This window comes from Rhipicephalus sanguineus, chromosome 11 (genome assembly GCF_013339695.2).
Source record: "Rhipicephalus sanguineus isolate Rsan-2018 chromosome 11, BIME_Rsan_1.4, whole genome shotgun sequence".
NCBI classification, from domain to species: Eukaryota; Metazoa; Arthropoda; class Arachnida; order Ixodida; family Ixodidae; genus Rhipicephalus; species Rhipicephalus sanguineus.
This window is the reverse complement of record NC_051186.1, coordinates 59,875,452-59,947,540: the sequence shown is the minus strand read 5'-3', so window position 1 is coordinate 59,947,540 and position 72,089 is coordinate 59,875,452. Positions and strand designations below refer to the sequence as shown.

General features: G+C 48.7%; 1 protein-coding gene across 1 annotated transcript; it reads right to left on the bottom strand.

Annotated features, from left to right (window-relative positions):
* Positions 1–20,611: 20,611 nt before the first annotated feature.
* LOC119375071 (homeobox protein vnd) lies at positions 20,612–63,976 on the bottom strand. Its single transcript, XM_037645268.2, has 4 exons — positions 63,298–63,976; positions 23,481–23,696; positions 22,116–22,368; positions 20,612–21,144 (listed from the first exon to the last, which is right to left on the bottom strand). The coding sequence occupies exons 1-4, from the start codon at positions 63,974–63,976 to the stop codon at positions 20,730–20,732; spliced, it is 1,563 nt and encodes a 520-aa protein (XP_037501196.1). The 3' UTR covers positions 20,612–20,729.
* Between the last annotated feature and the right edge of the window lie 8,113 nt (positions 63,977–72,089).

Below are 72,089 nucleotides of genomic sequence, written 5' to 3'. Positions count from 1 at the left end.
GCAGAGCGCGCGCTCGTGCCAAGGAGAAGTCTTTCTTCGTCTTGTTCTTCGACCACCTTGAGGATGATACGTGCAGAGCGCGCGCTCGTGCCAAGGAGAAGTCTTCTTTCGTCTTGTTCTTCGACCACCTTGATGATGATACGTGCAGAGCGCGCGCTCGTGCCAAGGAGAAGTCTTCTTCGTCTTGTTCTTCGACCACCTTGATGATGATACGTGCAGAGCGCGCGCTCGTGCCAAGGAGAAGTCTTCTTCGTCTTGTTCTTCGACCACCTGATAATGATACGTGCAGAGCGCGCGCTCGTGCCAAGGAGAAGTCTTCTTCGTCTTGTTCTTCGACCACCTTGCTGATGATACGTGCAGAGCGCGCGCTCGTCGCCAAGGAGAAGTCTTCTTCGTCTTGTTCTTCGACCACCTTGATGATGATACGTGCAGAGCGCGCGCTCGTGCCAAGGAGAAGTCTTCTTCGTCTGTTCTTCGACCACCTTGATGATGATACGTGCAGAGCGCGCGCTCGTGCCAAGGAGAAGTCTTCTTCGTCTTGTTCTTCGACCACCTTGATGATGATACGTGCAGAGCGAGTGCTCGTGCCAAGGAGAAGTCTTCTTCGTCTTGTTCTTCGACCACCTTGATGATGATACGTGGCAGAGCGCGCGCTCGTGCCAAGGAGAAGTCTTCTTCGTCTTGTTCTTCGACCACCTTGATGATGATACGTGCAGAGCGCGCGCTCGTGCAAGGGAGAAGTCTTCTTCGTCTTGTTCTTCGACCACCTTGATGATGATACGTGCAGAGCGCGCGCTCGTGCCAAGGAGAAGTCTTCTTCGTCTTGTTCTTCGACCACCTTGATCGATGATACGTGCAGAGCGCGCGCTCGTGCCAAGGAGAAGTCTTCTTCGTCTTGTTCTTCGACCACCTTGACGATGATACGTGCAGAGCGCGCGCTCGTGCCAATGGAGAAGTCTTCTTCGTCTTGTTCTTCGACCACGTTCATGATGATACGTGTAGAGCGCGCGCTCGTGCCAAGGAGAAGCTTCTTCGTCTTGTTCTTCGACCACCTTGACGATGATACGTGCAGAGCGCGCGCTCGTGCCAAGGAGAAGTCTTCTTCGTCTTGTTCTTCGACCACCTTGATGATGATACGTGCAGAGCGCGCACTCGTGCCAAGGAGAAGTCTTCTTCGTCTTGTTCTTCGACCACCTTGATGATGATACGTGCAGAGCGCGCGCTCGTGCCAAGGAGAAGTCTTCTTCGTCTTGTTCTTCGACCACCTTGATGATGATACGTGCAGAGCGCGCGCTCGTGCCAAGGAGAAGTCTTCTTCGTCTTGTTCTTCGACCACCTTGATGATGATACGTGCAGAGCGCGCGCTCGTGCCAAGGAGAAGTCTTCTTCGTCTTGTTCTTCGACCACCTTGACGATGAACGTGCAAGAGCGCGCGCTCGTGCCAAGGAGAAGTCTTCTTCGTCTTGTTCTTCGACCACCTTGATGATGATACGTGCAGAGCGCGCGCTCGTGCCAAGGAGAAGTCTTCTTCGTCTTGTTCTTCGACCACCTTGATGATGATACGTGCAGAGCGCGCGCTCGTGCCAAGGAGAAGCCTTCTTCGTCTTTTCTTCGACCACCTTGATGATGATACGTGCAGAGCGCGCGCTCGTGCCAAGGAGAAGTCTTCTTCGTCTTGTTCTTCGACCACCTTGATGATGATACGTGCAGAGCGCGCGCTCGTAGCCAAGGAGAAGTCTTCTTCGTCTTGTTCTTCGACCACCTTGATGATGATACGTGCAGAGCGCGCGCTCGTAGCCAAGGAGAAGGCTTCTTCGTCTTGTTCTTCGACCACCTTGACTGATGATACGTGCAGAGCGCGCGCTCGTGCCATGGAGAAGTCTTCTTCGTCTTGTTCTTCGACCACCTTGATGATGATACGTGCAGAGCGCGCGCTCGTGCCAAGGAGAAGTCCTTCTTCGTCTTGTTCTTCGACCACCTTGACGATGATACGTGCAGAGCGCGCGCTCGTGCCAAGGAGAAGTCTTCTTCGTCTTGTTCTTCGACCACCTTGATGATGATACGTGCAGAGCGCGCGCTCGTGCCAAGGAGAAGTCTTCTTCGTCTTGTTCTTCGACCACCTTGATCATGATACGTGCAGAGCGCGCGCTCGTGCCCAGGAGAAGTCTTCTTCGTCTTGTTCTTCGACCACCTTGATGATGATACGTGCAGAGCGCGCGCTCGTGCCAAGGGGAAGTCTTCTTCGTCTTGTTCTTCTACCACTTTGATGATGATACGTGCAGAGCGCGCGCTCGCGCCAAGGAGAAGTCTTCTTCTCTTGTTCTTCGACCACCTTGATGATGATACGCGCAGAGCGCGCGCTCGCGCCAAGGAGAAGTCTTCTTCGTCTTGTTCTTCGACCACCTTGATGATGATACGTGCAGAGCGCACGCTCGTGCCAAGGAGAAGTCTTCTTCGTCTTGTTCTTCGACCACCTTGACGATGATACGTGCAGAGCGCACGCTCGTGCCATGGAGAAGTCTTCTTCGTCTTGTTCTTCGACCACCTTGATGATGATACGTGCAGAGCGCACGCTCGTGCCAAGGAGAAGTCTTCTTCGTCTTGTTCTTCGACCACCTTGATGATGATACGTGCAGAGCGCACGCTCGTGCCATGGAGAAGTCTTCTTCGTCTTGTTCTTCGACCACCTTGATGATGATACGTGCAGAGCGCGTGCTCGCGCCAAGGAGAAGTCTTCTTCGTCTTGTTCTTCGACCACCTTGATGATGGTACGTGCAGAGCGCGCGCTCGTGCCAATGAGAAGTCTTCTTCGTCTTGTTCTTCGACCACCTTGATGATGATACGTGCAGAGCGCGCGCTCGCGCCAAGGAGAAGTCTTCTTCGTCTTGTTCTTCGACCACCTTGATGATGATACGTGCAGAGCGCGCGCGCTCGTGCCAAGGAGAAGTCTTCTTCGTCTTGTTCTTCGACCAGCTTGATGATGATACGTGCAGAGCGCGCGCTCGTGCCAAGGAGAAGTCTTCCTCGTCTTGTTCTTCGAACAGCTGATGATGATACGTGCAGAGCGCGCGCTCGTGCCAACGAGAAGTCTTCTTCGTCTTGTTCTTCGACCACCTTGATGATGATACGTGCAGAGCGCGCGCTCGTGCCAACGAGAAGTCTTCTTCGTCTTGTTCTTCGACCACCTTGATGATGATACGTGCAGAGCACGCGCTCGTGCCAAGAAGAAGTCTTCTTCGTCTTGTTCTTCGACCACCTTGATGATGATACGTGCAGAGCGCGCGCTTGTCCCAAGGAGAAGTCTTCGTCTTGTTCTTCGACCACCTTGATGATGATACGTGCAGAGCGCGCACTCGTGCCAAGGAGAAGTCTTCGTCTTGTTCTTCGACCACCTTGATGATGATACGTGCAGAGCGCGCGCTCGTGCCAAGGAGAAGTCTTCTTCGTCTTGTTCTTCGACCACCTTGATGATGATACGTGCAGAGCGCGCGCTCGTGCCAAGGAGAAGTCTTCTTCGTCTTGTTCTTCGACCACCTTGACGATGAAACGTGCAAAGCGCGCGCTCGTGCCAAGGAGAAGTCTTCTTCGTCTTGTTCTTCAGACCACCTTGATGATGACACGTGCAGAGCGCGCGCTCGTGCCAAGGAGAAGTCTTCTTCGTCTTGTTCTTCGACCACCTTGATGATGATACGTGCACAGCGCGCGCTCGTGCCAAGGAGAAGTCTTCTTCGTCTTGTTCTTCGACCACCTTGATGATGATACGTGCAGAGCGCGCTTGTGCCAAGGAGAAGTCTTCTTCGTCTTGTTCTTCGACCACCTTGATGATGATACGTGCAGAGCGCGCGCTCGTGCCAAGGAGAAGTCTTCTTCGTCTTGTTCTTCGACCACCTTGATGATGATACGTGCAGAGCGCGCGCTCGTGCCAGGAGAAGCCTTCTTCGTCTTGTTCTTCGACCACCTTGATGATGATACGTGCAGAGCGCGCGCTCGTGCCAAGGAGAAGTCTTCTTCGTCTTGTTCTTCGACCACCTTGATAATGATACGTGCTGAGCGCGTGCTCACGCCAAGGAGCAGTCTTCTTCGTCTTGTTCTTCGACCACCTTGATGATGATACGTGCAGAGCGCGCGCTCGTACCAAGGAGAAGGCTTCTTCGTCTTGTTCTTCGACCACCTTGATGATGATACGTGCAGAGCGCGCGCTCGTGCCACGGAGAAGTCTTCTTCGTCTTGTTCTTCGACCACCTTGACGATGATACGTGCAGAGCGCGCGCTCGTGCCATGGAGAAGTCTTCTTCGTCTTGTTCTTCGACCACCTTCATGATGATACGTGTAGAGCGCGCGCTCGTGCCAAGGAGAAGCGCTCTTCGTCTTGTTCTTCGACCACCTTGATGATGATACGTGCAGAGCGCGCGCTCGCGCCAAGGAGAAGTCTTCTTCGTCTTGTTCTTCGACCACCTTGACGATGATACGTGCAGAGCGCGCGCTCGTGCCAAGGAGAAGTCTTCTTCGTCTTCTTCTTCGACCACCTTGACGATGATACGTGCAGAGCGCGCGCTCGTGCCAAGGAGAAGTCTTCTTCTTGTTCTTCGACCACCTTGATGATGATACGTGCAGAGCGCGCGCTCGTGCCAAGGAGAAGTCTTCTTCGTCTTGTTCTTCGACCACCTTGATGATGATGCGTGCAGAGCGAGTGCTCATGCCACGGAGAAGTCTTCTTCGTCTTGTTCTTCGACCACCTTCATGATGATACGTGCAGAGCGCGCGCTCGTGCCAAGGAGTAGTCTTCTTCGTCTTGTTCTTCGACCACCTTGATGATGATACGTGCAGAGCGCGCGCTCGTGCCAAGGAGAAGTCTTCCTCGTCTTGTTCTTCGACCACCTTGATCATGATACGTGCAGAGCGCGCGCTCGTGCCCAGGAGAAGTCTTCTTCGTCTTGTTCTTCGACCACCTTGACGATGATACGTGCAGAGCGCGCGCTCGTGCCATGGAGAAGTCTTCTTCGTCTTGTTCTTCGACCACCTTCATGATGATACGTGTAGAGCGCGCGCTCGTGCCAAGGAGAAGCCTTCTTCGTCTTGTTCTTCGACCACCTTGACGATGATACGTGCAGAGCGCGCGCTCGTGCCAAGGAGAAGTCTTCTTCGTCTTGTTCTTCGACCACCTTGATGATGATACGTGCAGAGCGCGCACTCGTGCCAAGGAGAAGTCTTCTTCGTCTTGTTCTTCGACCACCTTGATGATGATACGTGCAGAGCGCGCGCTCGTGCCAAGGAGAAGTCTTCTTCGTCTTGTTCTTCGACCACCTTGATGATGATACGTGCAGAGCGCGCGCTCGTGCCAAGGAGAAGCCTTCTTCGTCTTGTTCTTCGACCACCTTGATGATGATACGTGCAGAGCGCGCACTCGTGCCAAGGAGAAGTCTTCTTCGTCTTGTTCTTCGACCACCTTGATGATGATACGTGCTGAGCGCGTGCTCGCGCCAAGGAGAAGTCTTCTTCGTCTTGTTCTTCGACCACCTTGATGATGATACGTGCAGAGCGCGCGCTCGTGCCAAGGAGAAGTCTTCTTCGTCTTGTTCTTCGACCACCTTGATGATGATACGTGCAGAGCGCGCGCTCGTGCCAGGAGAAGTCTTCTTCGTCTTGTTCTTCGACCACCTTGCATGATGATACGTGCAGAGCGCGCGCTCGTGCCAAGGAGAAGTCTTCTTCGTCTTGTTCTTCGACCACCTTGACGATGATACGTGCAGAGCGCGCGCTCGTGCCAAGGAGAAGTCTTCTTCGTCTTGTTCTTCGACCACCTTGATGATGATACGTGCAGAGCGCGCGCTCGTGCCAAGGAGAAGTCTTCTTCGTCTTGTTCTTCGACCACCTTGATCATGATACGTGCAGAGCGCGCGCGCTCGTGCCAAGGAGAAGTCTTCTTCGTCTTGTTCTTCGACCACCTTGATGATGATACGCGCAGAGCGCGCGCTCGCGCCAAGGAGAAGTCTTCTTCGTCTTGTTCTTCGACCACCTTGATGATGATACGTGCAGAGCGCACGCTCGTGCCAAGGAGAAGTCTTCTTCGTCTTGTTCTTCGACCACCTTGACGATGATACGTGCAGAGCGCACGCTCGTGCCATGGAGAAGTCTTCTTCGTCTTGTTCTTCGACCACCTTGATGATGATACGTGCAGAGCGCGCGCTCGTGCCAAGGAGAAGTCTTCTTCGTCTTGTTCTTCGACCACCTTGACGATGATACGTGCAGAGCGCGTGCTCGCGCCAAGGAGAAGTCTTCTTTGTCTTGTTCTTCGACCACCTTGATGATGGTACGTGCAGAGCGCGCGCTCGTGCCAATGAGAAGTCTTCTTCGTCTTGTTCTTCGACCACCTTGATGATGATACGTGCAGAGTGCGCGCTCGCGCCAAGGAGAAGTCTTCTTCGTCTTGTTTTCGACCACCTTGATGATGATACGTGCAGAGCGCGCGCGCTCGTGCCAAGGAGAAGTCTTCTTCGTCTTGTTCTTCGACCAGCTTGATGATGATACGTGCAGAGCGCGCGCTCGTGCCAAGGAGAAGTCTTCCTCGTCTTGTTCTTCGAACAGCTGATGATGATACGTGCAGAGCGCGCGCTCGTGCCAACGAGAAGTCTTCTTCGTCTTGTTCTTCGACCACCTTGATGATGATACGTGCAGAGCGCGCGCTCGTGCCAACGAGAAGTCTTCTTCGTCTTGTTCTTCGACCACCTTGATGATGATACGTGCAGAGCACGCGCTCGTGCCAAGAAGAAGTCTTCTTCGTCTTGTTCTTCGACCACCTTGATGATGATACGTGCAGAGCGCGCACTCGTCCCAAGGAGAAGTCTTCGTCTTGTTCTTCGACCACCTTGATGATGATACGTGCAGAGCGCGCACTCGTGCCAAGGAGAAGTCTTCGTCTTGTTCTTCGACCACCTTGATGATGATACGTGCAGAGCGCGCGCTCGTGCCAAGGAGAAGTCTTCTTCGTCTTGTTCTTCGACCACCTTGATGATGATACGTGCAGAGCGCGCGCTCGTGCCAAGGAGAAGTCTTCTTCGTCTTGTTCTTCGACCACCTTGACGATGAAACGTGCAAAGCGCGCGCTCGTGCCAAGGAGAAGTCTTCTTCGTCTTGTTCTTCAGACCACCTTGATGATGACACGTGCAGAGCGCGCGCTCGTGCCAAGGAGAAGTCTTCTTCGTCTTGTTCTTCGACCACCTTGATGATGATACGTGCACAGCGCGCGCTCGTGCCAAGGAGAAGTCTTCTTCGTCTTGTTCTTCGACCACCTTGATGATGATACGTGCAGAGCGCGCGCTCGTGCCAAGGAGAAGTCTTCTTCGTCTTGTTCTTCGACCACCTTGATGATGATACGTGCAGAGCGCGCGCTCGTGCCAAGGAGAAGTCTTCTTCGTCTTGTTCTTCGACCACCTTGATGATGATACGTGCAGAGCGCGCGCTCTTGCCAAGGAGAAGCCTTCTTCGTCTTGTTCTTCGACCACCTTGATGATGATACGTGCAGAGCGCGCGCTCGTGCCAAGGAGAAGTCTTCTTCGTCTTGTTCTTCGACCACCTTGATAATGATACGTGCTGAGCGCGTGCTCACGCCAAGGAGCAGTCTTCTTCGTCTTGTTCTTCGACCACCTTGATGATGATACGTGCAGAGCGCGCGCTCGTACCAAGGAGAAGGCTTCTTCGTCTTGTTCTTCGACCACCTTGATGATGATACGTGCAGAGCGCGCGCTCGTGCCACGGAGAAGTCTTCTTCGTCTTGTTCTTCGACCACCTTGACGATGATACGTGCAGAGCGCGCGCTCGTGCCATGGAGAAGTCTTCTTCGTCTTGTTCTTCGACCACCTTCATGATGATACGTGTAGAGCGCGCGCTCGTGCCAAGGAGAAGCGTTCTTCGTCTTGTTCTTCGACCAACCTTGATGATGATACGTGCAGAGCGCGCGCTCGCGCCAAGGAGAAGTCTTCTTCGTCTTGTTCTTCGACCACCTTGATGATGATACGTGCAGAGCGCGCGCTCGTGCCAAGGAGAAGTCTTCTTCGTCTTGTTCTTCGACCACCTTGATGATGATACGTGCAGAGCGCGCGCTCGTGCCAAGGAGAAGTCTTCTTCGTCTTGTTCTTCGACCACCTTGATGATGATACGTGCAGAGCGCGCGCTCGTGCCAAGGAGAAGTCTTCTTCGTCTTGTTCTTCGACCACCTTGATCATGATACGTGCAGAGCGCGCGCTCGTGCCCAGGAGAAGTCTTCTTCGTCTTGTTCTTCGACCACCTTGATGATGATACGTGCAGAGCGCGCGCTCGTGCCAAGGGGAAGTCTTCTTCGTCTTGTTCTTCTACCACTTTGATGATGATACGTGCAGAGCGCGCGCTCGCGCCAAGGAGAAGTCTTCTTCTTCTTGTTCTTCGACCACCTTGATGATGATACGCGCAGAGCGCGCGCTCGCGCCAAGGAGAAGTCTTCTTCGTCTTGTTCTTCGACCACCTTGATGATGATACGTGCAGAGCGCGCGCTTGTGCCAAGGAGAAGTGTTCTTCGTCTTGTTCTTCGACCACCTTGATGATGATACGTGCAGAGCGCGCGCTCGTGCCAAGGAGAAGTCTTCTTCGTCTTGTCTTCTACCACTTTGATGATGATACGTGCAGAGCGCGCGCTCGTGCCAAGGAGAAGTGTTCTTCGTCTTGTTCTTCGCCCACCTTGATGATGATACGTGCAGAGCGCGCGCTCGTGCCAAGGAGAACTGTTCTTCGTCTTGTTCTTCGACCACCTTGATGATGATACGTGCAGAGCGCGCGCTCGCGCCAAGGAGAAGTCTTCTTCGTCTTGTTCTTCGACCACCTTGATGATGATACGTGCAGAGCGCCCACTCGCGCCAAGCAGAAATCTTCTTCGTCTTGTTCTTCGACCACCTTGATGATGATACGCGCAGAGCGCGCGCTCGCGCATAGGAGAAATCTTCTTCGTCTTGTTCTTCGACCACCTTGATGATGATACGCGCAGAGCGCGCGCTCGCGCATAGGAGAAGTCCTCTTCGTCTTGTTCTTCGACCACCTTGATGATGATACGCGCAGAGCGCGCGCTCGCGCCAAGGAGAAGTCTTCTTCGTCTTGTTCTTCGCCCACCTTGATGATGATACGTGCAGAGCGCGCGCTCGTGCCAAGGAGAAGTGTTCTTCGTCTTGTTCTTCGACCACCTTGATGATGATACGTGCAGAGCGCGCGCTCGTGCCAAGGAGAAGTCTTCTTCGCCTTGTTCTTCGACCACCTTGATGATGATACGTGCAGAGCGCGCGCTCGTGCCAAATATTAGTGTTCTTCGTCTTGTTATTCGACCACCTTGATGATGATACGTGCAGAGCGCGCGCTCGTGCCAAGGAGAAGTCTTCTTCGTCTTGTCTTCGACCACCTTGATGATGATACGTGCAGAGCGCGCGCTCGTGCCGAGGAGAAGTCTTCTTCGTCTTGTTCTTCGACCACCTTGACGATAATACGTGCAGAGCGCGCGCTCGTGCCAAGGAGAAGTCTTCTTCGTCTTGTTCTTCGACCGCCTTGATGAAGATACGTGCAGAGCACTTTAGGGGCCCGGGCTGCCGTATGCTGTCCTAGCTTAGCGTAACGCAGACAAAACCACGTGTGCTGGCACGCGCTAGCAGGTTCGGTCCTGTGTAAAGGGCTGGGAAAGACGCAGTGGCCTCTCCCCCTTACACTCTCTCAGCAATCACGTGGTGGCTTCGGGGAACGAGATTCTGCAGACGCGCGACGAAATCGCGTGGCGTGCTCCAACAAGAGTTCGGGACGAGTAACAGCAACAGCAACTACAGTGAATTCATGGTGTGCTCAACATGCAAGGAAGCGTTATCATCGGGCAAGGTGCCCGTGATCAACGGGACTTTAGGTCGACCCATCAGCTCCTTCGCATCCCCACATAGTTCCCATTAGTGGGAGATGGTGAAATGGGAAAATTTTCTGTTTCGTTTAAAAAGAATAAATGTCACTGAAATGAAACCTGACCGAACAAAGTTCGCATTAAATTCGCTATAACCGATATTTTGCTATATCAGTGTTTGTTGTAAAGAGGTTCAGCTGTATAATTAAATTTATACGCGGAGTGTCTTGCGAAGGCGTGTGTCCGATATGCAACATGGCGACGAGTCGATGCAATAATGTGGCTATACATACGCGCACCTTATTAAAGAGACATGAACCTCGGGTCTTCAATAGCTTAACGATGACGTGATAAAAAGAAAATAAATATTAACGCGTAGTGCCTTGTGTAACAGAAAGTAAAATGTGGAGCCTCGACGAGATGTGGCGTAATATATTCAAAGTTACAAAAAAAAAAACACAGGCGTCTTGTACTGTATCAGGATCCAGGGATGATTAAAACGTCTTCTAGACTTCCCCAAGACGACATTTTTTTTTTATATCCTGTGCACGCATTTTTTATGTTTGATTTTTACTGTTTCCTTTTTTGACGTCTCCATAGGTGAACGAAACCTCAAACGACGACGTCATTGTTATTCAACCGCACAGACACGCGAGATAAAAGCTGCCAAAGAACATAACACCCTCGTATGCAGGAAAGTAACGTTGTGCAGGAACGATGAATATTATAAAAAAGAGAGATTGGAGGTACAAATATGCCGAGCACGCGTTTGACGTGTGTAAGGTATATCACCGGGCGATATTCATACCCACATCCGGGGATTCGTTCGACAGCCTGTTATCGCGCCAATACCAAAAGGTTGTGTAAGAATAAAAAGGATCCCAGCGCATCGGCAAGCCCTGTCACGAACACAATGGACCTCGCTAAAAAACAAGAAACAAGATGGCGTTTTCACAAAGGAAAAAAAGAATAAAAAAGAATAAAAAAGAAATGAAAATAAGGAAGCCACGTCGGTAGTCTTGATTGACGTTTCAAAAGGCACCGAGGCGACATCTATAGCAAAGTCAAATTTGCTCCGTTCTCGATATTTTGTTTTTTTCGTTTGACGTTGTCGTCCCAATTATTGATTCTGTCCCTGCCGCTTCCTCTCTGTGATTTCATAAAGCTTTGAGATGACAACCGTGCGGAGAGCTTTGACGCGCAAAAAAAAAAAAATAAAGCAGCGAAGAAATTCCTACGTGCGAAAAACAAATATGCAAGTGAAAGGCCGGATGTAAGCGGGATTGTGATGGCGCAGGGTTGAACGCCGTAGATATGGCGCGATATAACGCGTGTTTCTATGTGGACGCGGTGAACTTTCCGAGTCTCCGTTTCTGACATAAGCAGGATGCGTTGTTTCTTTTACAACCCTGCCCCACATCCTGTTGGGCAACATTGGCTGCTCCAAGATAATAATAATTGTTGAGTTTTCAGCCATGGTATGATTATGAGAGACGCCATAGTGGAGGGCTCCGGAAATTTAGGCCATCTGGGATTTTTTAACGTGCACCTCAATCTCAGTACACAGGCCTCAAGCATTTCCACCTTCATCGAAAATGCGATCGCCGCGGCCGGGATTCGATCCCGCGACCTGCGGGTCAGCACTCGAGCACCGTAACCACTAGAACACCGCGGCGAGTTTTAAAGCAAGAACAAATCCTGTATTTGGCCCACCTGTGCTTGCATATACCTTTTCTTTGACATTTCCGATAGAAAACTATTTTGTTATAGAGCAATGTCAGGTTAAAATGATGTTAAACACTCGCAATCACCATCAGCCTGATTACTCCCACGGCAGGGTCAAGGCCTCTCCGATAATTCTCCACTTACTGGGCCACGTTATTCGGCCAGTTATGCTCGCAAAAACTTTAATCTCACACCTCACTGCCAGCATCCCCCTCACACGCTTACCTTTTCATTGTATCTTGTCTGTTGCTTCATAGGCGTAGGGTAGCCAACCGGACTGCTGTCTGGTCAACCTGCCTGCCTTCTACCTTTTGTGTTCGTTCCTTCCTTGTCTGTTGCTTCTAATGGCCGGTGGTTGTCTTCGCTTCTCACTAGAAAAGGCCACTTGAATGTGAAGTTCTTGTCTCCCGTCTTCTTGTAAAATTTGCAGCGCTGCTTATTCCACTAAGGTTTCCGACCAGCCCCAACACGACCTTTTCTTAATGCCCACACTACGACATACCGAGACGCTGACTGAAATCAGCGTTAATGGCATTAGAGCGCACACCCCTCAGTGTAAGGAAACTTTTGGTCCGTGGCCAACGAGAGATTTGCAGGTGTGTGCTTTAATTAAAAAGACGCAAAAATTTTCTTGGAGATAGTGGCATTGTTGGCCATTCCTAATGCATTTAAGCTTTGTTTTGCTTTAACGTCACAGTGTATATTCATGTGACCGTTGATTATTTTTGTCTTGAAGGGTATGTTATGTATATTACATTTTATTTGAACATCACCGCGTATATACATATATATGATGGTTGACTATGTTGTTTTGGCTGTCAAGCTGTCTTTACGTGATAATTCATCTACATGATTTATGACTTCAGAACTTCATATGAGCGGACACTTTTCTTTGTATTTTGGAGGCGCCATAGTGTCGTGGTGTTGTTCAAGTTGTATATTGTGTGTGCTGCGGCTTTGTTATGTTCGGAAATTTCGGACCCAGCATACTCTATGTTCGGCACCTCTAACAGCTAAGGAGAAGCCGGCACCTGAATTTCGTGCCAACCTCTCCTTACATCACGACAATAAAAAAAAAAGCTCTTCTAAAGCAGCTTGTCCGCACATGTACAATAATTTTCTTTGTTCCTTTACATGGCATTCTGGAGTAGAGCACTGTCGCTTAAAGTCCGACTGCTGTGGTTCTATTTGATTGACGTGATTCAGGATGGAGAATTTGACGTAAAACCTCAGCGCCCTCCTTCCGTACGTTTAATTGTAAGTCTACCAGACCTCACATCACATGAAAGGTATCGTAGACCATTCAAAATGCGGGCGGCTTCGTACAGATTTTTCTTTACATTTTGTTATTTTTCACTTGCGAAAGTGCATTTCTCGCTACAAATTCTAATTTGGGCAGTATGCATACACTCTAGTGCAAAAAGAACATACGCAGGTATAGAAGCGGGCAAAATTGTGGTGTTGTGTATATGTTATTTTCTTCGCTTTAGCGTTAAGGAAAATTTTTAAGTGATATGAACGAGTTTAGCCAGCTGACAATGCCCAGTTATTTCCCGATACGTTACTATACTGTCGTGCCTTCACCGCCCTTTCGGTTCTGGCTTCATGCATACTCCCGACTCCAAGCGCTAATGGGCCCTGGACACGTGAAAGGCCTCATTGCAAGGAAGCGAGGAGTGTACCGTAGCCCCAAGATATTTGACGGTGCAGGGTCATAACTGTGACCGAGGGTTGAATTGGCGATTGGCTGAAGCGGCTGGTTTTTGCAGTCACTGGCTAGCCCGTGTCACTGGGGTCCACATAACCTACCTTCTTTATGATGTCCTGGATAAAGTAGTAGCTACAGCCAGGAAACTAGGCGACAAAGGAGGGTTTCCTGGTTATATCTAAAACTTTCCGCACTGCCTAATTATGAATGTAAGATTAGGCGTCTCGTGAGGCGCCTCCGGCACGCTCAGTATATTGCAGGTGTCACTCTTTCTCCGTCGTCTCTGGTATTTTAACATCAGCGACTTTGACATAGCAGCGAAATTTTTGTTAAATAGGGTGCAGTGTCGTGTGACTCCCGTTTAGGCTCAATATAGTCTGCTGAAAGAAACGTAGTTCACGTGCAGTTTTCCCCATCAGCTGAAAGAAAAAGTTTGCAAAGAAGCACGAGAGTTGGTTGGTTTTACTTAGACGTTCTCTTTATTTTATCTACACATATGCCAACACAAAGCCGTCAGCAAACCATAGAAGAAAAAGAAAAAGCTCTTTTGAAACATATATCACTTCTTCTTTCAAAACTTTGGACGCTTCTATCGCTTACTGCCAACAAACAGACAAGTAGAAACCTGTGAACAATTGTGACCTTGAAGATGATGACGAAATGGCAGTTTGAAGTACTCGCCGCGTGACGACCAGTATACATGTTCTTAGAGAACAACACGGAATTTTAAAACGGGTACAGAAATTGTACGCTTCAACTTCGTCCACCAACAACTACGCAATGCAAAAGCAAAAAAAAAAAAAATGTCGTGCGAAATGTACACAAATATTGGACACTCAGACTAGATGAATTCACGTACGTGAATAAGACAAACGAAAGCACGAAAATTGCAAGCAGCAGCTAAAAGAAGAGTCTTTCTTGGAAAGGCAGCTGCTCAAAAAAAAAAAAAACTGAAAAGCATTTCTCCTCGTGAATAAGACATCGGAATGCAATGTCCTCGAACATTTGATGCAATCATCCCGACAGTTTATTTTTTTTAATAGAAAAGAAGTCGATAGCTTTTCATAAACTCTATTCGCTAAATGTTTCTAAACCTGCCGACTCGAGACGCTTGCATGCTCCTCGTTCTAAATGCTGGAGCAAGGAAAAATTTTTCTAATTTTCATTTTTTTTTACGGTGAATATCTCGAACTATCCCTGCCTAGTCGTGACGTAAGGCTAATTGAACAACATTTAAATGCAATACAGTAACAAATGTAAGTATGTTCGCTGTCATTTCGAACTGAGAGGCTTCACCTCTAGGGTTTGAAAATGGAAAAACTCGTTTAGAAATTGACTAACGGCTACAAAAATCTTTAATCAACATAAATAGGATTAACATCTCGAGTCAGCCTCACAATTGTCTTAATAAAAACGCCATTAATTTTTATGTTGCACTTTCTAAAAGCCCGTGATCCCAAAGTGGATTCTTGTATGTAAAAGGTCATGGTTTCACGATCAAGATAAATTGCAGTTGCACTCCTCCGTACGCTCGTATTTACATTTTGACCGTAACAGTTGCTGAAGATGACGTTTCCACACTTTCCGTCCGTGTTTGGTGTCATGCGACGCTTTTTGACAAATTGCACTTTGGAGTGCACTTGCTCGCACAGGGTTTCTCGACTCTAAGGAAGTAAGTCTTTGAGATACCTAATACGGGCATCAATTAGTGAAGGATTCACCTCAGGTCTTCATCTCAAATATTAGCAGCTGTGAATTTGAAAGGGTCAAGCATCAAATAGGAAGGAGGCTGGCCCAACAAGCCATCCTTATGAGCCAATCTGTCATGAGTCACCTCCGCAAGCGTTTGAATTCTGATTAGGTGCACGCTTTGAGAGTGAGCTCCTTGCGTTGTGTACCGGCCAATACCTTAGATAAAATTTTTGGTAAAAAGAAAAGCATCTCTTATAGTTCGTTTTTAATATTCCTGCAATGCAGGATGCTGCAGTCCTGCAACGTCGAATAGTGCAGCCAGCCAATAAGAAAAAAAAAAACATTGATGAAGCCACTTTTTTTTATTTGAAGATGGCGAAATTTTCTTTGATAGTTCGCTTAATAGTTTCTGCAGTTCAAACTAACTGCAAGCTTTTTCTTCGTTACATTTCGGCGCAGTAGGCTGAAGCGCACTTAGAAATAAATTTTCGTTAAAAGACAACTAAATGCTTAAGTATTTGATTCTTTAGAACAGTGTATGCGGGATCTAAGTGTGGCATCAGCACTTGGCTCAAGGCATGAAATGCAGGAAAAGAAATGACAGCTTGAGGATGTGGTAATCACCTTTTTTTTTTTCATAGAGAGACAAAGGTGTTGCAAGCCCATCACATTCAAGAAAAAAAAAGCACTAAACATGGAAAAGCGACAGAGACCGAAGGAGGGAGACTAAATCTACATACACAAGCTGAGGGTGTGAATTGGACGTTTATGAAACAACATGTCTATGGGCGTGTGTTCGCGCGATTTCTACACTGTTGTATGTAAGTGAGGCTGCGTTAAAACGCTGACTCATTACCGCGCACGATCGCCCGTGCAAGTGGTCTAAATGCACGCAGCCTTGTACTACATACCACGTGCACACACACGCACACATACATACGCACAAGGTATTTGCGGGTTACATTCGGCCCGGAACAAACATTTTTTTTTCTTTCCGCTTAACTCGGTACGCAGGGACTAAGGCACTTTCCCATTCGTAGCGCCCCAGAGTCTTTTCTTTGGTATATTATCGATCAACATGGTCCAACGTCTACGTCACACTCTCGCAGGGTCAGGTGCACACGGCTTTGGAACGGAGTCCTCTGAGTAACAGAAGCCTTGCACTTCAAGTCTGGGTGGTTCTTCCTACACCGATGAACAAACATGGCACTGGCCGTCACCACATAGTTGCTTCAGTTTGCTCCTGAAGCCTCCACCATGTCCTCTGGAGAGAATCTTTCGGCGGTCCGGGGTCGGGGCAAGAGGGGCTACCTTAAGCGAGACATTTTAAGCGTCATTCCTAACAAAGGGAATTGGTGGATATGTTGCTTTATTCTGTACATAGTTATGGTCTCATCCTGTCTTGTGCAGTAGCCTTACTGCTCCAACAGAAACGTAACTCTCAACGTTTTTAGTTGAAGGAGCCAGCGGCAAACAGACAGTGCTTCAATAATCAGAGAAACATGGACTTGAATTATCCCAACTGCACAGGCAACCTTCCATACATTTATCTTTACTCCTCAAGAATCGCTTAAGTCGTTCATTTTTCCTGACATGACTTTTTCTTACTGGTATCACGTAGGAGTGAAGGGTTGTCAACCAACCATCACAACCCCGCCACGGTGGTCTAGGGCACCGTGGTCTAGGGGTTATGGCGCTCGACTGCTGACCCGAAGGTCGCGGGATCTAATCCCGGCCGCGGTGGCTGCATTTTCGATGGAGGCGAAAATATTTGAGACCCGTGTACTTAGATTTATGTTCAAAATTGCCTATCGCGAAAATCGACAGGGACTAAGAAGGAACACTGAAGTACATGACAGGCGCTACTCGCAACTAAGCTTTATTCAGAAACGTCTTCCTACATGTATACACAGCCGAGTGGCGTGCGCAGGCGCAATGCACATGACAGTCGACAATGCTAATCAGGATCGGGATAACAAAACATATTCGCATTATAACCTCGATTTTCGCGCTAGCCAATTTTGAACCTGTCGATTTTCGCGCTAGCCAATTTTGAAGATTATGAACCAACTAGCCCAACAACGTATACTCTTAAGTTAGATTTATGTGCACGTTCAAGAACCCCACGTGGTCGCAATTTCCGGAGCTCTCCACTACGGCGTCCCTCATAATCATATCGTAGTTTTGGGACGGTAAACCCCAAATACTAATATTATTAACCAACCCGACTGGCATAAAGTGCCAATTCATCACACAAGCGCACCAACGATGTTAATATTGAACTTGCTGCATTTCTCTTTGATGTAATATTGCGCTTCTATCTGTCGCTCAGTTGTTTTCTTAAGAAAGATCCTTTTCGCGAACTTTCGTTGGTCACTGAGGAAATACATACACAGTCGAAAACGGACGAACACAGAAAACGATGAAGGCACGAAAGCGGATGGTTTCCTGTCTCATTCACCATTTCCTGTGTACGTCCATTTTTGGCTGGATATGTATTTCCTCATTGCAATGTACTAACTCTCCCAACAACGTTAATGAGACCTAACCGAGAATAATGCCAAGGAAAGCATAGGGGATGATATTTGTAGTAATTAGGATATACATGTGAAGAAGGTAAAGTGGACGAAAAGGTAACTTCCCCCGGCAGGGACTCGCCGGTGAGGGTCTCGTTCTGGCAGAATTGGGTGTCTTAGGTAGTATGCGAGGGATTATTGGTGAGCTGCCAGCTCGTAAAAACGATCACGTGCTACGTGACGCCAAAAGGCAGAAAATAGTGTTCCACACTCGCCACCATGGCTGCGATCGGCGCTAACACTCCTAGGTTTAAATGCACATATACAGTGGACGGGAGGATGACCGCCGCCGTAGTTCAGTGGTAGAGCATCGGACGCGCTATTCAAAGGTTGCAGGTTCGGTCCCTGCCGGCGGCAAGTTCTCTCTTCATTTACTTTACTTTCTTCACATTTATATCCTAATTACTACATATAACATCCCCTTGCTTTCCTTGGCATTATTGTCTGTTAGATCTCATTAATATTGTGTCTAACAAAGAAAAAATTTAATGCCAGGCCTGCGCTGAAACCGCAGCACAGTCACAGCGAAAGCTGGAAGAGCGGCGTTTCTAGAGCCCGTTGTAAGCTCTCTTGCGGCTACTAATACAAGTACACTAGCAAGGTACCCACTACGCCATAAATCACAATTTTTGTGAAGTTGGGAAGCACCTACTAAGCCAATATTCGTCATTCTGCGGAGAAGCGAGGCACCAGCTACACGTCTGTAAGGCATTATGTGCACTTTGTTGACGCGACGACTGGTGACGATGAAGAATTATGGCTCAGCCCTTTGTAATGGGTTGGAAGTTTTAAACGGCCCACCAGTTATGTAATTTGCATTGGGTGACGCCCGGTCGCTATTTCCCTCTCCCGCCATGCTGTATAACATACGTTAACGTGGGAGAGAGAGAGAGAGAGAGAGAGAGGGGGGGTGGGGGGTCGAAGAACTTTATTGAGACCCCGAGGAAATGGATCATACGCCTATGGGGTTCCTTAGCAACCAATAAAAGTGCAATTGCGAGGAACCCACTGCGCTATAAATCATTGTAATTTTGGATAAGTAGGGAAGCCGGCACTATGCCATTTTTCGTCACTCTAAGGAGAGCCGTGGTACCTGCTAAACGCATGTAAGGCCTCATGCGCACTTTGTTGATGCTGTGCCTGATGACGATGAAGATTTACGGCGGAGCCCTTTGTAATGGGTTGGAAGCATTCAACAACCTACACGTTGCGCAATTCGCATTGTGTGATGCTTGGTTACAGAATTCGCGTTGTGCGACACTTGGTGATTATTTTACTCTTCTACCACACTATATTGCACATGTTAATGTGGTTCCTTCCCGACATGAAGCCTGTATAGGACCTTTTTGCAAAGCAGTTTCAAGCACCGGCATGGTTCAGAGGTTGAATACTGGGCTCCCACGCAGAGGACCCAGGTTCGAACCTCGTTCCATCCTGGAATTTTTTTCTTATTTCGTTATTTTTCTTATGGGGCGCACGTGTACGGCGGTTTAGAGCCGAGCGTAGTAGTCTCGCAGGTTGTCGGTGCGACACTACTACGCTCGGCTCTAAACCGCCGTACACTTGCGCCCCATCGTATAAAATGTCGTTTTCACGAAAATCGTATTCGACACTTTTTAACGCACGCATTATTACACATATTACGCAGCCACTGTCATTCTTGCCCAGGGGCCTTAGACCTGCCGCACGGAATTTGAATTGGACGCCGCGGGTACCGCTTAAATGTACAATGTATAGTGCAGTGCCCTCAACTCTGTCAACCGCGAGAGAATGGTGTAACACGAGACCTACGCGACGACAGTCGCGCTGCATGTCCAAATAAATGGAAGATGGTAGCGAGCATTTTTTTTTTTTCAAAACGCCCAATAGATGAGTTGCAAAAAAGAATCTGTTGCAGCATCATATGTACGCATGTACAGGAAGCAGCCAATGGCAGCCATGGTGCATGAGCAGTTCCGTGCGTTTCGCCCGACATGCATACCACCTGGATCACATAAAATGTTTACATCCAAACGAAACGTCTATCTCACGTCCATACGTCTTTTCATTCGCACGAGCGCCATGTTCTTGCGTTTTCTTTTTTATTTGTTTTCATGCACAATGGCGGCTCAGTCCAGTGTTTCTCGATCTTTTTTGGTGCTTTTACTATGTTGCTGGCATTTATGCAACTCGTCTATAGCGCGCATTGGATCACCATTATTGTGAAAACCCGAGGGAAAACCCATTCCACGCGTTGATCGCTTACATACCATGGGCATAGAACAACATCAAGAAAGGGAAAATAGACAAGGTCCCGGGTTCGATCCCCGGACCAGGACGAATTTTTCGGCAACTAAGAGGCTTTATTTCTGAGAAATCCGTATGGATTTCCTTGTGGCTTCGTGCTACAAACGGGTGGTCGTCTATTTTCTCTTTCTTAACCCTTCCGCCACCTTGCGGAATTCCGCAGAACTGATTTGGAATAGAACAGCATTAGAGGTTGCAGAGGGACCCCCAACAGCCAATCAGTGCATCACGGTGAGTAGATCCTATTAAGGTCTCCAATAATAATCGTTACCATCTCCTCGTCTAGACGCGCAGCGCACGCCGTGCGTGCGAAAATGCGGGACAGCCAGTCTACGGAGTGCGCCAACTTCGGTATGCTGGCCCGCACGGCGATCGCCACTGGGCTATCTTCCGGTCAGGTTATCGCAGACGTGGTAGCTGGCTTTCAGAAGCATCACCACAGACACCCCCATGTACACCCATCATATGACACATAAAGAGTTTGAGACCACACCAATCCCCAACGTAGCAGCGTCACTCTTGGACCACGAGAAAGCTTGCCGGGTTGTTGTCCTCACACGCACAATGACCCTTTTTTGGGTTGCGTGGTGTTTCCCACTTCGTGCGCTGACATGCTGACATATCTGTCAAGAAATGTAACTTAGCAACTTTGCTTGTTGGGCGAGTTGGAACGAGTCAGTCATAGCGTAGTTCAGCGCAAAAAACAGGCAACAGACGAGTGAGAGGACAAGGACACAGCGCATATTTGATGCGCACCACGCTGGAGCTCAGTTCTCACACAGTCTGTCTCTCGACGAATCACCGGACATTAGAGGTTTTCCAGGATAGGTTTTCTGGTGGCCGTTCAATACCACCAGTGCCTTGGTTGATGCGGCATCATCTGATGCGAGTAGGTTGGCATCACGCTCCCTCCAAGTGATCCCATGCACGTTGCCACTGCCGCCGCTGCCGCCGCCGAGCCCAGGTCTCCGGCAAACGGTACGGCTCCTCCAGGTTGGGGCGGTTGCAGCACGGACGAAGACCCGTCGGCCCCCTTGAGCGAGCCGGGCTGGCAGGGCTTTCCGTCCCGCACCAGGACGGGCACCGCGACCCGACGAGGCGACGGTAGCGGGTTGCCGGCGCCGGCCGACCCGTCCAGGCCCTTCTCCTGCCGGGCGCGCTTCGTCTTGTAGCGGTGGTTCTGGAACCAAATCTTCACCTGCGTCGGCGTCAGCCGGATGATGGAGGCCAGGTGCTCGCGCTCGGGAGCGGACAGATACCTGCCGGGGCCGCAAAGAAATGGCGCGTGAGGAATGTGAGACACACTCGTGACTATCTGGCGTTGTGGGCACGCCCTTTCGTCAAGATGATATGAATGAAGGAAGTGCACTCTAAGAAAAAAAATAAAGAGTATGTGTGACTCCTTTCAGGTAGTCCTGACTTGCCACTTATATGACTCTCTTTAAAGAGGCACGTTAGCTCTCTTGTGAGTCACACGACTCTGCAAAGAGCGTATATTGAACACCAAAGAGAGTTGCCGTGCCTCTTTGAAGAAAGTCCTATACGTGGCAAGCCAGAACTCTGCAAAAAGAGTCAAAGGACTCTTTGAGTGTACAAGAGCGAACGGGCACCCACAAGAGGAACGACACATACACACAGCGCTTGTGTGTACGTGTCGTTTCTCTTGTGGGTCTATTCGCGCTGATACTCCTTTCCTCCATGATGAACCAACTCGTCCAAAAAGAAGTATTGATGAAGTTCATCACGCATCATTGTTACACAGTGCAGATTCGAGGATAATAAGGAAGTGTTAACCGACAGCGCTAACTTCAGACTAATGTTGAAGATATGGTGACGGGTAGCAAGCATGAGCATGCATTACTTCCAAGCATGGTTCACAAGTATTCGGAAGCTACGACCTGTTACATCTAATCACCAACAAAGTCAATCAAATATTCTTGTGAAATAGCCCAAAAACGCAGAGAGACAGGCAAGAGAGACGGTGAAGTCTCTCTTGCCTGTGTCACCTCTGTTGTTGTGACCCTGTGTTTTTTTGCGCTATTCCACGAGGATACTTGACTAGCTTGGCTTTCCTTACTACTGCAAGTACCCTTCTACTACACTTCACAAAGATCTTTCTTTTCCTTCCCTGGCTCACTAACCAAGAAACGGGAAATTAGTGAGGCGCGGTAGGTTAATTTAGGTCTAATTGAGTTTTCATATCGTTGATAATACTTAACACTACACTCACCTCTGCTGCCGGAAACGCCTTTCGAGCTCGTACGTCTGTGCCTTGGAGAACAGCACCCGCCGTTTCCGTTTCTTCTGGGGCTGCTGCTGGGAGCCGGGACCAGAGGTCCCGCCACCGTCGCGGTTTTGCGCGCCGCCCGCCCCGAGGTCGTCACCCTTGAGGTCGCAGCCGTCTTCGTCCTCGCTGTTCGAGTCGTCAACCGCGAGATCCACTGACGGCTTCGACGATTCCGAGCCGTTAGGGCTCGCCGGTCCTGCAAGGCGGCGACGGCGCGATAGTTGATAAACGTGCACAACTGATACTCTGAGTGCCTAATGATGGTAGAACGTCTCATGGGTGTTGCTACGAGCAAGATATGTGTGCTGTTCAAGGCACTGTACGCTACAGAAAATAGGTGCCGCAATCGCGAATGTAAGCAGCTTTGGATGTGCATGTTGGCAAGTCAATTACTTCGTGTCAACCTAGAGGACATGAATACCCTTGGTTATCGATTTTTAAATAAATTAGTTATACAACGTGGGAGCGGCCCGCTTGGGGCTAGGAATCTAGCACGACCTATTGGACCTTAAAGTTCTTTCGTCCTTCCATCCATACACAGTAAATACTGGGAGATACTCTAGCTTTGTAGAGGATTAACGTATGGTCTAACACGCAGAGATTAGCAAACATAGTGAGTGAGTGAGTGAGTGAGTGAGTGAGTGAGTGAGTGAGTGAGTGAGTGAGTGAGTGAGTGAGTGAGTGAGTGAGTGAGTGAGTGAGTGAGTGAGTGAGTGAGTGAGTGAGTGAGTGAGTGAGTGAGTGAGTGAGTGAGTGAGTGAGTGAGTGAGTGAGTGAGTGAGTGAGTGAGTGAGTGAGTGAGTGAGTGAGTGAGTGAGTGAGTGAGTGAGTGAGTGAGTGAGTGAGTGAGTGAGTGAGTGAGTGAGTGAGTGAGTGAGTGAGTGAGTGAGTGAGTCAATGCAAGGGAGTAAGTTTGATTGAATGTGAGCATGTTTCCACGCTAGCCCTTAATATCCCCCAACTTTCATTACAAGTACGCTAAATGTCAGGTCAGATGCGTTTTAGTATTAGGTTAGGCCGTGTCCTCCACGATATTCTATAACCAACCGGACACGCTCACATTCGCAGAACCTTCCAAACATATTTCTACTACTACTCATGTAAGAGCTTCGATTCTTTTTTTTTTTTAATATGACTTGCTTTGTTATGATCACGGCGGGTCAAGTTCACTCTTTGAAGGTAACTGGAATACGACCTTTATGTTTATTTTCCAGATTTTTTAGAAAGTTGTACACTGTTCTTCTCTTACGTGCAGCACATTGATTGAATCCGCGAATAGAAGATGGTTAGAAGGCGTTAACAACTCACCCAGAAGAGGCCTCATAGATCCCGGTGATACTGAAGAGGGCGTCACCAGCGGCGTGCTACCGGTCGGCAACGCTGGCGACTCCTGATGTGGCGAGGCCGCCAATGCGGGAGGCTCGCCCAAATCTCCGGCCTCCGAGAGCAGCGGAGACGGGTCCGAGCCCACGGGAAGCTGACCCTGTAGGGGATCCATGCCTCCGCCTCCCATCGAGCCCAGCGCTGTCCACGCGGAAAAGATACAGCAAAAAAACGTGCAGGGGATCCTTAAGCATATCCAGGAGATTGTCTTAGATGCCTCATCAAAGGCAAAAAGTGACCGTGGTCAACACAAATGATGCAAAAAGTCATGTGATGGCGTAACTTTATGGCGTAATCACGACGTCACATGTTGCCAAAAGTTGTGAAGTCATCATGACGTTACTGTGCCGTCGCGTCATGTGACGTCATCACATGACATCGTCGCTCGGCCAAAGGAGGGCCGATCACTGAGGCACAGCAATACCACTTGAGGTGCACAACGCTTCCAATTCCTCCGATCCCGGAGGCAGTGCACAGCAGCGTTGGGTGCGGAAAGATTTCGGGTGGGATCGTTACGTACAATCGACTGAGAAGAAAAAGAAGGTGGCTTTCACCTTTCAGCCGTCTTAGGCAAATGCATAAGCGGCGCTGTGACTTTCTTATGAGACGAGAACACGAGAGTGTTCTTTTGGCTGGCTTATAGCTACGGTGGGGTGTTTCAAGGTGGTGGTGGTGGTGAAACTTTATTGGTGTTTCAAGGTGGTTTGCCGAATTGTGTTATCAGCAGTGAGGTGAGACGAGAGGCGAAGTTTGTTTATTTACGTCTCTTGGTACAATCAAAGTGGGGTCGACAACCCTTTATAAGTACCCATTTATTTCGTCATCGAGGCAGTATGGATCACAAGTCTCGGGATCACAAGTCTCGCCACAGCCACTATCCGCTGCTACGACACAGCCTCGTCAATGGCAGTGAGAAGGTGGATGAGGCAGCTCTTAAAGGTCATGAAATTATTTTAGGGGCGAAGCTCCTTAAAGCGGCACCCGTTCGTCCCTCGTAGTTGTCGTAGTCGTAGTGCGTAACCAGTCGTAACGCTAGTACCAGATCTTGACCTCCAAGGTGGTGCCGGTGGGAGATTTTTCCTGTGCGTTGTTGAACAATAAAAAATTCGCAGCGTGCGCGTTAACTAAAAGCCGAATTCTTCTGTCTCTCATTCCCCATTAGCAGCCATTGACATGTTCCAGTAGGAAACGTTAGTAGAAGTAGAAGTGTAAGTGTTAGCTAAAAGCCGACTTCTTCTGTCTCTCATTCCCATTAGCAGCCATTGTTTACCTCCGAGGTAGTGCCTGGTGAGATTTCTCCTGTGCGTGATTAAACAATAAAAATTTTGTTCAAAACGCCGTTGATTGATGAAATAAACCAACGAATGTTTTCTTAAAGCCAGATGTTTTCTTAAAGCAAAACGAAAGAACGCCAGATGTTTCTAAAGCAAAACGAAAAGACGCCAGCTGCTTAACGGAAGACGCCAGATGTTTTCTAAAGCAATGGTTTTCTAAACAATGAAAATTCACAGCGTACATGTAAAATTAAAGTGAGCTGCAAGTCGTCATAACTCATCGAACCTTTAGTATAAACGCGCCCGATCTCACGTCGGTGATGATGTACTGGGCAGAATTCACGGAAGATTCACGGTTTACCGATGAACCTCCGCAGCTTCGCCCACTCATCATCATTCACTCCGTGGATATGCTGTGATTTTTTTATACGCCATAGACCCGGAACTCAGATCAAGGCTACCTGAATGTTTCCCACGGCATCTGGAAACACTATAGCATTGGCTTCGATTAAACGCTACCTACACAAGCGGCGGCTGCATTTTCGATGGAGGCGACAACGTTTGAGGCCCGTGTACTTAGATTTATGCGCACGTTAAAGAACCCCAGGTGGTCGAAATTCCGGAGCCCTCCACTACGGCGTCTCTCATAATCATATCGTGGTTTTGGGACGTTAAACCCCAGATATCATTATTATTATTAACGTTACCTACACAAATAGTCTGCTTTACTACAACGGCAAGACTACAAACCCATATTGTGAAAAGTGGGGCGCTGTGAAGTCCGTATAGAGCACATCTTGGTCGAGTGCGTAGAATATAAAGCCGAATCACAAAAATATCAAGATGACCTGGAAAAGCTCGACAATTGCCCCTTGACTTTAACACGGATGCTCGGCCCCTAGTTGTGCCCATCGAACCGGCGAAAAACACGGAACTTCTTGTTCACATACATCGAAGCTATTGGTCTTCTAAGCAAACTTTGATCCTTCACTCAATAAGTGTTCGTTTATCCAGAGTTCAACGATACTCATCAACCCATCATCATCAGTACGTCTGTCCCGCCCCCCCCCCCCCCTGGGGTTGAGGAGGGGAAGATTTGTTTCGGAAAGACGGTCCTTGTCCGGACACGGGGGCTACCGCTCGACGCAAAGCGCCTAGCAGACGTAGCCAGTCTCACGGCCCCACGCCAGACATACTCCACAAGGGGGCTACAGTTTGGTGCAGCAACTTCAGCAGCCGCTCACAAAACAGACGTGCCCAAGAAAAAGCGCGCGGCTGGAAGCCGGAGGGGTCCTACCCGGACGAGGGTGCCACCGTTCGGCTCGACGAGTCCAATCGCCAAGAACAGAACAGTGGTCGCAGAGGGGCTACCGTTTGGTGCAGCAACTTCAGTCGCTGCACAGAAACCAGACGTACCCAGGGAGTACCGCGTGGCTGAAAGCCAGCGGTGTCCTACCCGGATGGGGGTGCCACCGTTCGGCTCGACGATTCCAATCGTCAAGAACAGAACAGTGGTCGCAGAGAGGCTACCGTTTGGTGCAGCAACTTCAGTCGCTGCACACAAGCTAGACGTACCCAGGGAGTACCGCGTGGCTGGAAGCCAGCGGTGTCCTACCCGGACAAGAAAGTCACCGTTCGGCTCGACAAGTCCAATCGCCGAGCGCTGAAATGTGACCGTATAGGGGCTACCGTTCGGTGCCGCAACTTCAGTCGCTGCACACAAAACAGACGTGCCCGAGAAAAACCGCACGGCTGGAAGCCGGCGGGGTCCTACCCGGACAAGGGGCCGCCGTTCGGCGCGATGAACCGAGTCACCGAGCACAGAACGAAAACGACCGACAAGGACCTCGTGGGCGGGGCCCAACAAGGCGACTGGATTACCCGGGCGCATGTAAAGCACAAGTAAGCAACAGAGGAGGCCTCGACCGTCATCACCGCGATGAAGCAACAAACGTCGCATGCACCCAGACCGGCTCGAGCTGTTGGTTCCGCAAACACAAGTGACTGGCACGCTAGGCCAGGTCGGTACACCTTGAAGAGAGCCATCATTAAAAGGTAACGGTGATCTGCCCTCCTGACTCACTAAAGATGCCTGACGGTGCCAGGCTTCGAGAAACTTCTTCACGCCGAGGCGCTGGCATTCCCGGTGGAGAACAAACCAGACCTCCTTCCACACTTTTGCGAGTACTTCATGAAGACCCGGCCGCCTCCAATCAAAAACGGCAGCGCACCGTGCCACCCAAACTTGGTAACAGCACTCCACGAGATGAAGCACGTACTGGTTAACCGCCTGTGCAGGCAGGGGGTGTAAGAACCAAATGGTTTCGAATGCAACACCGGGGTGGCCAAACAAGCTAGCTGTCCTTTGAAGGAGGGCTGCCGGGAGTGCACACTGAGAGAAGATGTGCACCAAGTCCTCCCTACTGCCACAAAACGGACACTTTCCTCTGGTAGGGATTTTCGTGAAGGGCCTGAATGTTATGGGCAGGCACCCTCTTGACAGGCGGTACATGAATGTAGCGCGCTTGGCGTCCAGAAAACTGGCAGTGATGAGCTTCCAGTTAGGACTGTAGCGGGACAAGATATATCACACTGTTGGCCGGGAGGTCGGGCGTGAGTAAGTCGACTAGATCGTGGAGCTCGAGAGAAGTTAGTTATATCCCTGGGTTGGCCTCACGGAGACGAGCCAAAGTGGAGGCGGCCCCCTCATAGAAGGGTGAAGGAGTTCTCGCCCGCGAGGCAATGACTTAGATGATGCCTCCGGTGAAAACTGCCGCAATCAGGTGCTTAGAAAATAGGACGCAAAGCTTCGAGTTGGGAGCATATCCGTGTCGAGAGCTACCCGTGTCCATCTAAGATGCAGAGCAGTGGCCACGACGCCCAGGTCGAGAATTCCGAATCCTCCCTTCTCTTTGCAGCATAACCAGTAGACGAATATGCGCTGGCTGATCGTTTTGCTTTCAATAATGAGCTTTCCCTCTTTCCGTCAACATTCAAGGTCAAGGGATACGGCGGACAAGGGCGCACTGCGTTATCTTTGAGTCGGAACACCACCTTATGCTGCGGGGATTCCCCTTTTGAAGTTAGGAAACGACTGAAGCAATGTTCGTTAGCCTAGTTGGTAACACCCTGAAAAACAGCGCCAGAGAGACGATCTACTAACGATGACAATTATGTCGTGTGTGTTTCTTCGCCCGTGAATCTTCGGCGATGTTTATTTTTCTCACAAAAAGTAAACGACTGCTCCTTTAGTATTAGAGAAGTAAATAGCTACTGAGGACCTTCGGCGGTACCCTGCGCTGCTGATCGCCGTTCTTGGAGCAGCACCCGCCGCTGTGGTCTAGTGGTCATGGTGCCCGACTGCTGACTTGAAGGTCGCGGGATCGAACACCGGCCGCGGCGGTCGAATTTCTATGGGGGCGAAGTGCTAGAGGCCCGTGTACTTAGATTAGATTTAGGTGCACGTTAAAGAACGCCAGGTGGTCGAAATTTCCGGAGCCCTCCACTGTGGCGTCCCTCGTAATCATACCGCGGTTTTGGGACGTGAAAACCCAACAGTTATTATTATCTTGGAGCAGCCGCTCGCATAGGCTGTTATGCTTACCACCATATCACTGGTTTGGAAAATCGACGAACCCAGCCTTCAAGGACGTGTCCACATGAAAAGAAAATTTCACCAACACACGCTGCATGTTACCACTAAAGTATTGAGGAACTATGTCACTATAGTCGGATACAACTTCAGAAGGCAGGAGAGGCCCCGCCCAGACGACCGAAGCGCGGCAGCCGATCGCCTCCGCGACTAAAGAAATAGTCCCGCTCATGCACGCGCCGATGTTCACCGAAGGCGGAGCCATCGGCCGTCTCGCTCATGACGTTAGTCCCGAGTGCGCGCTCGTTGGTGCAGCCTTGTGTTCATCCACCTTTGAGGAGGAAATGCCGCTGCTAAAGTCCCTAGATTTTTCGCTTTTACTTAAGCACCGACAACTGCCTCCTTTCACGGCCCTCTCTCACGCGCAGCTGGCGTCCGACGCCATTTTCTTCCTAACTTGGAAGATTTACAAAGCCATGTGCGTCTAAGTACATTAGCCACGCACCTTTCAGCGGACAATATGCTACCGCGACGCGCCTTTCTCCTCCCGTCAACCCCCTGTCATTAGTGAATGGGGGAAGCGTTTCACCAGGTGCTGGAAAAGAGTTAGGAAGAACATGGCTACCGAAAACGAGCGTTAGCCAATGAGATTCGTCGCCGGCGCTTCAACGGTTGTCGGTACTTAAGAAAGAACAGGGAAAAATCTAGGGACTTTAGCCGCTGCCTTCTAAAGTTGTATCCGACTATAATCATGGGTGACAGACCCCCCCCCCCCTCCCCCCAACCTTTCCATATTCAAGAGCGCGCGTGTGGTGTTCCTTGGGGAACACTCCATAGCCTGTCAGGTCACTGCCCTGCCCGCAGCTGAGCGTGGTGACTTTTCTTGTAAAAATGTCACTGTACATACGCGAGCGCTTATATTTCCAAGCAAAACAACCTATACCACGAACTATATTATAATGAACCACTATATCTATTAAACAATCGTCCTGACCTTTCTTTTCATTTCTCCTTATTTCTCTGTACACAGCAGAGCTTTTCACAGTCGGCTCCCTGGGCACCGGCATAATCCTCTTTGGGCTGCTCTAAACAGGCGTGACCCCCCCGAAAATGCACTGCCGAGGCTGTGACGTCAGCCTTTGTACTCCCGTGTGCAGTCCAGCTTGGAGGAATTTTTTCTCACCTGTGAAAACGTCTGTGAAAACGTCTATCTCACCTGTGAAACACGTTCTCACCCGTGAAAACGTCCTGTTACTCGCAAGTAGCACGACAGCTTGCAGCTGATTTAATTTCCAATTGCAGTTTGCTTTCTCACAGCGTTAAAGTGTTTAGAAAAGCGTATACATGAACAATGGAAATGCGAGAGAGACTTTTCGATTGTTCAGCATACATTTCAATGTGGCATCCCAAGCACATTTTTCTTGGAGAACTTAACGGCGAGTTTGCGGACGCCTTCATATATACCTATGTATGGGGGTTGAGGCATTTCAAATCTGTTCAACACACAGCGGAGGAGGCGTTCTGTGATCGGCCGCAAGTATTAGTAGCCCCAAGTAGCCCCTAGAAATGCCGCTCTTTCAGTTTTTCCTGTGACTGTACAGCGCTTACCGCGCAGGCCTGGCGTTTTTCTTTCAACTCGCGCCACTTTTCCAGGAAAACTGTAAAAGCGTCAGCTGCATTCGACAATGGTCGCAATGTGGACTTCTCGGTGAATCATCCGAACAACTTTGATGTAGCGCTAAACGACACACAGACGGCAGAAGGCAAATAAGGACACCGGACGGCGCCAGACGATGCCCTAGTAGATGACAAGCAGATTACTCTCGACCACAGCCTCTGAGCTGGCTGCCAGCAGACCGGTCTGACAGTGTTCGACAAAATGGAGGCCGTTTAGTTTTGTTGAGCGTCGCGCATTAATGAAGACTGCAATTCGTTTTGGGCGAACACGTGCGTTGTTGGCGAAAAGGCTGGACGGGAAGAGAAGAATTCCGTATCCCATTCTCACTGTCCGAAATGTCCGTAGATGGTAGCGCCACCGCTACCGTCACGGCAAGGGATGATGCGGGACAAACGCGGTGGCTAGGACGAGCAGACGACGAGACCCAAACGGCCGCGCTTTCGCGTGGCTTATGCTAACATGCAAAGGGGCTTTTTGTGTGCCTTTTCCGAATTTCCATATCGAACACATTTTCCCCGAACCGCGCTCACGTGAATCCTACAGAATGCGACAGTAGCGCGTGGCCTTTCCTAGCGCATCACAAGTAAAGCGATTCAACGACGTTTTTATGTAGCGCATTTTTTTATTATTGAGTGGGTAGAGAGAGAGAGAGAGATGAAAAGGAAGGCCGGGTGGTTAACCATATAGATTATTACTGCCCGTTGTCTGCAAAGTAATCTTTGTGCCTGTGCTTCGGCTAAAACGCAATTCAGCAACACTAAAATGAAGCGTTAGCACCAATTCAAAGCTGAAAACTTATGAAAGTGCCCGTTATATAAAAAAAATATGGCAAAATGATTGAAAGCCACCCAGCAAAACTACAATGCCGTTTCTTTGTTTTCGGACTTTTTTCAGCGTTTGTAGTGCAGAACGTGGGGTCTTACAAAAAATGTTTTTCTGGTGATAGAAAAAGCTCGCGTCAGGACTTGTTTTCGCTTCTCGCGAATAACACAGTGGGGATCTAAATTCCTTCGATAGCAGATGTGGTTCAACCTGCATGATTCTCCGACTAAATTGGCAGGAAAAGGGAAGATGTGTTTAAGAGGGGAGTGGAGGGGGGGGGGGGAGGGAGCAGAGTATTCTGGCTTCACCGCAGTCTTGATACAAAAGGGGTTATTAGTGGTCAAAAAGGAGAAAGGCTCACAGATAATCGCAAAAAGGCACCGAAGAATGGATCTCCAATCGTGAGCGGTTTGGAACGATAGCCCGAGATTGCGTTTCCTTTTCGTCACGTGACAGCGCCGGCCTATGAGAATATATTGATTACGTGCGCCTATCACAGCCGTATTTTCACTCTGAGTTGCTTGTGTTTAGCTGACTTCGCGGCACTTCGGTAAAACGAAACTGCGTGTTTATATTAAACGGCGAACGATTCAGAGTGCTCTGTACTTTGCGAGAACTGTATCCAGCTGTCCGTGGTTAGACCTGCCTGCAACACCCGCCAAGGTTGTCTAACGATTATGGCGCTCGAGTGCTGACCCGAAGGTCGCGGGCACGAATCCCGGCGACATATCGACGTGAGCGAAAGGCCGGAGGCCCGCGTACCAAGATTTACCTGTAGGTGCACGTTAGGGAACACCAGATGGTTGAAATTTCCGGAGTCCTTCACTACGGCGTCGCTCATAACCACATCGTGCTTTTGGGACGTAAAACCCACAACACTTTTGTTTATTATCTACGTGTAACTTGCTTAAATTCATCACTGAAAGTTCATGGCAAGCACGTGGCCTGGTGTTGTGTATCTGCCCTTTCTCACATAGCGGTATAGTAAAGCTTTCAGTCGATAGTAAGCGCTTGTGTGGTTTCCATTTCTTGCGTGTGTCTTAGCGTGCGATTAAGTTTTCAATGATGCATATTCACCTACTAGCGTGTGTTTCTAATTTACAGTGCCTAACGAAACAAAAAAACTTACAGGGTCTCTTATGCAAAGACTCGAAGGCGAAAGCCATCTTTTTCTTTTCGATCGATGTATTCCTTCTCCCCCGCCCCTCTCCTAAAGCTTTCTGTACCCAGCGTGGCTTTGCAGTGCCTCCATGATCGGAGGCAATGCAAGCTTCCAGCACCTCGCCCTGTTTTCGCACTGCCTCAGTAGTCGGCCCACCTCTGACCAAAAGACGATGTCATCTGATGACGTCATAAATTGTGGTGGTATTGACGTTGTGATGATGTCACGTTATACGCCGTCATGATGACGTCCCAAATTCTAAAGCAATGTGACGTCATGATAACGCCATTAGGGGCAGTCATCACTTCGTTTTTTTTTTCATCGATCGTGTTGGCGTCGTCAAGTGACGTCACGTTATCAGCCGTCATAGCGACGTTATGATGGCGTCCCGTATTGGCGACATCTTCCGTTATGATGACGCCATCGCGAGATCATTTTTTTTCTTATCACTCGTGCTGACGCCGACGCCATCTGTCAATTTCCGCGTTTGACGAGGCATCTAAGGCTTTCGCCTTAGTAATTTAACTTGTACGACACTTTTTGAACTCTCGAAGGCACTTATGATAATGAGTGGCACATCGGCGAACGTTTGGCCGGTGCCACCAATATTGAACAAGGTTTGAGAACCACCCATAGCAAGCTGGCATGTCCTAAGCACGCGCGGACATATAGGGTAGCATGTTCGGATGGTGTAAGCTGGTGTAAGGCACGTGGTCATGAAATCCTTCTTCCCACATGTTCCTGTGTCCTTACGAAACCCTGACTGAGGCGCGAATGAACCTATTTTTAATTATTATTCGTCGTAAGCAAACGTTCAATCATCATTAAGAAGCCCCATCTTAAAGGCGGATCCTCTCCTTGACAATATAAAAAGAAATAAAAGAAAACCTACGCGGGATTCATTCCTGGCCCTACCACTGATGCAACACATCGTATTTCCACAACCGCTTGTTCCTTTATTTAGAAGCTTCGCGATTGCTTTGGACTGTTCTGTTGCGGCTGCGCGGATGACGCGAGTAACTGAGTTCGTTCTAGGGCTAACGCGAGTACCAGCTGTAACGCTGGAAGAAGGTTCGATAAGAGATGCATAAAAGCCGACGGGCATTTCACCGACGAGCAGTTCACCGACGGCCGACGATTATGATAGCCGCTGTCAGTGTGCAGTGTGTATTGCTTGTATTAACATTTTCATTTCCAGGGCACAAGTTCGCCCAATAAAGAGTTTCGTCAATTGAACAGCGCGACTGCTGTTTTCTTCACCGTCACGACCACGTGGCGTGGCATTATATACTGTCCTCAGATATCACGCGTTCCGTCGCGCGCTCTCCTCTCCTTACAGCAGGACCCTTACTTGGTTTCGAACATCTTATCACTTATCTTTCTTCTCTATCGAAAACTCGCGTTCGTACCTTTCTTTGATCGATGACGCGATGCCGCCCTTAACCCATCATCTGTACGCGCATGCGCGACCTTCTTCAGAGATATCGTCGGCTGTGGGACGACGACACGCGAGGAGACGACTGTATAGTGCGGTTGCACAAGAATCTCCGTACAGCTACTCCATTTACGCACGAACTATCACCGCCTTGTGGTGGCGCATCTGTGCGGCGTGTCTATTACGACATGTACCCCAACGGCGGCAGATGACTTCCGAGAAAAACGGCAACGCTATATCAGATGATGGACCGGGCGGCTCCCGTTCTTCTATTCGCGTAGCTTCGAGTAGAAAAAGAAAATAATAAAAAAAGAACGCAGTGGCGCGCTCGCAGTGGCTTAAGGAAAGCTTCTGAGGGAATAACTGTAATATAATTGTTGATGGTTGTACGTCTCAATACCACAATTTGATTACAAGGGACGCTGTAGTGGAGGGCTCCGGTAACTTCGACCATAAAGTCTTAGCACACGGGCCTCTAGCATTGCGCCTCCGATGAAATGCGGTCATCTGGCCCTGGACTCGATCCCACGACCTTCGGGTCAGCAGTCAGGCACGTAGCCAGGATTTTTTTTCGGGGGGGGGGGGGGGGGGGGGGGGGGCAAGGCCTAATTATTCGAAAGAGTCTTTTCATGGCAAAAACAAAAAAAAATGTTGTCGGGGAATATAAAAGGCTGGACGAATTTCGGGGGGGGGGGGGGCCCCCCCCTTGCCTACGTCCCTGTCAGCAGTCGAACACCATGACCACAAGACCACCGCGGCGGGTAGGGGATAACCTTACTATACCTACACACAGCTTAAACATGATTTTAAATCTAATGTGACAGTTTGTACATATATATAGTACGTATATGTACAGTACATGCTCGTGACATTTTCAATGCATCGTTCTATAATAAGTATTTGCTTATATTGTGATCTTGCTGGAATAATTACTGTGCTAATGATGTGAAAATAAGCCGCCATTGTGTACTGCCATCAACGATCGTGTGTATTAGCTTCAATAAAAGCATGCAGTAATGAAAATTTTGGCTAGTTCTGTCTTGCCGTGGAAAGTGTGGTTGTACAAGAAAAAGTAAGTTGTGCTTTTTTTTTCCTGTTGTAATAATATCTGGGGTTTAACGTCCCAAACCACGATATGATTATGAGAGACGCCGAAGTGGAGAGCTCCGGAAATTTCGACCATCTGATGTTGTTTAAAGTACACTGACATCGCAGAGTACACGGGCCTCTAGCACTTCGCCGCCATCGAAATGCGACCGCCGCGTCCGGGATCGAACCCGCGACCTTCGCGTCAGCAGCCGAGCACCGTAACCGCTACACCACCATGGTGGACTATTTTTTTTTTTTGTTGTTGTGGCACGGTTTATCGCTTTACTCCGCAATCGAGCAGATAGCATAAACGTTGGCCAGTGCGCCTGCGCAGTTAAGATAGGCTCCGAATCTAGGTCGACACGAGTTGCGCGGGATATAGTTATGCGGAACACGAAAATTTCTCTGGAACGAACTTAAAGAATCTCTGGAATACCATAGCCAATGGAATGTTGGGCAGTAGTAACATTAAGGAACCCCTTTCGATGAAAGCGCCAGTTTTCTGCAAAGAGTCCCGAACATGCTTGAAGTGTTCAAAGAGGATTTCAATCCTCCCTGGGAATGTTATATCGCTGACGCACGACCACACATGGCAAGAATTCCAGAACGGTTCGGCCGCTAAGCACCGTAACGACTACACCACTGCGGTGGCAACACAAAATTGATAACAAGGCGCCTTTGTCAATTATGGGTCCACCTTTTGAAACGTCCTGTCTAAAACACTGTTTCCTAATTAATAATTTATTTGTTGGAGTTTAACGTCCCAAAACCACGATATGATTACGAGGGTGGCCGTATAGTGGAGGACTCCGGTAACTTCGACCACCTGGGGTTTTTTAGCGTCCACCTAAATATAAGTACACGGGCCTCAAACATTCTCGGCTCCAGCGAAAATGTGGCCGCAGCAGCTGGGATTCGATCCCGCGACCTTCGAGTCAGTATAGTCGAGTACCGTAATCGCTAGACCACCGTGGCGGGTAAAACGCTGATTCCTCTTCCAGGCTCCAAAGGACATCGCGAAAGAGTTGGCGTATAGAGATTGCAGGTGGTCGATATAAAAGCGATGCAGGACACGTGACTCGCAATGTGGGCTGCGTGCCAAGCTTCGGACGTAAGCTGATATACTCCAGATTTCATTGTTTGCGCTCGTGAGATTGAAGGAGGTGGAGATAAGAGAAACCGCAATCCTTCTCTTATCTTCAATTCGAACGCCGGTGGATGTGGAAGTATCGGTGCGTGCGTCAGAAGTGACGGAAGCCGCAGCACGGGACGATACGCGCAGGTGGAATTTCGTTCTTTGGCAATGGACGCTCGGTGGGACGAAATTCTTATACTGTGTACGTTTCCCGAGAGCCTCGTTGATAATGTCAGCGACGCGGTTTGTGCTTGCATCTATTTTCAAAGCAGAAACTGGCGGCGGCTGCATTTTTCATGGAGGCAAAAATGCTTGAGGCCCGTGTACTTAGATTTAGGTGCACGTTAAAGAACCCCAGGTGGTCGAAATTTCCGGAGCCCTCCACTACGGCGTCTCTCATGATCATATCATGGTTCTGGGGCGTTAAACCCCAGATTTTTTTTATTAAAGTAGTGTATTATTAAAGTAGTGTTAGAGTGTTTTACTATATTTCGTTTAATAATATTAAAGTTCAAAGTATAGTAGAAACTGTGCGGTGTCAGACCGTCGTGAAGCAGGAAACTTGAAGTTAGTGCTACATTAAAGACACGAAGCTCGACCCCTTAAACATTTCAGACAAAAAAAAAAGCTCAGTTTCTTTCTTTTTTTACTGTTTATTATACGAAATAACCAGCTTTGCAATGCTATCGATAGATGTAAATAACTTTATTGAGTAGTCCTTCAGGTTTTAGAGACTCGGGCCCAGGTCTCCCAAGACGGGACGTCGAGATCTTGTCTCAACGCTGCTAACTTTCAAAACATTTACAAAGGCATTTCCGTAACACATCCGTAACACTGAAATAAATAAAGGTAGTGCGTGCAAATACGCAGAATTTCTCCTGCTGGATCAATTGCACGAGGTTGAATGATATTGCGGGTGTTTTGAGAGTGTAAACTGGCGCTGTGTACTGAAAATACTAACGAAGATTCACTAAACGTTTAAGATTACCTGGGTAAGACATTTTGATTATTATTATTGCGATTTATGTATTAAATCGCACAACTACATGGCAGTACTAAAGGTCTGCAGCACTGACGCAGACAAGGGCTAAGCGGTGGCTATCCGAAACTATACGGCAACTATACCTTTAACATTAGGGAGAAAGAAGACAAGAATGCAAATATACGGTGAGGCATCACGCTAAACGCCACGAGAGATTCGCGCAATCGAAATCTTTCAAATGAACAAAATTTAACACTTTCCAAACTGGTGTTCGCCAAAGCCAAAAAAATCGGTCTGCTGATTAACTGTGTCGATCTCAACGTTCTACCCGGTCGAAACCAACGCAAAAAAGAAATAATCGAACGAGAACCAGCGTCGTCACAAAGCCGACACGTTCCGCGAGAAAACAGAAATGTGCCCTGCAGTTTGCTCCCAAATGAAGTTTTCCTGTGTCGCCGAAACTGATCGCGTTCGCCAATTCCCTCAGATCGTTCCATACGCGATTCCCCGATCTCAGGATACGAGGGAAAAGGAGCAAAACGATTCCCGAAGCAACGAACGCGAGCGACTCCGATTCTGCTGTCCCAGCGTCCTCGGCGAACCCGCCACAAAAAGAAGGAAACGTCCTCCGCCCCAATTTTTTCTTCGCTCCACGGATAAGGGGCGGAGCCTCCGCGTCGAATAGCTCCGCCTACTCCAACTTCTTTATCCATTTTCCTCCTCCTCCCTTGACTCGTGACCCGAACCGGGAGCTTGGGAGGAGGGGTCGGTGGAGAGGAGGAGAGGCGTTGAATCCGATCTCTCGCCACCCTCCTGTTCGCTCACTTTATATATCTCTCCCTTCGAACACCTCCCTTCTTTGATCCCCTAGCCACATATGCTTTCCTCCTCACCCGATCTATTCCCCGTCTCTTTCTTTCGTTTCCCTAACCATAAGGGTGCGAGCAGGGCTTCCTGTTACACACAAATATATCTATCTCTCCCTCTCTCCCCTCCTCTCTCTCGCCCTGAGCTTCCCTCCTCACAGGCGTTCTCACTGTGCCCTACTGGTCTCTCTCCCTCATTCAGTGCACCCTGTTTTTCTTGATACCAGAGTGCCAGATGTCTGCGCTCTTCTCTTTTTCCCAACGTCGTTGCTCGGTGCGCTTCGTTTTACCGAACTCTCTCTTTATCGAAAAAAAAAACAAAGTAAAAGAAATAAACAAACAAATCACCATATTCCCCGTTGTTTCCTTCGCGGGTAACACTTTTTTCTTTATTATACGCGTGTTCCTGTTTTTTTTTTTTTTTGCCTTCGTCGCGAATCAAGAATTTCTCCCGCACCCCCTTTTACCAGCCTCTCCTCCTCACCCAATTTCGTCTCTCCCCTTTCTTCGATTTCGGACTCTCTCTCTCTCTCTCTCACGGTCTGCACAGAAAGGGTTGAAGGCGGCATCGCGGTAACGATCATACCGCGCTCTCACACTCCCGACTGTCCCTTTCATTCCTTTTTTCCTTTCCCTCGCGGAAGGTGTCCCGGAATCGAAGCATTCTGCGCACTTCCGAACGCCATTTCCGGTGACGTCACGCGGTGAGTTGTCACGCCCGATCGCTCCGTGGCCCCCGACAGGCACTCCTTTCCCCACACTGCGGACCCTGCAACCTTATACCTTCAGTGCAGTTAGTTCCGTCTCGTATTGTTATACGTCATACAACAATACTCGCACCTCTGCCGCGTGTGTTTTTTGTTACTCGATGAAGGGACGATACGTGTTTTCCCACCGTTATGCATCGGACGCCGTGCAGGAGTTAACTGCGTGGCAGATTCGTCGCCTCTTGTGCGGCGAGCCTCGTTTGCTGGTATTGTGTGTTCGGAAACGCGTAGTGCGTGCAACCATCGTTGGGGGATATATAAATGTTCGACTCAGTTGCGATAGCGTCGAATGGCCGCTAGATGTCGCATATGAATCAGTGTGCGTGCGTGCGTGCGTGGTGTGTGTGTGTGTGTGTGTGTGTGTGTGTGTGTGTGTGTGTGTGTGTGTGTGTGTGTGTGTGTGTGTGTGTGTGTGTGTGTGTGTGTGTGTGTGTGTGTGTGTGTGTGTGTGCGTGCGTGCAGCGATGGTCAATTCCTGCGAACATCGGATAGAGGCATGAAATACATTTACCTGCGGCGCATTTTAGAAAACGGTGCTGATAGCGTGCCCAATGACCAAAACCTCCGTACGATTGTTTGTTCGCCTGACCGAGGATTACAGGGTTGCACGTTTCCTTTACGGCCATAGAGGGTGCGCGCAACGCTGATTGTCACGCATGTGCAGTGATGCCGCGACAGCGTGCCCAACCTCAACTTATATATACGTTTCCGCGGTGGCCCGGTTTCACGCGTGAACGCGCAAAAGGTGTTCATGATATGAAGCGTGGTGCCACGTTTTATGTGGGTTGGGACATCAGATCGAGTAATTCCATTTGAGGGTGTACGCTGCGTGTGCGAGAGCGGATTAGCCGGTGAGCTGCATGCCGTCGTTGTCAACGTATCCATCCACTGCACCTTGGTGGCGAGAGTCGGCCGTTTGCGCTAAGTGTAGTAATTACTCAGTCCACCATAAGGGTTAGAAACGGAGCAGGATTATTCGATTTGCGACTATAAATCATGCGTTCGCAACAACAGGCTGCATTGTTAGCTGTAGAAAGATTGGCCCTGTAGCGAAACTTCGAATTCCTTTTGAAGTTTTGTACATGCATGGTATCGCGATTAAGGGGGTTGATCTCACATCCACGTCCTAGACTGTATCTGTTAGTCACAGAGGTTTGCAAGCAACACGGGGTTGACGATAGCCCCAGCCTATACGCAACAAGCATTTCTTCAGCGATCCATGTATTTATGTCGCCCGCAGGATTTCTTCAATGGCCCGAAGGCCCTGGGCGCTTGCATTTAATCTACCGCTGCTTGCTATATGACTCGATCCGTCGAATGCTATGCCCGTGATACAGTGCCTTTCCCTCAATATAACCACAACGTTTTGTCATTAACCAAAAAAAGAAAGTCTGAGATTGGCTCTGGAAGCGCGCCGCAAGCAACAGTGCGTTGCCGGAGCCGATCACGGAGGCCGCACACGAGCAATGTGCGGTAAAGACAGAACCACTCTATAGCGCTGGAGAGAATGCCCCCCTGTAGTGTTAGCCTTCGCAACAATGTAAGCGACGCTTCTACGAGTAAGAGATTTCGGTGGCGGCGCCATAATTGCCGAAAAACCTGAGTAACCGAATGTCCAATTGCTGGTCGCTCAAATCGTGTCCTACGTTTAGTTGAATTTCAAGGTGACTAAAGCGCTGTTGTGCATGATATTGGCGTTTTGGACGTTCCCGAGCATTGAAGTTTCGCTCTTGACATAATGTCGCTTCAGTGCCCCTTTAATGCATTAGCATTAAATGGGTACTAACTGCATTAAATAATACATTAGCATTAAAGGAGGGAGCAAAGCGGAAAAAGTGTACGAGTTTGCGCTAAGCCGACCATCCACAAGTAACGACGAGTAGCGCATGCATTTACTCGCAAGATACTACTATTGCTGGATAATGCTAACCACAATTGGATAGTGCGTATCGGCTATCGTGGTAATTGAACATACCTAAACCGACCTAAAGCGAGTGCATGCTTATACTTCTGTTTTCGCGCAGCAGACGATAAACGAGTTCCCTATACCACGCAGACGACGACTCCGCGTCGCGTCCATACCAACGGCTCGGTAAATGATGATGACCTTCATCACGCCAACGACTTCTGTCGACTCAGCTTAAGCCTAATGGCGGACGTCGCTGTCTTTAAGCGCTCTCTCTGTCACACACTCTCGTATAATGCTTCTCAGAAAAACTCATCGTCTCTAAGATTCCCGCGTGCTTCAGCGCTTAGACGAAATGCTGCAGTATGCAGCACAGCGAGAGAGAGAGAGAGAATCGCGAAAGAATATGCCACGTACGTCCGTGCCGGCATCGCGATCAACGCGGGAGCTAGGCCTAACGAGTGGGAATCGTCGCATCGGGAGGAGGACGTGTCATCATCGTTACGCTTAGCGCAGCTCATTCGGGCAGCATTCGCCACAATACTTTTCCACATAGACCCTCCCCCCCTCGTCCCTTTCTACCAACCCAAAGCTGAAGGCTCACGCCCATGCATTCGTACACGCGCTTTAAATCGCCCGCTCGTGGCTGAGGCCGCACGCTGGGCATACATTACACTCTACAAAAAGAACCCAAGCGTTGGCTTCTCCCCATCAAACTGCACCCCCCCCCACCCCTCGTCCCAATCCCTGTTTCGCGCCTTCCCCCCCACCAATGGCCATAAAGCACGCGGCGAGGCGCGAAAATCCCGTTAGGAATTATTACATAAGCAGAGTAATAATGCCTACGATTACAACCGCTATTATAGGAGTCTGTCGGTGTACATGCGGGCGGCAGCTATAGGCTCTTTGTAAAAACTTTCAACGTGTAGTACCTCTCGGCTGCTACGTCTCCACCGAATCGCGAGGGCTGCCGGAAACGTATAACGTTTAGCATGGTCCCGCAAGCACTGTTTAAGCCGTGTGCTCCGAAAGAAAGAGTATGCGCTAGTCGTGCGGATCACCGCGTACATTGTATACACAATGGTGTGCTATGCATTTATGGTTGGTGATTATTGCAGTCCGCCCATCGTTTTGGTGGTTGTAAAAGTGACGGCCCGTATGCGTTGTATATGCCGGTTGAATTGTACGGGCTTTCCGTTTCAGATTTCCGTTGCTTCCGTCTCGACCAAATGCACCGGAAGTTATAGTCGCTGAACGGTTTATACGGAAGCGACAATCTTCAAGCTGAAGAATTTCTTTTGGTGAAACTGAGCTCGGAATGAGCCAATCTTTTATCTCAAAACTGAAGGCACGTAAGTTGCGTTGAATTTTCCATTCTGTATACTGTACTTAAAGGCATCGGATTAAAGCTTCCATTTTCCGTTATATTTAGCTTGCTTTGTCATACGACTACTCTATATATACAACAAAATTGACTAATCTACAAACCATGCCTCTTGATTCATTCTTGAATGCGAAACATTTTTTTAAACCTTGAACATGTCATGGCAATAAGGCTGAGAGCGTTATCAGCAAAAAGTACACCAGCCTTACAGTTAGAGTTACAAGTAACCATGCTACAGTTACGGTCAGAGGTTTGAAAATAATAATTGGTCACAGTTAGAGTTACTGCCGATAAAGTAACGTCGCTACTTTCCTATTAGTGAAAGAAAATCAATTGAATTGTCACAAACACAAACGTTACTTCTTTATTTCAATTAGATGCACTTTAAACAGATATCATCTCCTTTCTTAATAAACAAGCCCATCAACATTACGAAGCTTTTTTTTTTTCACTTTTTTCTTTCGTCGAAAAAACTTCGTTACTTTTTAGACACTGCCATGCGCGTCTTAGTAACTGTAACGGATTAGTTTTGTCGTTATACCATCTAAATAGCAAGTGTTGGGTTGCAGTTGCAAGTTGCTAGATTGATAAAAGTAACCTGTGAAACTTAGGAACTACCTGAAAAGTCACTTGGTAACTCGTAACGTTTTACAAGTAACTATATAGCAGATGAGTTCTGCGGAATCCCTACAAGGTGGCGGAAGGCTTAAGAAAGGGAATCCATAGGGATTTCTTAGAAAGGAAGTTTCTTAGTTGCCGAAAAATTCGCCCTGGTCCGGGGTTAGAACCCGGGACCAACGCCTTTCCTGGGCGGTCGCTCTACCAAATGAGCTAACCAGGAAGCTATATATCACTTGGCTGCGCTGAGGGCGAATTCATCGACAACTCGAAGCACATGGACACATAGAATTGCGAATGAGTTCTGCGGAATCCCGCAAGGTGGCGGAATGGTTAAGAAAGGAGAAAATAGACAACTGCCCGTTTGTAGCACGAATCCACAAGGGAATCCATACGGATTTCTCAGAAAGAAAGCCTCTTAGTTGCCGAAAATTCGTCTTGGTCCGGGCTTCGAAGCCGTACCAACGCCTTTCCTGGGCGTTCGCTCTACCAAGTGAGCTAATCAGGAAGCTATCAAATGGCAGCGCGAGGGCGAATTCATCGACAACTCGGAGCACATGGACACATAGTATTGCAAGTGAGCTCTGCGAAATCCCGCAAGGTGGCTTCACTTTACTGTACCATAAGCCGATGTCTGGGTTGCATGTGAGGACAGCGATCTATATACCGAGTCGCAGAACAGCGATAAGAAGCGGTTGAAAGAGACCGATCGCGGAGATGTGTAGTGCATGCGGTACTGAAATATATACACTTTACCGTTGACAGGCCGGCCAATCACTCGCCAAACTGCAAACCATGGGTAGACAGGCATATACAGGGGATTGCTTGTTAAAGCAATTCTGCTTTTTGCCACGTGACAAAGTCACGTGTCTTTGTTGCCCTGAGGATATTCAGCTGCTCTTTGTAGTGTTCCTGCGTAAACTGTGAAGAGAACAGAGTGGGCAACCGGACCAGCTACTGTGGCGGTAGAGTTGAGATCGGGGAAAAGCTGGCTAGACTTGGCGAGAGCTTGCGCGATAGTGCGAGACCTTGGCCTCGAAGCATGCATGCTCCGTCATGAGATATCATGCAGACATGCGCTAAGAAGCAAATTGAAATGGATGTCTGCAAGCAATTCTACAGAACGTCAAGAAGCAAAAGAAGCCCCAAAGATCAAGATTCCAAGTACATCATAGCAGACGGCATCATAGCAGACGCCTGCTATAATATATTTGGGGAGGAACATAAACGGAAGGTCACATAATGTAGACAAAGTAAAGCTAGGAAGAAAACAAGCGGTAGGCCACATATTGCAGATCAACTAAAGCGGCTTATCGCAAAATGCAGGCGAACAGAAGCATAGGCCACGTAATGTAGATGAACGCAAGAAGCTGATCACAGAACGCAAACGAACACAAGCATGCGGCCACATAGTGCACATGAACGCAAGTAGACGGCAACACAATGCAGTTGGACGCAAGGGGGGAGATCACACTATGCAGATGAACACGGGCATATGATCACATAATTCAGGTGAACGTAGGAGACGGAAACACAATTCAGGTGAATGCAAACAGGTGAACACAAAATGCAAAAGAACAGAGGCATACTGCGACATAATAAAGGTGAATGCAAGGAGAGAGCAAAGCAATCCATGCAAGCGCAAACAGGTGATCACAGAATGCAAACGAACACGAGCGTACATGCCACATAATTCAGACGAACACTACACGGCAACATAATTCAGACGAACGCAAGCAGTACGACCACATAACGCGGATGAACACAAGCAGATTATCCCGGTACTAAATCTCACAACAAACATGCAGAAAACAAAGGCGATAAAGACCACAAACCACAAACAAGCACACATGCACGTAACATCAAGGCGACCGTAAGCCTGTGTTCTCCGAGACCACACTATAGGCTTGACGCGAGCCATAAAGCCACCCCGCAAACGGTTCCTGATGACTGGCTTTCTCCCCCCATTTTTCGTTCTTTTCTATACCGCGGGAGCCGCAGCGAAAGAATGAGATCCCCGGCTGTGATAAGGAGGCAACAACGGGAGCATCCATCTTCAATTCGCTCGGCGACCCTTCGTCGCTGAGCAAGCGCTGATCGTCAACGCTCGTCGCCGCGCCGTGCCGCTTGCGCCACACATACGCTACACAACACACAGACACACACGCTGACACACACAGACGCACATAGAACACGATTGTGCGGCGAACAGGGAGCGCGCGAAAAACCATCATTGCCGAACTATAACGCCCCGGGAGCAGCAACGTCGTCCTTGTGTGGTGCTGCCCTCTTTCGCTAACGCTGGCGCCAGTGGCGCCACCATTTTGTCCCCCTTTTTTTTCCTTCGCGTCTTATTTCTTTCCCCTATGGCGTTCTTTTTCACTTAGAGGCGCACATGAAGCTATTGTATAAACGCTGAGATATCTCACTACTCCGTAAAAAGATAAAAGGGGAGTCAGGGGAAAGATCCGTATGGTTTTTAAAGACATCTTTAGGGAGTCTAGGACTCGTTGTACTCCCCATTTTTCCCCCTCCATCATCTTTTGTGCCGAGTCACTCGTTGGTGTCGTGAACAAGATCCTCGTGATTTGTGGCGTGTAGGAATCTTCACGGGCAACTCTGACGCTGCAGTCTCCTTTTAGTTTCCTTTTTAATACCTATTTTTTCCTATATATCACTTTCCCTTTTCCCAGGGGAATGAGTTGTGGCTCCTTGGTCGAACTGAGATTGAAAGACATATGTTCTATATAGGAAGGGATGACCAACGGATCTTACACATTACGCTCGGACAGCGATTTCTTCTCTATGAAGCACAAAAAGTACTGGACCGCAGTGTCATCTGGACGTTGGTGTCGTTATGGATTGCCCGGATGAAGTTTTCTCCGGTACGAATGTCAATCTTTCTTTCCCTGCGCCGAGGTCGCGGCTTATCTTATCAGTGGTGGTCGAAAAGTGCACGGCAAGTCCCCTTTGTGATTGTTATTTTTTCTGTTGCCTTTGTTTGTGATTGAAGGTGACGTTCGACCTTGAGATCGGTGTCATTTTTCCTTCCCTATCATGTAATGTAATTAACGTGAAAACGATATAGCTGCTGCTTTCTCATCGCCAACTTACCACGTCTGTCTATTTATGTATCACACGTTTTCAGCTTTCGATAGAATTGCTCATTGGAAAAAAAACTTATAGTGCAGTGCAATTTCGTTCATCAAGTGAGCTTGAAAATGCGCAATGCCGCCTAGCTGTATGAGATATAACAATAATGTCGTCGTGCAAAATTTGGCACTACGCGCGTTACATTGCAATCTCAGAGTGATAACGTTCTCATATCACCGTCGCATGTATGAAGATGATAGCGAACATTAAGAAAATTAGACGATTACCACTCCTGCGATTTCCCTCGGATTGATTCGATGCAAATGCGGCGAAAGTTTAATTTGGCTGTATAGGTTCTAAATTTATTCTATAGGATGAACTGGATAGAATACAATTTGTATTGTTTTCTATCGGATTCGTTAAATTCGTTTTATCTGCCATAGAAACTGTCTACCATAGCGATCGACATCTGATCAACATAGGTTATATCGGTTCAATAGAAATGAGAATGGTTTTGTGTCCGATTGAATCCTACAGAACACAGGCGTGCGCACAACGGGGGCAGGGGAGGGGGGCGCAAGATCTGCCCCTTACATGACCCCCCTAGTCACCTAAGAGGGATGGGGGCGCAAAATCTGCCTCATACATTAGAGAGTTTTAGTTTAGCGCGCGCAACGGGGAGAGAGAGCAAGACTGCGCATGCGCTGAACCTAAGAGAGATGCGTGCGTTTGCGCGCGCAAGAGATGCGCACGCTAGATCTCGGCGCTTACGTTGCACCCGCTGCGGCTGTTGCGTACCTTACGGGCGTTTCTCTCGCGAGATCTCGACCGGTCGAGACAAGCAAAATGGCTTCGTCCGACAGCAGCACAAGCGGCACGGCGGTCATGGCAGCGGATAAATCCCGCGTCCGTTTCGGAATTGCCCTCGATTTGGAGTTCCTTGTCCACGTGAGTAGCTTGAATCCGTTCGCGGACCCAGTGCAATGGACAGTGATCGCTGCAAAGATGCAGGAGATTCGATGTCGTCGAGACTGCAGTCGCCCTTCAAAAGTCACCGCTCTCGGTTTGTGAGCATCAAATCGTCTATCTCTTTCCATGAAAGAGTGGCCAAAAGGCGCTGATTCGAAAGAATGCTGGAAGGCATTTTTCCTCCCTCGCTGCTGCTCGCCTCGTAGAAGTCGTACCAACCGTCACCGTTCACCACAGATCACCTCAACGAAATTTGTGCCATCGTAAAATCTTGCCTTGTCTCGTGCTTTGACTTGTGTCGATCGGCTATTGTAGTTTATTTCTTAGCCACTAGATGGCGCAGAAAAACACGCCGAGACGAAGGTGCTGACGCTTAGACGCAGTCCACGTTTCGGTTGTTGCGTACGGTCATGCGTACGGTAAACTAAAAATGTAGGAGACAGCCTCAACTTTAACGTACGCAGCGCGCAGGCCGTTGCGTACGTACAGGTTTGCGCGCGCTAAACTAAAACTCTCTATTGACTAAGTGGTGGGTTCCCCTGATGGGGAACACTGCGCACGCCTATGCTACAGAATAACATTCCAGCAAACTTATGGACAAAGCAAACTTTCGTCGCAGATCAATTTTAACCTGAGAAACCTCTACAGGTAGCAAGCATTCTGATCTCGGCTCCAAGAACAATGCGGTGTTCAATGATAGAGCATAACGCCAGGATGTTTTATTGCGTCCCACAACGGCCGCGCATAACCAAGTACACAAAGTTAAATGCCAATGTTGACCTACATCTGTTGACAACAGCTACTCTTCCCAAAGGCAGTGCATAGCACTTGCAGGTTGGAGCGCCACGCTGGAAAGGTTGGGTTGAGTGCGTCGATCGTTTACGTAAATTTCGTAGACAATTCAATCTTAGGATTAAGATAGAACGAAGAGAGTAGGCAAGTTTAGAGTAGCGTACGCAGGCTTTGCGTTGCTTGTTACGCACTCTGTTTCTGCAAAACAGCGCGCATGCCCAAGAAGTCAGCGCACGACGCATGCGCAATGGCAACAAACGCGATAGCTTTGGGTGCACCTTATTCTAAAACCACTGAGTGTATGTTATTACAGTGTATAGGCCAACATAACCCAGTATTAGTCACCCGCCATTGTGGTCTAGTGGTTTATTAAACAGCCCTATAGCCGACGTTAGTCATCTTTGAAAGGGTCTCACGTCTGGGCAACTCGCGTTGCGTAAAGATTGTCTTCAAAGGTGACATATTGCCATCCCACGTGAAGGTGGGACACTTTCGTCACGTGGTCCGTCCGTTTACACCAAGACCACTCCAGTGCCGTAAATGTAAAAAAATGGGTCATGTGAGCGGAGTTTGCAGAAACGTGGCGATTTGCCCCCGCTGTGCAGAGCCACACAATGCGGAATCCTGCCGAGCAACTGCCCTGAAGTGTACCAACTGCCATGGATCACACGAAGCCTCATCAAGGGACTGTCCATTGGTGAAAAAGGAATGGAGCGTCATGAAACAGATGGTACGGGACGGCTCAACGCACAAAGAGGCCGCTGATGTGGTGAGAAATAGACAACGACGCTCGCGTCGGCGACGAAGGTCTAAGGCTACTGCTGCCCAATCTGGACGGACAACGCGATCTCCTACACCGACAGACCGTCAGACTTCTCCGAAGCGACAGCTACCACCAATGCCGCCACCACCACCGCCCACTGCATCACAATCGGAGAGCCGGAAAGACGCAGAGGCTTTGAAAGCGGCGGTGGATGTCGCGTGGCCCTCACTGCCACCACTGCGCAGTCATAAAGAGCCGATGCAGAATGGCCCGCAATGTACATCATCGTCCACAGATGATTGCCACGACAAAAACCTACAAGTCCTCGCTGTGTTGAGGTCTCTCATGACCACGATGCGCACTCTCCTCAACGGAATGACAACTCCGTCAGCTCAATGTGCTCTGCAAGTTCTGGATTCCTTGGAGCCAGTCCTTGCAAGCCTTTTTTAACGCCTACTTCTAGACAACCGCAGAGGAAGCGATGTCAAATATTTCTCGGTTGTGACTATCTGTGTGTGTGCGGTGAACACTGTGCGCGCATTACTTGTTCCCTCTTTCCTCCTTGCTCTCTCTATTCTTTTTTCTCCCCTTCCCCCTTCCCCCGTGTAGGGTAGCAAACCGGGTGCAACCTGGTTAACCTCCCTGCCTTTCCTTCGCTTTTATCTCTCTCTTTTTGAAAGGGTACTGACACTAATTTCAGAAGCTGACTTCACTTCGCTATACAAATCTCCTGTATGAAGAGGTGGCTCTGAGCAAGTCTGAATCCCAGGAAACGCTGATTAGATGTTTTATATTGTCGTTCAAGTCCATTTTCGCATTGTGCGCTTACTGACATCGACACCAACATGACGTCAGGCCAGTATCGATTCTGGTGGCTGCACGGACCACTTTGGCTACACTTGGTTACAACCTAAGAAAAAATTTCACCATCTCCCACTAAAGAGAACCATGTGGGGATGCGAAGGAGCGCATGGGTCGACTTAAAGTTCCGTTTATCACGGGCACCTGGCCCGATGTTAGCGCGTGCTTGCATGTGGAGCACACTATGAATTCACTGTAGTTGCTGTTGTTGTTACTCGTCCCGAACTCTTGTTGGAGCACGTCACGCGGGTTCATCGCGCGCCTGCAGAATCTCGTTCCCCGACGACATCACGTGTAAGTTTGAGAGGCCACAGCGTCTTACCCAGCCCCTTACCCAGGCCCGAACGCGCTAGCGCGTGCCAGCGCGTTCTGACTAGGATACAACGCGCTGGTTCATTGCGCGTCTGCAGAATCTCGTTCGCCGACGCCATCACGTAATTGCTGAGAGAGTAGAAGGGGGAGAGGCCACAGCATCTTACCCAGACCCTTACACAGGCCCGAACGCGCTAGTGCGTGCCACCACATTGCGTGCAGCAAACACAAGCGTCTCCTTAGAACTTACGGGCCACCCAGCTCACGACGGCGATTTCATAATTTCGAGGCGCAAGGAACCAGCGTCGACGTGTGCTGCCATGTTGTCGTTTCTTTTTTTCTGCACTACCGTTGCTGCCCAACGCTAAGAGCGTTGGTTGCTACCGTGTGCTCGGTTTACTTGCCCAAAGCGCGTTGCTGTTGTTGTTTCGGCTGTGCTGTTGCTGCTTAACGCTAAGAGCACTGCTGCCGTGGGCTCGCTCTACTCTATGAACGCGTAAGAGCAGACGCTATGGTAAGCCACCTTAGCTATGGGGCCTGATGGGGCGACGAGCGGACGATGTGGCGAGGATGAGTATGTCCCGAGGAGTGCACGCTATTCCTGTTGGCTAAGCAGCCCCGTAGGTTCCACAGTGCTGCAACCTGCTTGTGAGACCGAGTATAGGCACCCTTCACTGACCAGAGGGCGCGATGGAGCTCTTATCGAACGCCTAAGTGTTGAGGGCACCAGCCGCCAGGGATACCAAGAAAATGAAACGCTCGCTGGACACATCGACGCGCTCAAGTGTCTCCCTTTTGGGCGCCTCTTTCAACGAACGCTTCCTACGTGCGTTCGTAATTACCTCAGGGATGTTGCCACCGCCTTCAATGCAGCACAAACGCGTTTAGAACGCGCTCTTTTCAGGCTGTGCCAAGGCAGCACAAACACTACAAAGGCGTTTCAAGCGCACTGCATTGAGGCGGTGGCAAGTCACGTCAAGTCAAGGAGCGTTTCTGAACATGGAGGATGCGGAGGATAGACGCTCGATTTTGCTGCGTCTACTCGCTAGGCTGTGTTTTCTGGCGCTACCATCGTATCTCGGAAACTGCATTGCCGGGTGCCTATAATGCTGTCACAACTACAAAAAGAAAACGCACAGAAACTCGCACGCTTCAGTCACCTAAGAAATTTAAGTATTTGTGCAGTATTATTTTGTTGCTAAACGTACACATAGCCTTAATTATTGCATTCGAATAAATGTAACGCTCCCCATGGCATTCGGCTCATGTTTGTTACTCTGGCACCTATTTCATGCCGCCTCTATTTGCACAAGAGCATTTTAATTGCGTAGTAAAGCTTGGGCCATCCGGACGGCCCTGCATATTGGTAAGCTGTTGGCGCCGATGTGCTGCTCGAAGGCATTGTGAAAGTGGTTTAAACTTAATTGTCTTAAGTGGTTGCGGCGTTATCTGGCGGTGATGGTGCTGCAGCTATGTTGAGCTCTCCCATCTAAAGAGTAGTGCAAATCGTCTGAGGTCTGCTGAGCACACTGTTTGAGACGGCACACTGCTTTCCCGTAGTAAAAGTGCTCGAAATCCTGAACGACTTCTTTCTAAACACAGCTGCCGATTACAGACTAATAGCTCTCGTACGTTGCAGATGTTGCAACCAACCGGGGGAACATTTGTTCTAATCACACAACAGAGAGTTATAGAATATGGGGACCCAAGACATTGGGTCCCCAAGCTGCGTTGGGTCGGCTGCTCTTGTGTTCGGAGGCGCAGCAGAGCTTGAGAGTTTGGGTCAAATGCACGGGCCCCGCCACACGTCAGTCAGTCAAGAACTTTATTCATCGGTCCTGAGGAGTTTAGGCCGCCGGGGGATCCAGGGGGGACACCCTAGCAGCCGCTACCCGCCACACGTGGCAAAATTAAAATTATGCAAGACGAGGGCCACGCTGCGTCGTTGCCTGCGCTGCGTCTGCTTGGTCTCGCTGGCGTCCCAAGACGCCTTGGGCGCCCGCGCTAGTTTTGATTTTTGTGTCTCGAGACAACGCAAAAATGAAAAGCCGTGTGGCTTGGGTCCTGCGCATGCGCCCTGGCAGCTCGCAAATTTCTTCTGTCCCCAAGCTCCTAGGGGCCACAATTCTAGAACTCTCTAATAGCTCTCTATCTCTTTCTCCAGTGTAGGATAGTACAACAGTTTTTATAGACTGGTTAACAATCCTGCCTTCCTTCTCTCTCTCCTGCATTTCCTTCTCGCCGCAGGCAGACTGTTTGCAATTTGACGTCCAACGTTGTTGTATGTCCGTTTCGGTTTTTAAAGCGAAAGCATTAGATGCATGCATCATCAGACGCAAAAAGGTGACCGTCTGCGTGAACGCGAGCGATACGAAACAAAAAATATCACGTGATATCACCCTATGACGTCACAGGTTCCCAAAATTTGCGACGTCATCATCACAGGTGGGCACTACAAGAGAATGCTCACTCATATTCATTCACCCTAATTTTTTTCAGGCTTCCCACTCACTAACGTACATACTCGCGTGTACTCACACCCATACTTACTCACTCACGTTTATGCTCACGTCTGCTGACATTCATACGTATTCACTCACATTCATACTCACATCTGTTCACACTCACAGGTACTCACATTCATACTCGCATCAACTCACACTTAAACTCTCACTGACGTTCATACTCACGTATGCTCACACTCCAAGCTGCTTACGTTCACACTCACATGTACTCACTCATACATACTCACTCACGCTCATACTCACATGAAGTCACACTCACAGCTACTAACTCAGGTCTACAAACATTAATGGACGCTCACTCACGTCCACTAAGACACCTACCTACTTACTTTCATTCCCTCTACCATTTATACTCACGGGCACTCACGTTCATACTCACACGACTTACTAACACTCATTCTCATGAGTCCTCACACTCATGGGCATAGGTCGGCAAAAAAATTGGAGCTCACTCGGACTCAGACTCGCTAAACTTTTTCCCGACCGGACTCACTCGGACTCATATTACTCAGCCATACTCACTCAGACTCAGATTCAGGACTTGACCTGAGCCTGAGTGAGTCGACCTATGAGTCCGTTAGCGTAAAATTAGCTTTTTCAATCATGGTGTCAAGACTTTAACGCCAATATCTCACTTAATCGGTGCCCTATGATAAGCTTTTTGATCTTGTACCTTCAAATACAAGTAATCAATGCTTTCAATCCAGTAAGGGCATTTTTTTTAAATACGTGACTCGGACGAGTTATTTTTACCAAGAACTCCTCATTAAAGAGTTTGCGGAAGGATGTCGTGGCACCCCCTCCCCATAAATCACACCTCTGATCAATAAATATTGAGGTGGCGCATGAACGCTAGTGCGGTTAGATATGTGTGAATCGACTTACGTATAGACGTAAGCCGACATAAGGCTTATATCAATGCTGAAGATGAGTAGATAGGATCATAGATCGGCAAAAAACGGTGGAGTTCACTCAGGCTCACTCAAGAAATATATCTTGCGCTTAGGGTTCACACGGACTCAGACTCACTAATTTCCTCGACCGGACTCACTCGGACTCAGGACTCACTTAAGTTTTCCTCAGCGGATTCACTCCGACTCAAGCTCACCCGGACTCACTCACACTCGGAATCACGGCCCTATCTGAGTCTGAGTGAGTCGACTCATGAGTGAGTTCACCGACCTATGCTCATGGGTACTCACATTGATGCACAAGTTCTTTAACACTTGTTTCTCGCGTTCACTCCCGCTTACCGTCAGGCAGAACTTACTCATGCTCATACTCGCGTTTACTCATTCTCACGAGTACTCACTCGCGTTCATACTCGCGTTCGCACTCACGTCTACTCATTCTACTGTACTGACTCGTGCTCTTACTCAGTCACGTCTACTCACACTCACAGGCACTCGCTTTCATATCCTGGATATTGCTCCTGTCCACAGCTACGCACGTTCATACATCCACTCACTAACTTCTTATATCGCTAACACTCACATGAGTCACATCCACTCAACCTCAAGAGATGTCATTCACTGCAGTACTCACTTTTATTCGCACTCGCAAGCACTCACTCATGTTCACAGTCAATTCTTCTCACACCCGCCAGTTTTTACTCATGTCCCACTGGACCAAAAAGTCCGTCAAACGTGCATATTAGATCTGAACGTGTTGATTTGCTACAGATTGGTCTGTGGAAAACCCACTGATGTTAGCTGTCGGCAAATAAAAAACAAATTAAAACCAGTTCCACGCCCGTGAAACCTGAGTAAACAGTGCATGAGGGGGCAAGCAGCGCCATCACCTGGCGAAAGCAGATTGACTTCTTTCTTCATTTTATTCAGTATTCTTTCTTTCTTCGTCTCTTTCTATATGCCATCTCTCATCTTTTCCTTCCTCCTAACCCTTGCACCACTCCTCTCACCCTCACTTCTCTTTCCCGCCCATTGCTATACTATATTGTACATCACTGTGCTATGGTCTGCCCTCTCACCTCCTCCTTTCCCCCTCCCAACCCTTACAAGTCCTCCTCACCTTCACATTCTCTCCCACCCCCTGGCTATACTATACTATGCATTGATATGCTTATATGCTAGGAGCTGCGTGGTACACATCCACTGTCTGTGGTGTATAAGCTATACTATACAAGGCTATACTATGCTTTACCCTCTCCCCTTCTTTTATCCATGCTCCTCCTCGCCCTCACTTGCCTTTCCTACTCCTTTGCTATACTATACTATGTATAGCTATGCTATGGTAGGGACTGCTGGCACATACCGGCTTTCTATGGCGCATACCCGCAGAGTTTTGCGTGGATGACTACGGCGCCAAGCTTAAACAGATCCGCTGTTAAAATGTCCTCTGTGTTTGATTTTCTCAGTGGGATATTCCGGAACGGATGTCGGCCTCGATCTCTGCTAGGGCGGAATCTTGTGGAGCATTGCTGGACTGCATAACCGTCCCTTCAACGACTTATTTACAAACAGGATCACACGGTTTGTTCCAGATAAGTTGATCATCACATTCCAGAACATAACGAGGCGCCAAACACATCGGAGTTCTGGATCACCAAATACCAGTATTCGTGGCGCAGATGTGTTACCTGCTGTACAATGGTGTTGGTTAGTGTATGAGGTTTAACGTCCCAGTATGACTCGGGCTATGAGAGACGCCATAGTGAAGGGCGCCGAATAATTTCTTACGCTTTACCAGATTGTATATACATGCATTGCTGACAAACATGCGATAATGAACATGACAGGACCGCCTTGATTTGCCTCAACTCCAAACAGTGCGGTGTATGCAGCTCCTCGCAGACTGCATCGCATTACATCCATGCGTGGAATCTGCCGGATTTCTTTTTAACTCAAGCTCGAAAATACTTTATTCAAACTCATACGTGCAAGCTAAGGTTCATACTCGCTCTACACACTCATAAGTACTTATGTTTTTACTCATGTCTGCTCACATTCAGGAAAGTTAATACTCACGCCTATTCACACTCACATTCATACTCACTTGTACTCACACTCATGGGTACGCGCTCACGGTCAAGCTCACGGGAACTCACACACAGGCACTCACTAACGTTCACGTACATATTCACGTCTACTCACACTCATTGGTACTCAATCACTTTCATACTCATGCCCACTAACATTCGTAAGCACTCACTCACGTTCATCTCACGCTTACACTCATCGGTACTCTCTGAAGTCATATTGACGTCAACTCACACTCGTGAGTACTCACTCGTATTAATACTCATTTCTACTCAAAATGATGTCTACTCACTCACGCTCGTACTCAGCTTACTCTCCAACCTGAGTACTCACGTTCATACTCACGTGTACTCAGACTCGTCTCAACTCACTCATGTTCATACTCACACCTTCGCACACTCATCGATGCTCGCTCACCTTTATACTCATCTTTACTCACACTCACTGGTACCCACTCACTTTCATATTCATCCCTAATCATATTTACGAGAACTCACTCACGTTCATACTCTGTATGTGTTATGTATGTATGTGTTATGTTATGTATGTGTTATGTGTTATGTTATGTATGTGTTATGTGGTTATCACTGTATATATCATAATCGTCACCCAGCACCTGGAGTAGCATGTCAGGCGAACAGCCAGGCAAACATCTCCAGCTTCATTAAAAGGTTTATCTCTCTCTCTCCTAATCATATTTACGAGAACTCACTCACGTTCATACTCTCGTCTACTCCCACTCATGAGAGAGTGTCACACTCATGAGTACTCACTCACGTTCATACTCTCGTCTACTCCCACTCACGAGAGTGTCACACTCATGAGTACTCACTCACGTTCACACTCATGCCTATACTCACACTGATAAGTACTCACTCAGGTTCATACTCATCCTACTCACACTGATAAGTACTCACTCACGTTCATACTCACGCCTACTCACACTCACGAGTACTCACGCACGTTTACACTCACACCTACTTACACTCATGAGTACTCACTCACGTTCACACTCACGCCTACTCACACACCTCGTCACTCACTCATACGGCCCCGGTGGGCCACCCACTGGCATGTAGCTCTCTGATACTGAAGTATAGTGTACTCGAAGTTCTTCCTCTCCTGTTCTTAACACCCCTGATTATATAACTGCGGTTACAACTTTATGTACTACTTAGTACGTAGTATAGTATTAAGCGTTTCCCTCGTTTCTGAACACGCAATTGATGTGTTCGAGTCGTTACTTAATAGGGACATCTTCCTGTTCACCGATAGTATTAGAGTACATAGTGCAATAAAATCCCGACTATATCGTACACGAGTAAATCAAATTATCGTTTATATCAAACTGTTTTCGAACAAGAGAATGCTTTAACGTGAATGCATAGGAAAATACGCATACATTAAACAAAAATAGCAGGACACTTCATATATCGAACATCGGGCAGCGCGAAACGTCCCAAGAAGTTAGCTTTTCTTCACAAGTTGTTGGCTTTACCTCGCGAATTGAGGCTTTTCTGCGCGCATTTCGGAGCGTGAGCTGTGAGATTAGAGGGGCGCTGCGCGTGTTTGGTAGAAACTACCGCTTGCCATCCCGTGAGTCGTCGTCGTCGCGATGGTCGCAGTTCACCTCGCGAAAAAAAAAGAAAAAAAAAACAGAACACGATCGGAGACTTGTGTTCCGCGTCGATATATGCCCGCGATACATGTATTTAGAAATACGAAAAATATTAAACTCTCCAGCCACTTATAGACAGATCTCCGTCGAATATGTTCACATTTAAATGTATTTAGAAAGTAATGAGTAGTCTTTTATAACTTGCACTGTTAACATCGATAACGTATTTCTTCGCGCACAACGAGTGCCTGCATATAACCCCCATTCGTAAATACAAAGCGTGGAAAAATAAAAATTTATTAGAAAAAAAAATTGGGCAGATCCCACGTACCGTGGGAATCGATGTTATGCGAAGCGTGCGCAGGATGGTGACTCTGGCGTAATTTTTCACATTGCGCGAAACGTTACGGAATGACGCTAGAGAAATGTGGAAGTGGTAGACGCACACTCATTAGTTGAGGAGTCGCATATGAATTATGCAACCAGTTGTTTACAGTTGCGTAACGATGCCAATAGCAACATGGGTGTTACCAAAACCAGACGCGGTAAACTGATATGTAGTGCTTATATTCTTCAATACTGGATAGCGCGAATCCGAACAGGACAAAGAAGGAACACAGATGCACAGGACAGGCGTTACTTACAACTTAGCTTCATTCAGGAAAGTTTCTCTAGATAAATACACAGCCGAGTGGCACGCGCAAGCGCACTGCACATACGTTACAGTCACAGTTGCAGTTGTTAAAGTTGTTATGCTTGCACTTGTCTGTTATGACGGAGAACGCACGCACGCTTTACGAACCCGTGTGCATGTGTGGAAGGGGTTCTTGACAGTTCTTGAACAAGGTCATCATGACCGTGATCAGCGAGCACCAGCAGCTGGACCGGACTTGTTAATCGGATCCGTTCGTGATCGCGGTTACGAGGGGTCTAAATGTAGTGAAGTCCGAGGTGTCGTACTGTTGATGGAAATTCAGGATGCCTCTTACGATGCAATAATCTATGATGCCTCCTTTCGTGGACGTGGCGGCGATGCCTATTTATGCCCTGTCCACATCCAAGCCGTATTTCGTGCAGTATAAGGACCAGGCATTGTTGGGTCTTTATAAATCAGTGTTGAAGTCACCGGTAATGATCAGAGGCCTGGTACTCTCGGCAGGTTTATTCTAAGAAGCATTGGCCCCGGTTTTTGCGTAATCCACGTGGTCCCCGTTGCGGACCACGTGGACGAGTATATAGTAGTTGAGCGTCTTCCAGGGGTATTCTGTCTTTAGCTTCCTCACTTTCCTTGCGTACGCCGCGGTGGTGTAGCGGTTACGGTGCTTGGCTGCTGACCAGAAGGTCGCGGGTTCGATCCCGGCCGCGGCGGTCGAATTTCGATGGAGGCAAAATGCTATATGACCGCGCACTGTGCTATCTCAGTACACATTAAAGAATACCAGATGGTCAAAATTTCCGGAGCCTGTCGCTACGGCGTCTCTCATAATCATGCCGTGGTTTTGGGACATAACCCCCCCCCCCCAGTTCTTATTATTATCACTTTCCTTGCGTGTCAGTGTGTGTGTGTGTTCGCGGTTACTGTGTTGGTTTGACACTCTGTATCACCTGTGGCACATACCCACATAACATGAACTCTGGTATGCGGGTATGTGCCACACGTGACTGAGAGAAAGGGTTTCATGACGTACGCGACAGATATTTTGCGTTATTCATGTCATGACCACTGAATCGTGTTCGTCATACACTGATCCTCTGCTATGACAATTTTGGTATATTACAAGTTATGGAGACGACCAGGAGAGCGCCCAGACGTAGGCGGATAGATAGATAGATAGATAGATAGATAGATAGAAACGGCCAAGGTGCCTGAGGTTTGCTAAGAAATGCTTCGCATTTAAAATCCCTGCGTGCTGGAGTGACGCCGCCTTCTCTGCATCACTGTGATGCAGCGCCGTGAAGCCAACCTGCGCATGGAAAATGCGGTAAATGTTTTTAAAAGTTTCAATATTGAATTATACAATATATCGAACTAATTCCCTTTGTTTTGCGAGTTCGATATATATTCGATTTCGACTTATACCCTAATTCTTCTCCTTCGAAAGTGCTTCATTATTTATGGGCTAACCAAACCAGAAAACTGTGTTAGGTAAGATAAATCATTGTAAAGGAATAAATGTGTAAAACAAAAATTTTCGTCCTGGTGTTCTGTTTTGAACATATCGTCGGTTACATCCTAAGGATAAACGTAAGCTCCGGCCACAGCCGTCGCTGTCCTAACCAGAGAAAACTTGCACAGTTAGCCCATCCAATTGCGTTTGCTTATTTCAGTGACGTCGTGCACATTTCGCGCGACTCAAGTAGGCGACTTTCCCACGTAGACACATATTCGTGTCGCACGTGTTCCCTCGAAAAATTTGAACTTCCTGGCAAATTTTAGCAGAGATTCGGTCATCACCGTTCGAGGAAACGTGATACTTTAGGTAGAAGCGACGAACTTTTGGTTATTATTATTATTATTATTATTATTATTATTATTATTATTATTATTATTATTATTATTATTATTATTATTATTATTATTATTATTATTATTATTATTATTATTATTATTCGTAGTATTTACGCTAGCAGCGATAAAGTACTGATGGTTAGAACGGAAAGCACCTAGCACGCCTCTCTTGAACAGATAAATGGCTGCCGCGCCGGGGTTCTAAGAAGGGTATGCGGTTTTCTTGATGAAAATACAACGCGCGAATAATTTTCACCATTCTTTACCATTTTCTTATTATTTCCTCTTATTGATCTTTTTTTTTTCTCATTGTTATATCTGCAAACACATTTGCTTGGAGAACAGCAGCGTTGGCAGTAAATAATAATAATAAAAAGAAGAAGAAGATGAAGAAGAAGAACCCAGACGAGGTGCACTTCCTAGCAGAAAGCCACCAGACTCTCCACAATTTTCCACGGCGGTTATGTGGCAAGTTTTTCGACAAAATTGCTGCAGAGGACTCTATTTCAACAAGCCAATATACTTCAACTTCAGTTTTTATATCACGAGACTTTGTAAAGGAACGATCAGTTGGAAGTATCAGCGTTTGCGTTGTCAACATCTCCCTCTGTCATTTTTTTGCGAGCGTGACCGCATTCTGCTAAACACATCCTAATGAAACCAACAGACCATGAAGCTAGGCAAGGTATGGGGCACATTAGTTGTATTTTTTAACTGTAGTATAGTCATTATGACGTAAATGGAACGGAATTTGATAAGTATACAACCTTGGAATAAAGCGTCAGATGCTTCATAGTACAAATAATGTCCCCCGCGCCTTCCTCAGCTTAATTGCTTTTTGGTTTGGCTAGGGTGCGTCTAACAAAAGAAACGAGCCCTCGATTCGTATCCCCTCTCTTGTTCTTGTAACTTATACGAGATCGTTTTCTTGTAGTGTAATCTCGCTCCTTGCAACGTATACAAGTGACGTCGCGTGCCTCCACTTGAGACGTTTGCGAGCTGTTGTTTCAGAATATCACCACTCGCTGTTATCTGCCTCTCAGCCTGATGAGCGCTTCAAGGATGGGATGTTTGTCTTCCCCGATTAGCTAATGAGCACTTACTGAGCTAACGAACTGGCGATAAGGACACCATACATACTCTCGAAACAGAAACAACACAGGAATGATCTATCGCTTCCGTGGTGCAGCTGCAAGATCGTATTTGTTTCCAATGGTGACAAAGTGACGGAGATAACACACGCCCCTCTATCCACATATGTGCATGGCTTGAGAGTTTCACGCCATTTATACTCAAGGGTCGGCAGTCAAACACGACCACGTTGACACAAGTAAAACTAACCGCGCAGCAACAGTATGGACAAGTACGTTATAATTCTCCGGACGATGTTCCCTGCTGATGTTATTACTGATGTTTGTGTATTTCCAGACCATCTTCAAAGCTCGAAATAAGCTGACCATGACGATAACATCACGGAAGCAACTTTCTGACATCATTCTTTGATCTGAAATCAACTTGTTGCGCAAGGTGTACTTAAGTTTCTGTATCATTGAGGCAGTACCCTAAATGTTTGCCGAGTGCACTAATAGAAATACGTGAAGGTTATCAACGTCCACTCCTAACTCCAAGTCAATGGAGAAGTTTGCCTACACTGCCCTTAAAATAAGAAAAGGAAATTGTTTCTCTGAATACCTAAAACATTGCATAGCGAAGCTTCGCATGTCGAAGAAAAACTATTTCTTGCAATCCCGCCAGCATCTTTTTTTTTTTTTTTGTTCGCCGGAGTTGCGAATACCGAAAGAGAATGTTTTTTTATTAATACCTCAAATACCCCAGCTTCGTGTTCTACATTAGGGATGGGCTGTTAATTAGTGACAATGATTTAGTGGAAAATTTGAAGGCTAGCAGGTCGGAGTGGAGCACAGCATCTATGCTATGTGTAGCGAATTCCAGTCCCTTGCTGTCTTCAAAAAGAAGGAGCGTATGTGCGCAGGAGCCTGTGCCGGTGATGGGTGCGCTGCTTTGGTGTGATTCGTGCAGCAGGACGGACGATGAGGAGGCAGAACTAATGAAATGCTGAGAGAAATGGTAAAATTCGTGAAAAAGGCACAACCGAGATCTAAGGCGTCGTAGTTCCAGGTTATCAAGGAGTGATTAGACCGATCTCACCAGATGATCTGCGCATGCGCGAGTTTCCGACAGCGGCAGTGCCGCCATCTTAGCTGGAGTACTCTGAGCGCTGCTGGTGCGGCTGCTTGCTGTGTGTCTCAGGTATATTGTCGTTTGGCATGAATCCTCGGCACAGAAGACAATTGAACGCTGTGTTAAACTGTGCCCGGACCGCTCATGTATGTTATTTTACTTCAGGTTACACTGCATATCCTAGCTTTAAGGAAAAAAAAGAACAGTTAGACAACGTTTACATGTGACCAGGTCGGTCTCTTCGTGTTGATGGGCGCGCGTCGCTTCGCTGAATAAGTATTAGGTAAAAAAAAAAAATAAAGACGAGAAATCATGTTGCTGTCGTCATGAGAGCAAACATCTTTAGTGAACGTCAGCACGCGAGCGATACAAGTTACAGTGTATGGAAAACAACTTGCCCAAACGTAGAGCTCTCCGCGACTACGAAGACGGGAAAAAAACAAACCGACGGGACGAAAAAAAAGAAAGCTTTTTGCGCTTATTTTTTGTTCAAGCAGTATACTTTCAATGTACGTACACTGTGTTGTCAGCGCAGGACTTCGAGCACAGTGATGCGTTAAACGTGAATGAATATGAGACGGTCGCCGTAAAGCAGGTTAGAAGCACGCCGCGGGGCGACGACTGGCCGCATGCCGTTTGTAAAAGTTTAACGTCACGGAAATCTTCTGCACGGCAAAATATCTCCTGCTGCACAAGGGATGGATAAGTCAGTAAGAGGCTTTGGTGACACACACAATGTGGCGGATGAGCAGTGCCCCCCGAGGCCGGCGGCGGCAGGCTCAGCTGATTGCTCGGCGCCGATATCGTCGCTAGGCCTATACTGCTTCGAAGCCGCAGTGTATAGGTATGTATACGCACGTTAAGAGCCGTCTACGCTTATATATGAAGCTAAGCTTTGCTACCGCTGTTGCTGCTTTACGCTGCGTTCGCGATAATATCACATTTCGAAAAGAATGGGAAAATCCCGGCGGCGAAGTTGGCTGCGATGCCGGCACGGTCGAATTTTCGCCGTGCACTCCATGGCGCGAGCTGTAAACATACCTTTGGCTTGTATTACAGGTATCGTTCACGCTAGACACTTCACAGTCGTGATCGCTTTTGATGAGAGGTTTAGGTGTCGCTATATATTTAAGCGATCTCTGTTTTGCCCGGAAAACACGTTGTATCCAACCTGTCGCCGCTGGCGGCGATCGCCCCGACGAGGGGATCGAGCACACGTTGTATGAAGTTTTGCTGTCGCTGACCGGCACATCAGTAGCGCAGAAAGCTTGTTATGACGCAATAGATTGTTGCTAAATTACCATGCATTACACACACAATTCACAAACACGGTGAACAACACGTTGAAAGTGCGCCGTAGTTGCCGCTCCGTCCGACTTCGTTGACTGTCGCACACATTTCTGTCGGAGCTTGACATCCTTTGAAAACACGTAAAATCCGAGTCCTTTTGCTTCAGTTTGCTGTTGTAACATCTCAGCTTGCAGCACGTGAACCCAACCATCGCGATTCATCCAAATACGGCCCCTAAAGCTTGATAATGCAGCTCGCCGATGCACCAGCTATATGCAGCTGAACGTACCGAGTACTATGCGAGTACTCTAAGTACCGGCATGCACTGCGGCAGCGGTGGCGTAGTGCAACTCGCGGTGAGATCGGTCTATTCTGTAACGAAGATAGAATGACAAACATGGGCAAAGGTAAGGAACATTTTGCACGTTGCACATGGCCGTAAACTATTTTCTTGTCATCACACCGTGTCTTGATAGCGACACATCCGCGATTAGACTGGAAGGTGCTAGTTGCGCAACTTATCTCTGTAATACGCTCCCATAAATCATGGGCTTATTTTTCAACGTTAAGGCAATGATGCTATCGCCAACTTCTCGTTTTTCGTTAGTACCCACGCCTTCTCATCCACTAATTCTGTGCATCATTATTCGTACTAATGTTCATGTACGTGCGGATATTATGCAATGGTGTTATTATTGTATCGAAATGCAACGGCACAATGACTGCAATTCGACGTGCAAGGTATGCATGACGAAACGTCCCGCCTATTTCGTCTTTCCTGTAGCGTAAATAAGGACATTGTACGAAGATGTGTTCTGGGGTTATGGTATGGGGTTATTTGTTATTACTGAAACGTTCGATATCCGATTCCAACAATTCCATACGTTTCCGCAAGATTCTTACTGAAACATATGGAACACGTATGGAATTTATATGGATTTCGTAAGGAAACGCACGGAAGGGAAATATCGGAATGTCACTGGGAAGGTTACAGTGGGGCAGCTGCTTTAGCAGACGGCCCACCGGGAGGTGTAGCTTTGCACTGGCTTCTGCTGTAAACCGCGTCAAGTAAATAATAAAGAAGTTCATTCCGACTCACCGAGTGCGCTGTAGGACAGCATGTCCGGCGTCGGGTGGAACCACCGGTACGCCGGATCGGAGCACATTCCGCCGTAGTGCAGCGAGTACGGAGACGCGCCCAGGTCCTGGCCCAGACCACCGGAGGAAGGGTTGCCGCCATGTACATGTCCGGTCGTGGTCCAGCCACCGACAGGTCCACCACACAGGTCGGCCGCGGAGACACTGCCTCCAACCGATCCACCACCAAGCGTAGTTCCCCCAGCGCCGCCTCCAGCAGGCAAGACCGGGGACTGTCCATTGGCTCCAACGTAGGAGGGGCTGGAACAGCCAGATTTGACCTCGTGTAAGTCCAGAATGTCGCGCACCGAGAAACTGAGCTTGGAAGGCCGGCCCAGGTGACCGTTCCTGGACAACTTTAAAGCCGCGGCTGCAGCCGCAGCGGCATTGGCTTCGGCCGCGGCCCGCTGAAGCACGGACACGAACGCAATGTTCTGCAAGGAGATGGGTAACGCGTTGACCCGCGGCGCTGTAGACGGAGCCATAGGTGTGCCGTTTCCAGTGCCTCCACAGCCGACACTGCTGTTATTACCCCCGGCGGTGCCAGCATGGGCTCTCACTTTGATAAGCGGAATGGCTAGTTCCCTCAGCGTTTGCATGTGAGCTTCATCGCGAGGCGCACTGGGCCGGTGCAGCTGCATCTGTTCGACGTATGAGAAGCCGTACGTTAGCGACCTGTGCGCAACAGGGCCGGCCTGAGAGAAGGACGGCGGTGTCAGAGACCTCGGTCAAGGGCACGTTCTTGTTGACTTGTACAGTGACGTAGCTCGGATGCATCGCCGCGCGAGAAACGCTCCTCGATTCGAGATGGGACACCCGCAGTCCGCCCTTCGGTATGAGGGCCACACACTTAAGCGTCCCTATAGCCACCACGGTTTGTTTAATCCCGGTGCGGCCCCATGGTAAGAGAAAGCAAACCGTTCAACAACCCGGCATTCCAGTCATGGGTTGCAGAAATAGCGTCTCTCCCTGACCGCCAACTCCAGGAGTTTCTGTTCTAATTGGCTTGCTGTGGAGAGATTTACGAAATCTTCCCTGAAGACTTTGGTTTCTGGTTAACCTCCCTGCCTTTCCTCATATATGTTTGTCTTATTTGAAGACGTAACGAGAGCGAACTCAACGCCTACGCGAGAACAAGGCTTCTGCTCGTTGAATCGGCTTCTCCTCGACAGCCGAGGATGAGCAAGGGATAAGTGTGAAAGGAACTTACGGTAATTATTCCGGCACAAAACGAAAACACACGAAAGAGAAGAAGGGCATAAGTAGCCGGATCACTTCAAATGCATATGCGTCTGTCTCTACACAGCTCCGGAAATTCGGAGAGCCCAAAGCAACGATACGAAAGAAGTCCACTTATGCAGGCAGCAGGTCGGCCAAAATCACAATACACACACACACACACACACACACACTTTTCCTCTCTCGATGAGCTTCTATATAAAGCGTCTCACACAAACACACGCGCACAAGAGAGAGAATTAAACTGAAGAGATCGCAAATGTTCCAAACCTCTCCCTTATAAGCCCTATAAGTGGTAGCCGGGCCGCTCGCACTCGACACGCACTCGTCTCACGAGTGGGCGACTCTAGAGTGACGACTGTGGTGGGGCGTACGACGCTTCTTGACGCGCAAACGTCATCGACGTCCGCTGAACAGCAAACGAAAGGAGCAAGTCAAGTCCGACCGGGTGTAGGCAGATGTCGAAGTGGAGCTCTTGACGGGAGCACGCGCGCCACAGTGGACGGGTATACGTGAAGTGGTAGTCAGGGGGCCCGAGAGTGCTGCGCCGACGACGAAGTCTGGCCTGTCGAGATCGTGTAAATCCACTCGCTGAGGGCACAAAAAACTGACAAACAAGCACCACAGGGGTGGCTACTATACACTCTCTTTCTCTCTCTCCCACTCAGCGTCGCCTCCTACCATGCTAGCAGAAACCTGCAGAAGCAGCACGACTGTGCACTGTGCGCTTGGACATGGAGTGAGGCGCTTCGAAAGTGCCCGGTGAGATGGTAAGGAGAAACTACTAGGAGGGAGGAAGCGAGAATAAAAAGAAAACATGCGTAGAGGGAACCGAGAGCGATTCGTAAGGTGGGGGGCGGACAATGGAGCGGGCGAGCACAGGCGAGAACTTCCCCAATGACTGTGCGCGAACCCCTCATGAGGGCAACTTCTGTTATATTACTTGGACCCCGTTAGACACGAGTAAAGAGGGAGAGGGGACACCCACTCTGAATTGTAAAGGAGGGCCCCACCCCTCCTACCGCTACACAACTCTCCCTCCCTTGTACTTTCGATCGCTGCCCTCTCCACATTTAGGGGGAGGGCTAAGAACAAGCCTACTAGAAAAAAAGCGAGAGGTTTCACAGCTTCTCTCTCTTTCTTTTTTTCATGTGACGTTTCATGTCTGGCTCCCTTCTCTCCTGCTTTTTTTTTAGGGCTCTCGTGCCAGGGTCGTCGTCATAACATCCTAACTTTAAGAGCGGCAGCAACAGTGCCGTAAAACGGTGGTGTGTGTGATGCGGCAATGCACGTTCAAGCGGGTTGAAGATGCGGGGGGCTTACGCATGGCTGAAGGGGTGGTCCTCAGTTGGCGCCCGGCTCCCGTCCGGAGGAACGCCATTGGACCATCGATCCCGAACCGCTCCTCCAATGGTGGAGCCGCGTGCTTTCTTCTCGACTACGCCCCCCCCCCCCCCCCCAACCACTTTCTTCCCTCAACACCGGTGTCGGCGTGGCCACCCCTTGACTCGAGTGAGAAGGGGCTCTAGAGAAACACGAGGGTTTTGTCAAATCTTGTGTCGTCGTCGACAACGGGCGCTTGCGACAGAAAAACATAAAACAAGAAGGCCGCTGCCACCGTGCGCTTGTAATTCTCGCATGCTGCTGCGGAGAGGCAGCCTCTGCATGGAGTCCCGTAGATATACAGACGGGTCCACTGTTAAAGCGAAGAGTTGCGTGAATTGCATGTCCGGATTTCATTCTCCTTGCATAAGCTTAGCGGCATGGATTTCTTAAACGGACACTAAAGAGAAACAATCAATCGGTTTAGATAAATTGTGCTCTGAGAACTCTAATGTCGTTAGTTTCACCATTATACGTTTATTAATAGAGGAGAAAATCAAGTTCAATGTTTCGTTTTTAAATTTCGCGTCTAAATCTCCCCGCGTGACGTCACGGATTTCAAAATGCATTTATCTAGACCGATTCATTGTTCCTCTTTAGTGTCCCTTTAAGATAACTGGCGGTTGACAGTTCTGGCTCCTTTCTACAGACTGGGGCAGCGCAAGACCAATGTTTCCACATCCATTTTCAGTGTGGGGGCCAGCATTATATGAAGGGGCCTCATTCGCATGTTCCCGTTAACATTGGACCGCACTGTACACTGCCAACTCCCCCCCCCCCCATTTTTTTCTCCTCTGCCTGACATTTTTCTAGGTTGTTTTATCCAGGTTCCAATCTCCCATATGTCTTGGGATTCACTCTTTCAAAATTTTACACCTTTAGGGGTGTTCCTTCGTCCCATGGCTAACACCCATTCCTTCCCTGCTATAACACGTTCCTGTTGCACACGACCGTGTGTTATGAGAAAAGGCTCCGTCAAACACTGCAATTATTAGGGAGCTTTAGCTTGTAACGTATACTTCTTTACGTTACCGTTACCGGATTACGTTTACCGTTTTACCGGAACTCGAGTTTTAGTAAAGGTTTTTAGCTGGCCCAAACGTAAACCTTACGTTTGCGCAAACCACTAAATTGTGATGATAACAGAATTAATCTACATTTAATTTAGATAATATTGAATTACGCTGCGGCAAAATCATAAGAGAGGGTTTTTAGCGTGTGCAGTATCCCGGTATAAGCGAAGGGGTTAGCAATACCAGGTTACCGGGCGATGGTGTCGACATCTTGTGACGCTTCTCGCAACCGCAATAACGGACACGTTTGTTTTCGCCTAGTGTTCTTGAGAGGAAAAATGATTAAAGAGGCAACTAATTCTTAATAATGCCGCTGCAAGGCATTTACATTGGGAGTGGAATGCCCGATGCTTCTGCAATAACAATTTTGTGCTCGTCTGGTACACCTTGGCCCCGCTAGATGGCGCCACCTATCCAGCCCGTCAGCGTCTTTAGGCCTCTCACGTTTGCGGATTCGGTATTCTAGTCGCTCTAGTGGCTCTAGCCTCAGCAATCCGGCTGAAGTAAGGTGATCGAAGTGGCGCTCGCACTTTGGCTTATTTTGACTCGGCAGCTGGAGTCTCCACGAAGCGGTTATCGCGAGTAGCCACGAACGAACGTGGTTTGCGAGATAGGGCCGTAAACGTAAAGCCTATCCGGCGACTAGTTTACGTTGCGTAAAGGTTCGCGCATGCGCAGATTCCATCCGGTATCCAGTAACACGGTAACGTAAAGAAGTATACGTTACAAGCTAAAACTCCTTATTCTGACCACCGGTGGGCGCAGAAAAAAATGCGGCAGATCCCACACCTTGTCGGAATCGGCTTCATGCGAAGCAGTCAGCAAGTAGTTCTATGCTGCATTTTTTTTTTTTTTTGCTTTGAGTCAAGCGTTACGAGGTCGATCGACGTGTTTTTGTAAGTGTAGTATAGTGGTGTTCACATCGTCGGCTTACCAGGTACGCCGACAACACTGGGCGTTTAAAGGGTAACTTGTAGTCTGACGTAACGTCAGCACTCACGTTAGAGCACATACGCCAGTATTAGGGACTTTTATCTTGTAACGTATACTTTACGTTACCGTTTACTGGATACCGGATGGAATCTGCGCATGCGCGATCCTTTACGGTACGTAAACTTTTGCGGAACGTAAATTACTCGCCGAGATAGGCTTTACGTTCACGGCCCTATCTCGCAAATCCACGTTTGTTCGTGGCTACTCGCGATATCCGCTTCGCGGAGACTCCAGCCGCCGAGTCAAAATAAGCCGAATTGCGAGCGCCACTTACGATCACCTTTTCAGCCGGAGTATAGGCGATGCGCAAAGCGCCGACCATGCCATCTGCCGCCTGGCTCGGAACGCTCGCGGGGCCCGAACAGTGTTTCAGCGAGCGTCTACGCGACAGTAGCCGGATTATGTGTTGTTTTTCAACGTGATTTAACGACTCTCTCGGGCTTCGCGATGTCGAAAAATGACTGCTGCTTGCTTGTCGGCTGCTCAAACACATACACAAAAATCGCCAGGAACGCACTTCTACTGTTCGGTGCTATTCATGAGCGAGAGCGACGGCGACGGGGATTGCGGCTGTCCGACGCAAAGGTAAGCAATCGCGCTTTGTTTAGGCAGTGTTAGAACGATTACCGTGTTTTTATTTCTCCATTTATGTCGCTACGTCTTCAGCGAACGCTACTACGTTTACATTTGGTCGCCTCGCCTGCATTGTAGACGCTACAATGCACATGAGGTTGTATCATTGATAAGACGCGATGCCTAGGCTCTCTTGAAAAACGAATGGCGCGAAGCGCTATGCCAGACAATGTGGGGCAGGTGGCGGCTACTTTACAAAAGCGCCGTGGAATCACCGTTGCTGCACGAAATGGGCTGCATTCTACCTAATTATGGCACTGGAATGATCACCGGGCAGAATGTTCGCTGTGCGCTCGCCTCAACTTATGCATGTTGGCTGTAAAACATGGCACCTCTTCGCACTGAAGGCTTTTGACAGGGCATTCAACCGATTCAACCTCCCTTTGAATGCCACGTAACTGACTTCATGCTAATAAAAAACACCCTTGATGTATCCCACTAATACTCATTCGCTTTACACAAGCTGTTTATATAGGGCCTAGGTGTTCACGGGGCGTGGGGGCTTTCCTATTTGCCTAAGAGGGGGGGGGGGGCGCAAAATCTGCCCCTTCTGCCCATCTGTCTGTCTGGCGCGGCTAAGACCCACTCCTCCTGAAGGCGCACGCCAGAAGAAGCCTCATCCATCAGAGAAACCGACATCTTGTGCCAGAACTGTTTCAAACCGCTTCAAACAGATCGCCGTAGAGTCTCTGGATGCATCTCATTTGGATGCATCCAGAGATGCATCCATCTGGATGCATCTCAAAATATATTTTTTTCAGCGAAATACAGGGGGTCGACGGACATGCACCGACGTTCTTCTCTGAAGACACCCAGCAAATACGTAGCCAAGCTGCTAGAAAAGCTAGGTGACCACCAGCTCCGCAGTGACTCAGTCCCGCGCCACTAGCGCAAGCTGCCGAGATATTTTTCGCAAGTTTATCGTGCTGGTTTCAAAGTTTACCAACGCTGACCATTCGCGTGGCCGCACCCGTGACATCCATGCGCCGGCGCGACAGCACTCCCTCAAAATCTACTATATAAACACATGGCACGTAAACGAAGCTACTGTGTCGAGAAAAACGTTGGTTCATGCGTCAACGCATGCAGGCATTAGTGATCGGGACGTTGTAAGAAAGCGGTGTACTTACGATGAGCTCCACTTCGTAAGGAAGCTTGTTGACGCTTGTCTGTGGCAAACACTTGGCGCGTATAGTGACATTGTCGTCCCACACAGCTGTTACATCGGACACATGTCCACTATTATAAAGCGCGGCTCCTTTGCGCACACTATCGCCGCAAAAGTAATTATCAGGCGCGCACAAGCGGCAAATCGCACGCGCGCACTTCCGTCATGCTTGCAGTGAAAGGAGGCGTCCGCTACGCGACCCGTGTGCGGTTCCAACGGCCGCCGCTACGCGAATACCGAGGCTAGAGTGACCTAGAATACCTAAAGTCCCTAGATTTTTCCTAGGGACTTTAAGAATACCGAATCCTCAAACGTGAGAGGCCTAAAGACGCTGATAGGCTGGATGGTCGCCATCAGCGGGCCACAGTGAACCAGGCAAGCACAAAATTGTTATTGCAGAAACATCAGGCATTCTACTTTCATTGTAAATGTCTTGCAGCGGCATAATTACGAATGCGTTGCCTTTTTAATCATTTTTCCCTCAAAAACACTGAGCAAAACCAACGTGTCCATGACTGGTTGCACGAAGCTTCACAAGATGTCGACACCATCGTCCGGTAACCCGGTATTGCTGCACCCCTTTTACGTATACTGGGATACTGCACACGCTAAAAACCTCTGATGATATTGCCGCAGCGTAATTCAGTATTATCTAAACTAAATGCCATAATGATCACCATTTAGTGGTTTGCACAAACGTGAAGTTATACGTTTACGTACGTACGTAAACGTTTGCGTATGACGAGCTAAAACATTAGGAAGTTTTAGCTTGTACGTATACTTCTTAACGTTACCGTGGTTACCGCATACCGGATGGAATCTGCGCATGCGCGAACCTTTACGGAACGTAAACTACTCGCCGGATAGGCTTTACGTTCACGGCCCTATCTCGCAAATCCATCTTCGTTCTTGGCTACTCGCGATATCCGCTTCGCGGAAACTCCAGCCGCCGAGTCAAAATAAGCCGAAGTGCGAGCGCCACTTACGATCACCTTATTTGAGCGGATTACCGAGCTAGAGCGACCTAGAATACCAATCCGCAAACGTGAAAGACCTATAGACGCTGACACTGGCTGACAAGCTGGATAGGTGGCGCCATCTAGCGGGGCCATGGGTACCAGGCAAGCACAAAATTGTTATTGCAGAAACATCGGGCGTTCTACTTCCAATGTAAATGACTTGCAGCGGCATAATTACGAATGAGTTGCCTTTTTAATCATTTCTCCCTCTCAAGAACACTAAACGAAAACAAACGTGTTCATGATTGTGGTTGCACGAAGCGTCACAAGATGTCGACACCATCGTCCGGTAACCCGGTATACACCTTTTCACAGGAGCACCCTCGTACCCATGCTCGCACCAGTGCGCTGCAGGGGTCGAGGGTATGTTTTCAGTGTTGCCATCGCGCTTTGGGCTGCGCATGTTGTATCTGTACCCTTGGTACGCTTGGATGTTGTGTGTAATTAGGCCTTCTTGCGATAAAAAGCGATTGTCATGGTCGGAAATGTTGCGTATTCAAAGAACCGATCGTCTGGCCATCACTGTGTCGTGCACGGGTGCAGGAACAATCAGCGGAAAAGGAACATTTTAGGCGTGATTGTGTGCCCACAGCACAGCACGCCGCGCGAGGATTGCAAGTGTGACATGTTCTCGCTGTATCACTTTCCGTCGTCGCCGGAATTGCAGAAGAAATGGGTGGCGTCGGTAAATCGGAAAAACTTCCGTGCTTTGGGCTGCGCCAGTGCTGTGTGTGTGTTGCTTCGGTATGCGTTTGTGTGACTGTTATGCGCCTGTGTCCGATACGAAGTGACTACCATGGCAGAAAATTTACTGCATTCGCATAGCAAAGTCATCTGGTCATCACTGTGTCGTGTAGGGTGAACGAACAAGCAGCGGAAGAGAAATATTTAAGGTGCAATCGTGTGTCCGCAGCGCATGTACGCCACGCGATGAGTGCAAGCGTAGCATGTTCGCGCTGCATCGTTTTCCTTCGTCGCCTGAATTGCGGCAGCAGTGGGTGGCTTCACTAAAGATTAAGAACTTGCGCGTGTCCGCCCTGGTCAGCGCCTCTGTTCCCGGTATTTCGTTGGCGGCAAGAAAAACGACGAGAACACGTTCCCAAGCAGCATCCTAGATAGGAAAGAAAGGTACGCAAGCCACTGATGACTCACCTACTAACTCGTGAGAATGTTGCGGATTCACACTTCATATCGTCCATAACACAGCGGCCGACACGGCTGCAAACTCCGCCTTGCCCGGTTACGC

Excerpts from the sequence above, each read along its gene's own strand:
- LOC119375071 (XM_037645268.2), bottom strand. The coding sequence starts at position 63,976 with ATGCAGCTGCACCGGCCCAGTGCGCCTCGCGATGAAGCTCACATGCAA. Across the intron at positions 23,697-63,297 it reads GCTGTCCTACAGCGCACTCG|CGCTGGGCTCGATGGGAGGC; the intron begins GTGAGTCGGAAT and ends CCGCGTGGACAG. Across the intron at positions 22,369-23,480 it reads ATCTATGAGGCCTCTTCTGG|GACCGGCGAGCCCTAACGGC; the intron begins GTGAGTTGTTAA and ends GCCGCCTTGCAG.